This window comes from Macrosteles quadrilineatus, unplaced genomic scaffold (assembly GCF_028750875.1).
Source record: "Macrosteles quadrilineatus isolate MER2022 unplaced genomic scaffold, UCM_ALF_1.0 Scaffold_3__2_contigs__length_128488019, whole genome shotgun sequence".
NCBI lineage: Eukaryota > Metazoa > Arthropoda > Insecta > Hemiptera > Cicadellidae > Macrosteles > Macrosteles quadrilineatus.
Window position 1 is genome coordinate 5,860,571 of NW_026542596.1, and position 56,683 is coordinate 5,917,253.

Below are 56,683 nucleotides of genomic sequence, written 5' to 3' on the forward strand. Positions count from 1 at the left end.
TTTCATTTTTTATGTCAAATTAATATCCTATGTTGCTGTGTAAAAAAAAATATATATGACATTAAAATGTTTCTAACGTCAGTCATGAAGACCCATTGACGCTAACTCGTGTGTGTAGCCGTCCCTGTTTTTTTTTTTTTTTTCAGTGGGGTGGATTTACTGCTAATCTAATTGATTAGTTCTGATGAATCTAACCTACTAGACGTCTAGTGCTAGTGACGTCATATGCTTATAGTAGCAACTGGCCTGTTTAGCCGTCAGTGGCATGGTAACTCAGTTGGCTAAGGCGTTGCATTGGGGTCTTTCTAGATGTGTGGGTTTGAATCCCATAATGGGGTTGTTGTGAAGGTCCGGTGTCCAGCTTTGGTGGAAATTGACAGCATTAGTGAGTTTAAATAACTGTTTTGCTTCTTATTATATTGGTATAGAGGAGGAGGGACACAGATTTAGCTTTTTGGCTTTTATTTCGGTTAAACATGGCCATCGTGTTGAAATACACATATGATAAAATACATATAGGGACGTAACATAAAACAAATTATTAATAGAGAAAAACAAATAATTTGGCGTCAATGGGTCCTGATGAAAGGATATTACCATGCAAATTATGTTTTCTTACATGTTCAATTGTCAAATATGGCTCAGGAACTGAATTTACGTTTGCTAATAATTTATTTGAAATTAAAAGGATGTCTTCAACTGAAGAAATAAGTTTTCCTGCTATGAAGCTACAAGAAATTATTTATTATTTGGGAAAACACTTTAAAAATGTCTGACAATATCATGATTATATGACCCAAAAACACTTGCCACCACTTGGTTTGTTATCATGGACGTTTCATCCTGGTTTTGTTTACATTTATTTCCTTTTCATGAAATGAGTATACCTCATAAAGATAATCAGTGTATAGACAGTAAGTTGTTACTAACATACGATAACTGGAGACCAATACCGTTTAGAATACAGTTAATATTTTTTACTGTGTAAAACCTTTATTGATGAGTTTAATTTTATCTGCCTATGCAGTTGATTTACTTAATTTCTTTAGATCTTTTGTTCGCTAAGTTCTGTTTACAGTTCCCGTCCCAATTTTCATTACGATTTCCATCGGAATTGTTTATTTGGATCTCTATATTGTTTTTATTATTTGTGTGTTATTTAATTATTAATGTATATATTTATAAATAATAATTTTATTTTTAGTAAGTAGTCATAAATTGTGACACAATTTCAATGTATCAAGATTTAAATAAATTATCTACATTACAAGAACTAGTTAAAAGTTATTTCCTTTGGGAAAAATTTAAACAAATTCCTCTTCTCCAAAATATTTTAAATATAGCTAATAAGTATTATGCCTGCAGTACACTTGTGCCGAATATATGTGAACAAAGACGAGCGCAATAGTGTACTTGGTGTGCTCATGTATATTTGGGGTAGTTTGCATCACCAACATTTTTGTACGGTTGCGTTCACTTTTTTGGTGGTCTCCTATCATGTATCAAAGGAGACAAACTAGAACGAATGCTGAGCGCAGAAGGGCACAAACATATAGCCAGTACACCCTCGCTGTCATTCGTTGTCACGGACGCTATCCGTCTACAATATTCACTGAAGTGGCTGTGTAGTTAAAGTTACTTTTAATTGGTGCTATTTAATTATTTACTACCTACTAGATCTTAGAGATGCACTATACAAAGCACGAATACTTGAACAGACATGGTATGGATCACTATCATAAACAATTTATGTTACTGGCCCAAAAGTAAACATTATTTAACACTAGCAACAGAGCCCGTTGTGGTTAGATACAACGGTCTCTAGTAAAATAATGGTTGGGAAAGCTATACACCACTTTCCTCACTAATATTAATCGTACAGATTAAGCACATAACATTAGAATCGCATACTTAACATAACACTACCACGCACAGATACACTCAGCTGTCCTCGTCCCAAAACCAACAAGCGGCTGGTAGCTCTAGCATAAGCAATGTGCATAACATACCCATATTGCAGGTTTACGAACAAATTACTGTGTGTATTTTAAAATGTTAACCATCTATTTTATTTCTACACAACATTACAAAGAACCTAAAAACCAGATAAAACAGTAGGAATATTCATAAAAATTACATTCAGCTGTTCGATAATTGATTATCTATTAGCGGAGTATGTTTGTTCCTTCATTTCACTTGGAACTCAGTCAATATTTTATACTTACAGTGAGAGTCCAATAGTGAACTAACGAGTTACCATTCATCTTTTTACAAGTTTGGCTTTTTTGCACTAACTGCGGATGTATTCGGACAATGAGATTGAAATGGTGACTTTGATTTCTTTAGGGCTATTTGAACAATATGTTTATATTGCTGTATGGTTTTGTAAATGAAGCTTATATGCTTCTCAAAATTATTCTTGGCCACTGGGTCCTCAACTTTATGTTTGCGGCACATCTGCAAGTACAAACTCCAGGTGGCGTCTCGGACCTGAGAACAAATATAAACAAAAGTTATTTTTTTGAATTTAACTCATGTGAAACACTGAAGGTCAAACACAATCAAATAATACAGAAAATTTGTATTTACCTTTTGAGCTTTACAGACTATAGCTCAGACTCTACTATCTTATCCAAACTTCTACTTACAATTTATTATCGATGCGAGGACAGCTTGTGCTGCATCCTGGCAGTCAAGTTTACAACTACAGTACACGAAGGCTGTTGGTTGACCAGTGTTGTTAAACTACTTAAGCTTGGGCCATAAATAACACTAGTGAGCCTGTGTTGCCAGGGTTCTTTATCAACAGTGTCACACATTCACACCTAGCTTGTATCACAAAAATAATGTTTTAAACCATTTTGTAGAGCTAAAAAAAAAATTATTTTGTATATTGAAGCATTCTTGTGTTCCTAACGGTTACGGAGATAATTAAAAAAATTGTAAATTTAAAATTCCTATGTTATTCTTATGGAGAATAAATAAACTGTTGTAGTTTGCTTGTTTATCATATATTTTAATCAAATTTGGCAATTTTATTTATTTCATAGTTCATACTATGCTATCAACATTTCAATTAAAAAAAAACACTAATACCTTCCATGTAGCAGCAAACCTAATTACTCACTAAAATTAATGTTAATTATTTAAATAGGAAATAAGTGTAAGTCTGACAGTTTTAAGGGAATATTTTTGTAGAAATGCAACCAGGTAAATGGAAATTCACTTAGTCTGCAGGTTTGTTGCGGCGGAGGTATTTAGTCTGTAATGTGTATGTTAAATCTATTTTATATGGCCCGTTATACAAACCAAAACCCTTTTAACTGTAATCAGATGTTGTTGCTAATATTCTCATAATCATAAATCTTAGAATCTCTCGGGAGCAGAACCTGTACCTCTTAAACCTCTGCTCTTTGAACAAACTGTCAACTTCAAGTGTTTGCAGCTGACTCCAATTGATATATTATTTACATTCTTTCAAAATTTAAACATTGCATCTTTGGAAGTCCATGGGGCGTAGCCCAAGGGAAATATGAAAATTAAATTGTTTGATATTGCATTGTCATCCATTTGTGAGCTATGTTTCAAGTCTCTAGTTCATCGGGAAGTTAGTTTCAAATAAATTGCAAAATTTATACTGAACAGACAAGAAAGCGAGCTAATAAAAACGTTACGTGTTGCAAAGTTGCGTTACGTAGCAAAGTATTGTAGCGCAAAAAATATTAAAACTACATTTGAAAAACATAAAAACTTATAAGATTGTCTTAGTTTACTTTTTTAGCAACACAAAAGTATTTTACAGAACTTTTTGTTATTGCTATGATTATTTGCAATAGTAATTTGTTGTAATAATATAACTAAAAAAAATAATTCTCTTAATACCTAAATAAAGGTTAACTCATATTGGCTGGCTGAATAAATGTACTGTATTATCGAGTGCCAAGTTGAAACTAAATAAAAATTACAAAAATCTGCTAAATTAAGTAGGTTTGAACATACCATTTGTATTTCAAGAGACTTTTCAGCAGTGAATGTTTTGATGGTTGTGACCAAAGTATCCCAGTACAGAAGGTTGTCACTTGCAGCTTTAGCCTTCACTCGTACCTTCGCTAGCCGATTGACGAGCCCGTTAATGTCGTTACATTTTTCCTAAAATATAAATACACCAATTCAATGTCAACCTTGCAATACATACAACCTAATATTGCAATTTTTTTTTATGGTAATACTGTATGACATAATGTTAATGTTATGATTGCTAATAAATAAATGAGTAGGATCTTATATCCAATAGTCAATCGATCTTGATCTTATCCACATTAGGCTCTAAAGTTTGATTTTATCAGTCCTAGATTATTGGTCAATCTTCACAAGAGACAAAATTCTATTTTGTTCAACTGATTATGTGTTTTAGATGATAGAAGTAGTATAGATTGAAACATGTAAAAACTCTATATGTATAAAACATATTGTGGTGTCGTCCAGAGGGAGGACCCCCAAACCCCACGGTAGCCCCCTCCTTGACAAGGTCCTAGAACCAAACTTCACACAAACTATCCTTGAATAAAGCCTGTTAATGCCTGAAAGTTTCATTACAATCTGTCGAGCGGTTTCGCAGTCCATAGGGTACATACATACAATACACATGCTTCCTCTTTTATAGATATAGATGGATTACCATATGCAGGTATTTACACACATTTTCAACATGTATCAGCAATTAAGAGGCTATAAATAAATTAGATTGCAATGTTTTGGTGTATACTGTTTGAAGATGTGTAAAATGAAATTTGAATAGACAACTTTGCCATTGTCATAATGTTAACGTCTTGAATAGTTGTTGAACATCACACTTAAGTCTTAAAATGACTTCTAAATAATCCCGAACTCTGTGCATATCACGTTGATGAATTACCTCAGTCAAGTCATCAATGTCGTTTCTGGACTGTATCATAAACTGCAAATCTTCCTCTACAGTTTTCTCCAACTGAGTTTGCATATTCCGCAACACTCTGTATCTCTCTAATATATCGTTGACGGTGTTGAACTCACTGTTGTGATCCACTACGTATTGCAAGTACTCCTGAAATCAATTGCAACCAAATTAGTTTACTCTTGGTAAGATATAATGTTTTAATTTGTTCAATTGTTTCTATGCGTAACATTGGCTATATAATCAATCTACTTTAAGGACCAAGTCAAAAGTACTATGTGACAAAAATATATGTTATGGGTCCCTGGAAGCATTGTAATTCAATTTTAAAAACTATAAATACATTTTTTTACTTTTTAGTCTATAGTTACAAATGAATTTAAAGGTAGTTTTTGTTTTCAAACCCATTTGAGATATGGGTATGGACCGCCTTCCCTGAAAACGTATTTCAGTACATACTATGTACATTATTGATTATTAAACCTCGTCTAAAAATGCAACTGTCGTCCAAACTAAAGACAAAATGCTATATTGATTTTCTACTTATATTAAAATTGCTTGACTCATGAATCAATCCTGCATGGATGTTTGAAGAGCCTCCCTAATCCTGATGAAGTAGCTCTAACTTAGATTGCAGAGCTAGATTTGGCTTTCTAACATGACAACATGTTTATGTAAGTCATATTCACTAATCACTAGTTTTCGAGAATTGACATAGACTACTAACTTGGTCTTGGAGTCTAAAACTACTGGTAAAAACACTGCATATTTTAAAACACTGTTTTGTACTACTAAATGTCGTTGTTTTACCTACTGTACCTCAAATATCCTATACTGGTTCAAATATGCTTCCATTTTGCTTTTGACTGCCCCGAGTTCTTGGACTTCCTGTCTTACACTCTGTAGCTGCTCTAATAATTTGCCCTGCAATTTATTTTCATCTTCCAATTTTTTTTTGGCTCGATTCTTTTTGTCTTCACTTTCCTGTTTTACAAAAATAACGGCATAAACTCTGACATAGTGGTTTAATATTTTTCCGTTTATGTTAGATCAATTTCCATCAATCACCTGTCTAAAAAAAATAAATTTGAAAAATACACTTTTTGAATATTTAGTTAGAAATTTCGACCGAAAAAAAGCAAACTAATTAATTGTTGATAGGATGGATATGCATAACTATTATAAATTGTAGAACAAAAACTATTATCTACAGGGGCGGCTCCAGGAATAGTTTTTTGGTTAGGCCTGACAAGGATCAAGGAGTAGGTAGTTTAATCCTTGGACAAGAGGTTTGAGGGGCTTCCCCGCAAAAAGGGGGGGATTTTAAAATTTGAATGCAGAGTAATAAGTTTTAAATGCTTTTCCCTTTATTTACATATCATTACATTTCTTTATCTATATCTATTGTAAGAAAGGGGATAACTTCACACATTGCTTTGTGTAGTTCTGAAGGACGCGTTGCAGAAAGTCAACAGTCCCGGAAGGTCAAATAATTTATACCTGTGCCGCTAGGTCAAAGACTACAATGTTTGCAGTGTCTGTAGATCAAAAATCCCAGTAAGTCAAATAGTACAGTCCGGGCTAAAAACGTAGTCTATGTTAAAGCAATTGACTTATTGGGAATTTGACCTAATGCAACAGCAGTTTTAATATAACGAAATAAGATAAAATATAAGTTCAGTTTCGCTGAGTCAACAGTGCCGGAAGGTCAAAAGTATAATCTGTTAAAAACAACGATAGTCCTCTCGACGCACAACTTCAATAATTTCGTGTTTTGGTGTACTTAAAGTTGTGCTAAAATTTTGAAATTTGGCACAAAGCTTTTTGGTTAGTCCTACTCGATGACTATTTTGTTGGAACTTTAAACTATTTACCGATCTAATTAATAAAAATTGATTTGTATGGTGAAATAGTTTTAAATCGTGATTTCTAACATGAAAAAGTTAGCATGCGAGATTTTTTTTTTGTGTTTGGGTTAGAGAGGTTTTGTCTGTGGCAAAGTTGTAGCCAAAAGTGTGATGCGTAAAATATATTTTTTTAATTTTTTACAATCAGTGGTTCAGTAGATAACTTGGGTTGAAGAGGACGGCAAATTTAGCATTTTGCAACGCATGGAAAGAACTACATCGTACGATGCGACTGCTGAGTGGACTTTTAAATTATAGTTCTAAGGACAAGAAAAACATGAATATACAGATCACCAGTACATTCATATTATTTATAAAACATCTTTCTTTATTACCAGCTTACATTTTTCACTTATAAGAATACATTATAAACAGGGTGTTAAAATAAGCGGGGAGATACTTTACCTAGTAATTCCTTGGGTCAAAATAAACAGAAAATCAAGGCTAACGTTTTTTCCAAAATCATTTTGTTAACCAGATATCCACCATTTTGTATTTTTTACATACAAATATTTATCTTTGCACTTTTCCAACCGATGTTTATGAAACTTGGTATGTATGTTAAGGTAGGAGAGACGCATGTTATAAACAAAGATTCATCTCGATTCACACTAAAATTTCAAAATTTAACACTTAACTACACTACACCACAATATTTACGTATCAACATAAATCTTTAACAAAATAAAACGTTAACATTTTTAAAATCCAAAGTAAATCAATATAATATTTCTTTTTTGAAAAATATATTTAAAAAAGGCGATGGTAAAATAACAACAGGCGAGTTTCGATCTGGGTGTTTCAGGTTTGAATCTAGGAGGATTTAACATTAATTAACATTAATGTTTAATCCTCCTAGGTTTGAACTGATTGAGAGGAATACATGAAACCGAAGGGGGGAGGTAGCAACAAGTTCACTAGTATTTACTAGTGTCCAATTACAATTTGATGGATTTAACCAAAACCTTTTTTATTTCACTTATTTTCAGCGGTTAAATTTCAAACGATACGTTTTAGCGACTTATCATCATCATCGTTTGAGTTTGGGTTTGCGGCAATGTATTTTTATGAATAAAACCTTTAATTTGATACCAAACTTGACCTCTGCTGCTATTAATTGACTGTATGCACTATTAATTAACAGCTGTGTCTAAGGATTATGTCGGCCTTAGTCCTTAGTCACAAACAGGACAACAAGATCGCTCCACTCATCCCACACTCATCTCCATTCATACTTGGCTTAAAATGCATACATTTGTATGGTCGCCATTTCAAAGCAACATGGCTACATTATCGATCATAGATATAATAACCATTATGAATTAGCATTATTCGGTGTAGAGTTTGAGACCATTGTCTTCAAATTTCAACACAAAAAAAGTTTTGTTAATAAATAGTTTAGTTTGTTCGTATTTTTCCGCCTACAGCCCACTCATCACACACTCATCTCCATTCATACTTGGCTTAAAATGCATACATTTGTATGGTCGCCATTTCAAAAACAGGTAAAATAGTATTAAAATTATATAAAAATTTTGTCTTAGTCTTTGTGGTCCACCCCCCTTAAAGGATAAAAAAGTGATAATAGCTTAAGACAGTAGATATTTATGGCTATTATTGATATACCAAGTCTCACTACTTTATCTATATTGTTAAAAAATATAGCCAATCCAGGACTTTTCAACCATACTGTAACGCCAACACGAAATTTTTCCGTTGAACTCTTCCGCATTTCTTAGGCGATTTTGACCATTCATGTCCCATTAGAAAGAGCGTGTCACGTACATTTGCAAACCAACCTTACGTTTTAAAATCCCTTGGGCTCAGCCCCAGTGGCTCTTAAAGAACCCATGTTATGCCTATGAAGAACATATTGATTTATTTATATAAAGATCAGCTCAATTAATTGCTGTTATGCAATTCAAGGAAATAATGTAGGCTACATTATTAACATGTTACTGATTTTTTTGAAATACTATATTTACTATTTCTATTTGGGGTTGCTGGATAATTTAATCCATTTTACCAAACAATAAAAATTAATTAAGTAATATATTTCATGAGCAAAGGACCTATTGAAGTCCTCATCAACCAAAAGAATGCCTACTAAAGCAAATAAAATTGAGACGAACATGTAATGCACGAAATCAGGTGGTTCTTAAGTATGTGAAAAAATGTATCGCTATTCAAAAACAGACGGAAAACTTGTAAACATATTCGTGACAACGGGTGTAACATGTCTACATTATCATTGACAAACGTGGACAACCTTATACGAGTGTGAGTAAGTCCGAAACAACTCTAAAAAACAATAAACAATAAATTGCAAGAACCGTTGCTTATATCATTGGGTATACACGTATCTACTGACGTGTATACTCAATGCTTATATCGAACTGTTATATGTACATCGTGTGTATTTCCATTAGTTGTTCCATTTAGTTGTGTGTCCATTAGTATAATATTTTAGTTGACTCTTTTAAAGTCAGCGGAAATTGTGACTGTTATTACCCTTGAAATAATGTTTGTGTAGTACTTTGCAATCCTACCAATGCTTATAGAATCATACGATTACAATTTTCTGGTTAGAATATGTCGCATAGAGTGGTGACTACTGTATCTTTTTGGTTGTCTTGTAAAACAGGATCAACAGAGATTTTCCATCGACTTAAACAATACGATACTCCCAAATTGTTCTTTGCAATAACAAAATATCACACAGATTGATGAATATTTGTGTGTAAACTGTAAACCACATAAAGTACACCTGTATTCTATCTATTTTACCTTTTATTTTCCCAAGACTTTATAGAAAATCACGCATTACGTGATCAGTGAAGAAAGGCTGTATCCCACGTGTTTTATAGGTTAAGAAGACAAGGACGGTCCTAGACATATATTTGGGGGGGGGGGGTCACCGGGGGCCTGGGGGTATGGAATACCCCCCAAAAAGGAGGGGGTCCTGGGGTTTCCCCCGGGAAAAATATATAAATAAATAAATATAGGCTATAAGTTAAAGGGTGATCAACTCAAGGAGGCCACCATTGGGATATCGGAAACGTTAAGAATTATAGAAAACTTAAAATGGGGGACATTCCTTTATTATTGTGGTAGTTAAAAATATGATTTTAACACCATATATTTTATAATGTTTTCGGATAGAATAGGCAATTTAAACACTTTTTTATCCTTGACATTTTTTCGATAAACCCACTCGTTTAGGAGATACAGCATATGGAAAAATGACTTCCGGTGTACATTTTACATCATGTAGCTCCTAAACAAGTAAGTTTATAGCAAAAATGCGAAGAGTAAAAAAGTCTTACAATTGCATCCACATTCCAAAAAGACCATAAAATTCATTAAAAATATGAATTATATTATTTAACAAATGGCGGCAAACTTGAAAAGTGGAAAACTTGTTGTTTTTTAGTCTTTAAGGAATGTAGATGCAATTCTAAGACTAATTTACTTTTTGCAATTTTGCTCTAAACTTACTCGTTTAGGAGCTACATGATGTAAAATGTACAACGGAAGTAATTTTTCCATAGGCTGTACTCCTAAACGAGTGGGTTTATCGAAAAAAGGTCAAGGCTAAAAAAGTTTTTAAATTGCATATTCTATCCAAAAACATGATAAAAAAACTAAAATCATATTTTTAACTGCCACAAAAAATAAAGGAATGTCCCCCATTTAAAGTTTTCTCTAATTCTTACCGTTTCCGATTTCCCAATGGTGGCCTCCTTGAGTTGATCACCCTGTATATATGAATTTGAACGGATGGTGTTTTTGGCCTCTAGGGACCTCAAAACGAAAAATTTAATCGGTCCCGGGTCCAGGTGTTACCATAAGTACTACGGTAATAGCTTATTCCCTATATGGGAAATTCGCCAAAAACCTAATAGTTATATAGAACAATATTACATTCAACCAGCTGTTAGTAAAAAAAATTATATGGGACTAAAACAAATCAATGAGAACAAAGATTCCTTTAAAAAATCATTTGAACATCCTACTATTTTACTATGCATATTTAATTAATCTGCCATCCTCATACCTAAGAATTGAATGTATCAATGGTCAGCATTACACATAGTATAAATAGGTCAACTCTAAATATGCCTTTAAATTTGTTTCCAAATGCTGAATTTGTATCACTAATGCTGAATGTTTACAGCTGTTATGTTAAGCAAATTATATTGTACTAAAAGCTAGCTTAAGAAGGTTAGCGTCGTCTGCTAGACTTTTTAAAAATTAAAACTTAATTTCTAAAAAAACTGGGACCCTTAATTATAATTATGGCTTTGACATTCCCTAGTTCTCAAAATTATCTTTCTTTCAACACAAAAATAATGAAAATCCGTCGACTGGTTGATTCAGAATGTGAAAAACCCCCATTTACGTTTTAATAATATATATGATAGTTTGGACAGGTTTCAACCCTTCCGAGGCGTAATACATTTACACAGTTGATGTGTATACTACATTATATCTCATAAAATACTGTAGTTCTAAAATTAAATGGGTCTCCTTTTACAAACGTATATAATAACCATAAATTTTCAGATCGTCCTTGCGTGTATTTCATGCCACAAATTTTGACGAAAGGTTTTTCATTACATACATAAACTATACCTATTTACAGTGTTGACCAAACAGTTGGCAAGAAGCATTAATAGATAAGCTATGTACCAAATATGATAATTTTAGCTCAATTCTAATTATGACAAAACACGAAGTAACTAAAAGCGAGTTTTGTTGGTGTAGTAAGCGTTGCAGGAGGTCTACTTTACACTGAATCGACGTTCACTTTTATTGCTTTTGATCTTCCGGCACTGTTGACTCAGCGAAACTGAACTTGTATTTTATCGTATTTCGTTATATTAAAACTGCTGTTGCATTAGGTCAAATTCCCGATAAGTCAATTGCTTTAACGTAGACCACGTTTTTAGCTCGGACTGTATTATTTGACTTACTGGGACTTTTGATCTACAGACACTGCAAACATTGTAGTTTTTGACCTAGCGGCACAGGTATAAATTATTTGATCTTCCGGGACTGTTGACTTCCAGCAACATTCCCGTTCTGAAGGGCTAGAGGGTGGCATGGGACTCGCACTATAAAAGAGGAAGTATGTATGTATGTATGCATATACCCTATTTACTCCAAAACCGTCATGATTTGAAATAGTGCCACACTGTTTCCACAGAATGCAGCACAGAAAACTATTTTACATTTGGATAAGTCCATATATATTAAATCCCAATCGCAGCGCACCTGTCCGCTCAACAACGTTTAAATTCTTCACTATTAAATATGTAAACGTAAAAACTATTATCAAAGTATTATAAACAATAAAATGATGGCAATGCCTTAATATTGTTATCTTTTGTTCTATTCACACACAATCTAACATAAATTATTAAGTGAATAATAATCGTGCGTGCTATCTCAGGTACCTATTCACATGCCTCCCAATTTGTCATTAACCCACCACATTACTGTCATTAAAAGAAGAGGAACTCCAATAATACTACATGTGCAACTTAACTCCAGCCAGCCAAGCTGTGCAATGGAACAGACTAACGTTTTAGCCGTGACGATTAAAACAATTACACCAAACTTGAACGAATCAACAATCATCAGTGCTAAGTTTAAAGGAGAAATAGTCTTAATCCCAAGAATACTGATGATTTCATCCGAATTACCCTTTGAATTCTAGGATTCTAGGGACTACAATTTCCTTTGCGTCTTGCTTTAGCAATCACCATTATAAGGTACAAGGGCAATCCCTGACTATTGCCGGTTTAATTTTAGAAAATGCATGCTCTTCACACGGACAGCTGTATGTTGCGTGTTGGTGGTGGTATGGTAGGTATGCGTAAAAACTTATATATTTATACACCTAATGAAAAAACAAAAAAAAACATTGTTTTTCCACTGGCAATTAAGTTAAATATTCTATTTTTGTTTTTGGTATAGATTTTTATAATTTATTGTAAAGAACAAATTACCATTTAAAATAATAGTTCTTAGCCGGCAACGCACAACGGGTAACTGCTAGCAAATCTTTCTTTCTTTATAATTTTTGAAATATCTACAAAAGTATAGGGTAGGCTCGGGCCTACCATCTGGAGCTGCCCCTGATTATCTACAAATTATCTTTTGAGTAAAACACATCAAAAAATCTTATCTTAAAAGCATTAGTTTCTTTAAATACTACAATAGGTAACAAAAAAACACTAAAAAATAATAACACTCACCAGTTTATCAAATTCCAAATGTAATGTTTTTAACATTTGTTTTTTATCATTAAGCTCCTTCCATTTCTCATTGATTTCCTGTCTAACGCTATCTGATTCATTAATTTGATTTTTCAATTTGTCCTGACAGCTTTTGAATTCCAAATTTGCTTCTATGAGGGTTGAGAGTGGGGTTGGTCTAGGTACATCCCAGTCTTGAACAAATCTGTACAGGACAGAATACCGTACTCATGTGATATTTTAAGTTTTTTATAAATACAGTAAAATCTCATTAACTCGACAGTCAACAGGCGTTCGACTTCTCAAGAACGGCTGAAGTTTTATCTAAAATCCTTTAATCCTCAATATGTACAAATACTACTCGTGTAAGTAATTATAAATTTATATGTAAAAATTTGTGAGTTATGTATTCATTTTTATTACCCATTAAAAAATTTCAATGTTCTGAGCGAATCAATATCCCCCAAACCCGACAACCTCAGTGTCCACAATGGTATGGTGTTAGTGAGGTTTTACTTTAACTTTAAAAACAGTTTTTGAAACACAATGCAACACTCAATGACCCGTTATGGTTAAACATAATAATAAATGCGCTATTACTGTAATTATTTATAGCGTGGTTTGAGAGAAAAAATTTAATATCTGGTAATTTAATTAACTTACTTTATCTGATCTTGTCCTCTGATCATTTTGCAAGTGTTAGACTTAGTTGATTTGTTGCCTTGGCAACCCTCTTTCAGCTAGAAGGAGTTGTTGGGAAGATCATCAATAAAATGTTATCAATACAACGGAGACATTTTGATCGTACAACATTGCTCAGTTGTCAATGTTTGTTTGGAAAATTTCAAAATTTACCTTATACAGTATTTAGTACATAATCTTTAAAGAGTTAGGAATGGTTCTACACTTGCTATGTGCTTTGTGTTCCTTCAGAAGTCAAAAATATTGATTCATTAAACTGTGATACATATGTCAGAACACACAATAACTGTTGTAAAAATGTGTAAAAATCACTTAATTGTGATAACCGGTAACTATAAGGACTTCCGGTCAATTTAAAATTTAAATATGATATATTTAAATTTCTATAACCCATCAATTACAATCATTCATTTTAATCATTACAATATGTTTTTTACTCAGGAACAATGCCCTAAGATATTGGTAGAGAGTTCCGGGACACCCTGCATATAAGAATGTGTAGTAATAAGAATGTAATAAGAATGTGAATGGATGATGTTTTACAAAAAAATAAATCGGTCCCAGGTCTAAGCCTTACTCTTAACACGAGACCTGCAATAGTAGCTCATTATGGGAAATTAAGAAAATGGGAAACCTTATTTTTATCCTTTACACCCCTTATAAAACACCCTGATCATGCTTGTTCGCAAACTCACTCACATATTGTACCAAACTTAATCAAAATCGGATGATATTTGTTATAATTATTAGGCTACCTAGTACCGGACATGTATAAATAATATACTAGGTAGGTGTATGAATTTGGCGGATGCTGTTTTTGACAGGCCACAGGCCGCGGCAATGTGGCAAACACTGTCAGCAGTGCTGTTTAGTTTGGAGGCAGCTAATGTGTATGTATTTTATAAGAATACGATGAAAGGTTGGTTACTCGGCTCTGGGTTATGGAAATACTCCATTTTCATTTTATATTGTTTTGGTTTAGAACAATATTTTAGCAAATTTTCCATATAGGGAATAAGCTATTACCGTAGTACTCATGGTAAGGCCGGTATTACACTATCATAGTTCTATGACATATTATATTATCAAATATATGATAATATGTTCTCTCAAGGAGAACATATTATCATAGTTCAAAACCATTATAATAGTTGGTACATTACACTGTAATAATTTTCATCAAAGACATATGATAATAGATATATGTCATAGAACTATGATAGTGTAATACGGGCCTAAGACCTGGACCCGGGAACGATTTATATTTTTGTTTTGAGGTCCCTAGCATGGCCACCTTTAACTACGGATCATAAACATAAACAAAATGACGTTGTTGGCCCGAATCCTAAGAGCATTGAACAAATGTTTGGTCGTTCCATTTGAGCAATGTTAAATCATGTTTATTTTCGGGCCAAAAACGTCATTTGTTTATGTTTATGATCCATACCGGTATTTTGCTATTAATCGTTTACTATATACGTAGCCATCTACGTAGTTTTACTATACAATTTTTATACATATACTCAACAGTTTTGACAAATTGGTTGATACCCCACCGATTGTTATTAGAAGCTGACAACAACTTCCGTTTTGTAAGCTGACCAATGGGAGTCTCTAAAGTTCTTTGGGCTCCTCCCTATTCACAGCTGTCAAATTGACATTTATTTTCCTAACCTCTCAATAAATAGAGTTTGTATGACGTATCTTTTTGTTGTCTTATCGTTTATTGAAAAATTTTACAGTACGTTGTATACCGTTTAGTTAAAAGAAAATCAGTGGGATTTTTAGTTCAATTAATATTAATTATTTATTCCTTAAATGTTAAGTGTTCAAAGTATACATTGGTGACCAGCTTATACTAGCCTTTAGAAATTCACAACATACATTGCGTGAATGAGAAGTTCGTTTGTTAAAATTTCAACTACTGTACTTATTTAGTTAGTTATGAGTTGAAGTTGAGAACACATGAGCAACGTTGCACATTGATACAGTATTAACTTAATTGTTTTTGGGAAGACCTCAGTGAGCTATTTTTTAGAGAACTAACTTAACTTAAGTTATTTATTCCATATTGTCATTGCCATAGCTATTTAGGCCAAACTCAGTGATGTTTGTTTTAAAAAAGGTTTTGATTACATTTTACATTTAAGTTAATCAGTCATGGAAGAAGTCTCCCAAGAAAATGAACCAAATATACAGACAACAGATCAGCCTCCTGGAACTGGGTTAAAACTATCCGGAATATCCGAACTTACCGATATAGAAGCTATCAAGGACAGAATAGAACAACAAAAGGCAAATAAACTAAAAGCTGAGGTAAGTTAAGACCTTTTAAATTACTTAGGACTTAGCCTATAACTTATTACGTTTGTAGGCTATAGGTATTGATGAACATTGTGAAGAACAACAGGGCCGACACAAAGCCGCATCCATGGCATCATTGTCAAATACATTGTCAAACTGTCTTTGTGACAGTTAGAAATTTGTGGAATGTGTGGATGAAGAGAACCCCAAGAAAGAATAGAAAATCAAAGAGAATAAATAAGCAATGTTTTTATGCTATTGTTCTATCTTTATCTTATTTTTAGTGTTGCTATTATCTTTAAAAAGGCTATTAAAATTTAAAACTTTTTGATAAGTTACGGTATCAATAATTTGCCGACCTTAGGCCCTATTGTGTCTTAAAACACCACTTAGTAGTAGCCTATGACTAGCAGTAGGCCAATGACTAGCACTAGACTTTCTATTTTTCTGTTCTTTAGGCTATATGATTTATTGTTGTACACTGATCACGGACTTCGCATAGGAAACAACATAGGAATTATCGTGGTTACGTCCTGCTATCTTGACAAATTCGTAATAATATGTCACAAATGAGAAGAATATTGTTGTGTAAAAATATTGTCGACCATAGATTTTAGTAGCTTAGTTATTTTCTAGTCTAAGTAAGTTGGGTAGCCTAGTAGCCTACTGTACTAACTTTAATCGAGTGATTATAGATCAGAACCTAACACAAAACCTGTGTTCTGTTCGTTGTTGTTAAGCACCTTTGGTTGGTGTAAGCCAGCAAAAAATCAAGCTTAACATTTTAATGGTAAACTGTTTGTTCAAGCAATTGGTTAGCACACTCTCAAGAATTAAGGCGAGAGAGAGGGCTCGTAGAATTGCTAAATCTGGAGAGAAGAAAACTGATGATGGCGGATCTAACTCCCCAGCTAAGAGAAGCGGGACTAACTCTTCCAGCACGCTTAAGGAGAAGAGCAATTTGCTTAAAAAGAAGCTCGAAGAAGACAGGTGAGGATAATTGTGTTCAAAGTAAAGGTAGAGAGTCACTGACACACCATTACAATAAATAGATACACAATAATTGCTTTTATGCTTTGGAGATTTCTTCATTTTGAAAAACTAAAATGGTTGGAAGAGAAAATCTTTTCAAGACCTACACTTATAGATTATCTTAAGTCTCCTAAGATTTACTTTCAAGCTGTATGGACATTACTTTTTGATGCTTGTTAGTTTTAAAAGAGTAATATATTTTGTTTGAAGAAAAATAGTTGCTGTGACCCGTGCTTCGCTACGGGGTGAGAATACAAAAGAATAATGCAGTTTTTTTTATCTACTATAAGAAACAGTTGCAACACACTTACCATTGAGGTAAGGCTCAATCATACAAAATCCTAGGACTGCCCTGACCTGATTTATGCTAAAATGCTCGGTGCCCTGGCAATTTTTGCCATTTTGCAGAGGTTTTTTTAACAGTTTGCAGTGCCTAAAGTACATTTAAGTATATTGATAACCTAGTCATAATCATACTTGTTTTGTTCAGAAAAGAAAGGAGATTAAGAATAAAATATTAGAAATCCCTGTCGGTGGATTTTTGTAAAATGAAAAAAAAATTCAAACTCTTGGAATAATTTTTAAAATCAGAGGCCGTGAATTTTTTAACAAAATTTTTACAGGCAATCTAAGATATACGAAATGTAGGCAATTTATTTCCCTACGTGTAAATGTGATTAATTTGTTGAAAATAAATTTTTTTACCAGAATTACGGGGGGAAATACGGAAAAATCAACAAATTTGTGACATAAGAATCTGAACATTTGAAATAAAGAATATTATCAGAATTTATATACAAAAGTTATGTATAAAGTTATAAAGTATAAAGTTATATACAAAAGGCAGTCCCATAGTTAATGCTTAAATGACGATCTTTTATAACTTATATGAGATGACGAATAAATTATTTGTTCGAAAGTAGTCAGAATCAAAACTAATACATTTTTGCTGTAAAGTCATGGACAATATCCAAGAATAAAAAGTTTAACTAAGGGTGTTGACTGTTGTATCAATAGTCAAATCTAAGAGGAAAACTAAACAGACAAAAAATATCATGTACGAGCTAACAACTGACTTAAATTCAACAGGCCTATTTTAAAATAAATGTAATAATAAACAAACCTTTAATGAAGGTATGTGCCTGTCTCAGAAGGTTTGTAAAAAAACTGGTATTTTTCAGGGTGTTTCATATCAAGACCTGTCATTTAAGTAGTGGTATGCGGTTCATAGGCTTACGGTTTTCTCAAAAGTTTGTGATCCTTATTAGCTCATTGTTTAGATGTCTGCATAACTACATATTCATTTAAAAGACTAAATTGATTTAAATTCTAATGCCGTTCATATTTATTTAAAATCTTTTATTATTTTCACTAAATATATTGAGCTCCAAAGACTAATAAATCAGACAAAACAGTAGGCCTAACATAACTTAGTAAAAACTTCTACTTTCCATGCCGTATCTATAAGAGTATAACTCAATAAAAAGAGCTTATTTCAATAGCCTACTAACATATGACTTAAGAGTAAATTTTGAACTCCTACGATTGAGCTTCTGGTTGACAAGCATCGCTAGTGCGAGAGACTGTTAGAGCCGAGCAGTCTAAGGTGTTGTATTTCAAGCCAGAAGACAGAACCTTAAAATCAGGGTTCCAATCCGGTCTTGGTTAGGTCAAGTGTACAACTCACCTAGGTATCTAAACTATATTAGGGATGGCTCTACCAGAAGTTGACAGAATGGATAGATTCCTTGTGAGATACACCTTTAACAAGTTCGTTGCGGCCCATCAATTGCGGGTGTATCCCCGGTGCGGCGTAGCGTCGATCAAACCCGATTGCCAGGCGATTGGCTTACAAATTTTGGTCTAACGAATAGCAAGTAACGTTTGGTGATGTACTGCGTTACGATGAGAGTCGACGTAGTTCGCTAAAACACCTACAGTTAATAGCTCTACTTGGAACTTAGCCGGTCCCATTGTATTGCTAATTGGGGGAAGAAGACGGGACAACAAGTTGATTTCTAAGCTTGCCAGACGGGGAAATTTACTACCAACCAAACTACAACAAAAAGAATGTCACACACTACATGCTAACGTGGTATAGGTCTGCCTTCGACCGATGCCTGGCTTGCATTGAGGCAAGTAGGCCTATGTGGGTTTGGGGTCAGTACTGACCCATCTTGAGGGTTTTAGCGAATGTGTTAATATCAATTCAGGTTTTTTTCTACTTTATGCTTATCATTACTGTTAGCACTTCATAACATAAAAATAGGCATTTTAATCACTAACTGATCCGTATTCAAAGGTTTAAAACAACCTAGTGACATACTCAGAGTTTATATGAAATGTAATGTGTTATACAACAATTCACTATAATTTACTGTTTCAGGGCGAGGTTTGAGAACAAGAAGGGCCAAGAAGATCTGGGGCGAGTGAGTGAGATAGTAGAACATATCAGAGTGCAGCTTGAAGATCAGGACAAGACTATACAGCAGATGCACAGCAACTTTACCTCTCCAAAACCTCAACATGTTGAAGAGGTATGTTGGGGCTGTCAAAGGAAGTTAAAGTTAAATTAAACCACAAGAAGATGGTTTGATACAAATTGTAACACCTTCCATGGAAATAGTAGACACTGTTCATAATTGCTTTTGCATTGCAGTGGAGACATTTAACTTTTAGAGGTTATGGATTGGGGAACGGCAGTCTGGCATTTAGCAGTGCTGTGAGTTTTATTCACTTTGCCATATGATGGACACCACCAATGGATTGCTAAGTTTTTTAATATGAAAAAGATTTAATGTCTTAGTGCCTTTGATCACAAGAAACGTGGGTACAGAGGAAACTTGAGCACTATGTGAAAATTCCCATCACACAGGGCACAGGGTCTTCCTTCAAATTGTGAGCGTTGTAGTACATGAGTCAAAGTCAAAGTCAAAGTCAAAGTCTTTATTGCCATTAAATACAACAAGTACAATAGGCTCGTCATTTAAATAAACAAAACATGCAAAATCAAATCCATCAACAAACAATTCAAATAAATAAGCTCTAGTCAAAAAACAAAACAAGAAAACATGCACAAACCATGCAGGTGTACCTGAAAATGACTCAAACGGTTACCACCAGATTGCTTTTGTCACAGTTGAAAAATTCGGATATGTGGTAAAAAGGATTTAGAGTGAGCCAATTTTTTACAAAAGTGGAGAATTTTTTTGTGTGTAAATTTCTTGTACATTGGGGCAATTTGTTGAAAAGTTTAATGCCTGAAACAGGAAAAGAACACAATGATTTTTGAAGCCTATTTCTAGGTACAAAGATATCAAACTTATTTCTAGTATCATAACTATGTACATCGCTATTTACATGAAGAGAGTCTTGTCTGGCTTTTATTGCCACCAGACACTGAAAAATGTACTCATTTACAATTGTCAAAATTTCATTTTCAACAAACAAAGGTCTGCAATGGTCAAGGTACCCAGCATTTGAAATTACTCTAACAGCTCTCTTTTGAATTAAAAGAATTCTCTGAGTACCAGTGGCATGGCCCCACAGCCTGGTTCCATAGGCTAAAATAGACTGAAAGAAAGCATGGTAGGCCTGCCTAACTGTTGGCCTTGGAAGCTCAGACATTAGCTTTCTAAGCAGGAACAACACTCTGCTAAGTCTCTTACACAGGACATCTATGTGACCTTCCCAAGACAGCTTGGGATCCAGTACAAAACCTAACAGTTTTACAGACAAACTTTCAGGTACATTAGGCAAAAGGCTGAAAGTTATTTCCTGGGTTTTCAAATCATTAAGAGCTAATTTGTTTAAAATGAACCATTGCTGAGCCAAGGCCAAAGAGTCATGCACTGCTGACTGAGCCAGGAACCAGTTTTTATCAGAGGAAAATAAAGTTGTGTCGTCTGCAAATAGAATAATGTGACTATTAACATGGTAATGCAAATCATTAATGGCAATCAAAAATAAGAGGGGTCCCAAGATAGAGCCTTGGGGAACTCCATGGAGCACATCACCTTTCTCTGAAAAAGTCCCATTCCAACTAACAACTTGTTTCCTATTTGACAGGTAAGAGGAAACCACTTTGAGGGCAACATCTCCTAGACCATAGAATTTAAGTTTTACCAGAAGGGCATTGTGAGGAATGCAGTCAAAAGCACGTGACAAGTCTCAAAGAATTGCATGTGTTGACTTTTTGGACTCAAAAGACTTGATAATTTCACACACCAAGGACTCTACAGCTAATATTGTCGATTTGGCTTTCCTAAAGCCAAACTGTGAGGGAACTAGGAGATTGTTCTCCTCAAAGTAGGAATACATTTGAGAGAACATTACAGATTCCATAACTTTGGCAAAAACAGGTATGATAGACACAGGTCTGTAACTACTGTCGGGGAAATAAATATGTGCACTCGAGTTTGAGCCTAAATATCTCTGAGATTAATTATCCGATTTTGTTGAAACAAAAATTAAATGTAAGCTTGTTTAAATATATTTTACGTGGTAACAATTTAAAAATTTTCCGTTTACCAGAAAAATTTATATAGTTGAAAGATCCTAAAAAGTACCGGTTTTTAAGGAACTCTGCACTAACACTGAAGTTTAAAAATTAATTGTAAACAAACCACTGAGTCAATCTTTCTGAAATTTTTATGGCTTATTGGTAGGTTTATTGTTAACATTTCCATGCATTTTAAAATTTTTACTCACAAAAGTTTTTATGCTGCTGTTAGTTTTTAAAACCTATGCTAACATCGTTAATAAGACGCTAAAAATTTCGTTCAAAATACCATCGTGTTTGTCGTGACACAAGAAATAACACCAATATGATAGATTTATAATGCGAACAAAGGCGTTTTTTAAACAGATTTATATTTGTAAACAAAAATTTCTCCCGCGACTGGCAGCGGGCCGCCTGGTGTGCGTACGATATTTCCCAGCCGGGCGGGGGCGCGGCGAATCTGCGACGTTGCCGATGTGTATCTGGCCAGTGGCCACCACACTGACATTGCATCGGTATTAACTCACGGCAAACAACTGTGTATATCAATATTTAGTTTGAAATTTACATAAATTTACTAACAATATATTCTAATTAACTAGTCATGAAACAAATACATTATAATAAGTTAACTATGGTGGTATGAAAAATTAATTTTGTATTACAAGCAACAAGCCAACTGTTTTGTGTTGATTGAGCTAGTTAAAAAATTATAACAGCTAAACGCCAAGTAAATATTTTCCACCAGTATTTATTTTATGGTTTCTTTAATTTGCCACTTTTAAATATACAACTGAGAGTATAAATCGGAGCGGTCATCACCCTTTCCGGGAAGTGTTGCGTTCAGCTGGAATATCCGATGAGTAATGGAATGTAAACATTAGCTCCCACCTTTCTTGAACTATGGTCGCTATGAGAGATGACTAACCAAGCTAACCAGTTCGTCTTAGATTTTTACACCGGTCGGTAACATCTATTCGAAAATGGCTCCTCGCCGGAATTTTTTCGATGGTGAAATACAGATGATAGTTATTGCGATTTGTTTCTTTCATGCGGAAAAAGAAAAGTGCTGTGACAAACGTTATCCCGTGTATGATCATGTGGCCAATTGTTTTAACATCGGAACAAGGATAAATGTGGACCAATTTACCGTGGGAGCGATACGAAGGTACTTATATGATTTTTACGTGCAAAAAATGTTTCCAACGATCGAAAAATTAAGGCAGAAGCTAAATATTGATTTTCAAAGTTGTTTGCCGTGAGTGAATAGGCTGCCCATGCAATGTCAGTGTGGTGGCCACTGGCCAGGTACACATCGGCAACGTCGCAGATTCGCCGCGCTCCCGCCCGGCTGGGAAATATCGTACGCACACCAGGCGGCCCGCTGTCAGCCGCGGGAGAAATTTTTGTTTACAAATATAAATCTGTTTAAAAAACACCTTTGTTCGCATTATAAATCTATCATATTGGTGTTATTTCTTGTGTCACGACAAACACGATGGTATTTTGAACGAAATTTTTAGCGTCTTATTAACGATGTTAGCATAGGTTTTAAAAATTAACAGCAGCATAAAAACTATTGTGAGTAAAAATTTTAAAATGAATGGAAATGTTAACAATAAACCTACCAATAAGCCATAAAAATTTCAGAAAGATTGGCTCAGTGGTTTGTTTACAATTAATTTTTAAAGTTCAGTGTTAGTGCAGAGTTCCTTAAAAACCGGTACTTTTTAGGATCTTTCAACTATATAAATTTTTCTGGTAAACGGAAAATTTTTAAATTGTTACCACGTAAAATGTATTTAAACAAACTTACATTTAATTTTTGTTTCAACAAAATCTGATAATTCATCTCAGAGATATTAAGGCTCAAACTCGAGTGCACATATTTATTTCCCCGACAGTAGACAAACTTTCACGGGGACCTTTTTTATAAATTGGGACTGTTTTAGCTACTTTTAGGGCATCTGGGAAACAACCAGTTGCAAGACAGTTGTTTATCAGAATTGTAAGCTCAGGTGCAACTGTGTGTATAACTTGCTTAACAATATCTGTTGACAAATCATAAACATCCCTACTTTTAGAGGCTTTGAAGTTGTGAACAATCTTTACAATATCATTTGGTTTTGTGGGAGTGAAAGAGAAACTTGCGTTTACCCTGGGAATATTAACAGTAAAATTGGAATCTACAAAAGGTATATCAGGTATTTTCCCAACAATATCGTTGACACTTTGGATAAAAAATACATTAAAATCAGTTGCTGAGAACTTCGACTCCAAGTTCACTGTTGGTCGAGGTCTGCTGTGATTAATCAAACTCCAAGCTGCCTTACATGGATTGGATGAGCCTGTGATGAAAGCAGCGTTTGCAGAAATTTTTGCGCTTTTAATACCGTGGCGATACTCCCTGCGCAGACTTCTTACCAAGGGCAGTAACTCAGGCTGACTCGTGGACTGCTCATGGACCAGCATGATCCAGTTCTTCAGATGAGCTAAATCCTCATTATACCAATCAAACTTGCTAGGTGTAGCGTGCAATTTAGTTTTAGGCTGTGAGATTCTTTTTTTCTTTAGAGGAAAACAGAAATCAAAAATACATTTAAAACTATTTAGGAAAAACTCAAAACAGTCTTCGGGTGAAGAAAACATAGTGTGGGCCAAGTGTAAGCCACTAACAGCCCTTGACTGCAACAATTCAGTAAAATTTAGTACTGCATCGTCATTAAAAGACCTGAAATCAACAAACTTGTCTACAGAACAAAGACTATTTATATGTACACGGTGAAGGTTTATGTACATAAATACATGTTTGTGATCAGCCACCTGATCTCTGCTTACACCTGCTTTAAAATCAGTCTTACACATGTTAGTAAATATATTGTCTAGAGGAGCAACACCACGAGTGGCCTCGGATATCACACCGTACAAATCAAAGCTTCACAATAGGTTCTCAAAGTCCTTGGCATCACTGGGGAAATAGACAGGGTTCACATTATGATCGGTACCTAGGGTATTGAAGGCTAGGGTATTGAACTTTGCTCTAAAACCAGCTACTATTGCTGCTTTTAAGGTTAGTTTCAGTGACGTATAGTACCTTAAAGAATATTTATTACTAGAAACATTTAATATGCAGGCTGTAAAATTTGGACTCAAAAGACCATTTTCGAATTGAATTTACTATTATGTATGAAGGAATAAATAAAAACATTTTTATTCCATGTTACAGGTAACCCCTCCAGAGCCAGATCTCCCGCCCGAAGTGAAACAGAAAATAGCTGACTTGGAAATGAAGGTTCTAGATTTACAGGTAAACTTGATCAATTCAATAGGAAATTTCATTATTTAGGTTTATATTGTGTGTAACTAAATTTTTGTTTTATAATTTTTAAAATGTTTTTAAGAAGTATGATACATATTATTAAAATTAAATTTTAATTCCCACAAAATTAAAACCAATTATAATTAGCAACACTTGACTAAGTCTACTATGTACCTAAGTTCTTGGATATTACAGTGCATGTCTGATCACTAAATCGTTTCAATAATTTACCAAGCTCTTGAAGATCATCATCATCAGGTGTGTTTGTTCCATTGAAAAATCTTCTCACTATAACATCGTCAGGCATGATAAAACATGTACATCATGAACACAACTTGATGTCCAAGAATGATGTATATGATGTACTTCTTGTACATACTTGATGTACATCAAACACACTTTGGTATCTTGCTAGCGTAGTGGTTATTGTCTTGGACTTTTGGTGTGTGGTGAGTTTGATCCCAGCATATACGCAACAATTTGAGGAATCTGGATTGCTTACCAAAAACTGAACAAAATTGCTTGAATAACAATAGCAATTGAATAAGAAAAAAAACAAGCACACACACACTTTATGAACTTTAGTAAAAGAGGTACCGGTAATAAGAATATCCTACAATTGTTGTAGTAAAAGAGAATACACTCAGTGGTATAGGTACAAGGGCGGGGGAACCAGGGGAGATTAATCCCCTCCCCCACATATAATAGGTGGAAAAGTTCTTTCTGAGTTTTCTTCAGTTTTTAAATTCTGTTACTGATATATATTTTTTGAAATAAAATAGGTAATGATATCATCTTGATTTTGGTACCTTTATTATATAAGCTTGTTTTTTTGTAGGATACTTTCAATATCGATAACTGGTGCCAGATAAACTGCAATACGGTTGGCAGTGGTACGGTATTTACGTGCCAAACACACTTGAGTCACCGAACAGTCAACAGCCTATCCCATCCTCCTTCTACTACCTCTTGACCCTTCACCCACACCACGCTTGATCTGACCTTCATCACATGTAGTGTCAGTCATCGGGTGTTAATTATGTGCACGTGTTGGTTTCTTTTCTACAAATCAACTTTCACTGAACGTAATTTAGGGTTTCACGGGTTCAATCCAAAACTTGAGGAATATTCTGATTTTTTATTGTTTCCATTATTAGATTCCTTTGTTCGCAACTCTGGATATGTGTTGAAACATACTAGACCCTTAACCTAACCTAACTAGGTTCGGCCCATGGTTGCCCAAGCAGTCACAAATTCTGGAGGTAACTAAACATGACAAAAATTACATAAAATACAATGTCAGTCAAAAATATTTACATAAATCACAGTCTGACCTTATAAGTAGCCTACTTGACTTTAATACTACCAAAAGCCTATGAATCAAATTTTTAATAGCCTCTAAATTAAATATCAATTTTAAATAACAAAAAATGAGGAAAACGCACATGAAATGGTTAGGCCTACAAAATCAATAAAGAATTCAAACTAAAAAGTTAGTTAAACAGTTCAAAACAAACAGTTTTAACAATCAATCGTAAGTTATGAGGATGGTGGCTAAAAACAGTACAAGTTTCAAATACAGTACAAGTGAATTAAACTTATTTTAAACAGACAAATAATACAACAATCACAAGCTAAATTTTGCTAATGCACTAGGCACAAATTTAGAATTAAAAGGCCGAAAAGGAAATTTAGAAAATAACCAATTGTGCTCACAAAGCAGGTCCAGAGGGCTGAATTAAATGAATAAGCTAGGCCGAGTAACAAACATGAAAACATTTAGGCAGTTTAAGGGGAATGTTTTCTGGGTTCTCCCACCATTTCTCTAGTCTAATGTATTAATCAGCTGTCAGTTGTTGTTTCAAAGTTAGGGTGAGTTAGGATTCAAACGGCCTAAATAAATGACAGAAATGTAACTTTTTCATATAGCAGATATAAATAATCATGTTATTTTCTTCTTTATTGATGAGTTTAATACATGTTTTAGGAGAACTTGCGAGAGAAGGACAGTGTGATCTCAGCTCGTACACAAGCCATCACTCTGCTTTCGGAGGATATGGCTCGTAAAGGCAAGGCCACTCTGGACACGCTGGAGGAGACGAGGAGTCAGATGAAGACAATGCAGGCCAACTTTGTGGCTCTGGAGCAGCGTATGGGCGAGGAGCGGACCAGGCTCAAGGATGAATTGGAGACCAAGAAACTTAAGTGAGTGATGTGTTGTTAATTATTAAGGAAATTGACAGGGAACCAGGCTTACCTTTAAATAAGTCCATAAACATATACACAACATAAAATATACAACACAAAAGTAGAAATTCTCGTACTGGATAAATGGCAATGGCAGTTGCAATTTGAATCTATTTCACCTCGTCAGGGTTGCCAACACTGCTAAAGAGACCAAAAATTGTTTTTACTGTTCCTTATGTATGAATATGTTCACTCATTATGAATAATCCACTATATACAAAGTTCTATATTTACACATGTACACACATACATAATATATTATATAAAACTAGCTGTACCCACGGGCTTTGCCCCGTTTTACTTAATAAGTGAGCTCGTTCGCATGGCTCAATTACGTCCTGGTTGAAGTTCGTTCGCTACGCTCACTCACCTATTGGTTGGAGCTCGTTCGCTGCGCTCACTTGCCTTCAGGTTAGCTCGTTCGCTGCGCTCACTTGCCTTCAGGTTAGCTCGTTCGCTACGCTCACTCACCTTTTGGTTGCAAATTAGCTGTAGTCGTAAATTTAAAAAAATAGTGCTGCACCCTGTTGGCAATCCTTGTAACTTAAATGCTATTGCACATCATAGAAAAGAACCAACTTGTTTAATTGAAACAGCTGTTAATATTCATTAATTCCATTTAAATATGAGTACTCATAAGGTTAACATGGGAAACTCCAGAGCCACGGGGGCGGAGCCCGAGAGTCCGATCAGAATAAAAATAGCTTAGTTTTCCTATTTAATGCCTAAAGAATCAGTGTACCAAATTTCAGCGTCCTAGGTAAATGGGAAGTGGGAGAATTAGTGATGAGTGAGTGAGTGAGTGTGTCAGTGAGGGCTTTGCCTTTTATATATTTAGATATATATATACACTAGCCTGCTATGAAAGGTGAGGAATTGGGATTATCTTATATTAAGGTTTGGTGGGTTTCTAGAGTAGGTGAACAGTAGGTAGCTTAATTCCCATCTTCTCAGTTCTGAGGGGTTGCAGTTCGGAGGTAGTTAGTTGTTTTATTATTTTTGAAGAGAAGCAGCTATTGAAATCAGATTTGGAGTGTGATGAGGCAAGGTTGACTACTGGTTTATCTTTATAATTATTTTTTACATCTTGACGATGGCCGTTCATTCTGATATGGAACTGGTTCTTTGTTAGGCCTATATCCCAAGCTGGGCAGTTTTTACATTGAAGCTTAGATTACATTGCTGGTACTGCAGGTGTTGTGTTCTTGAATCTTGAAAACTTCATTTGTGGCATTACTGGAAAAACTTGGGGTGGGGGGGTTGATGGGACACGTTTTGCATCTGGAAATATTACATGAGAAAGAGCCGTTTTAGGGTTTGTTTCTGTTTGCTGTCATTGGATCCGGTATCTTAGGATGAACAAGAATCTTTCATCTTTTTGATGTTGGGTGGTTGGCAAAATGTGGTTATTGGGGGTGTTTTCAGGAAATCTTTTGTGTGTGGGGAAGCTTGGAGAATGTTGAATCCATTGTAGGCCATGGTGGTAGTCAGTTATTAGGTTTAGGTTTTGCGGTGGTTTCTACAAGGTTTTGGGATATTCTCTTACAATAAAAGCATTGGAAATTTTTGAATTTAAATTGTAGAGTTCCTCTTCTGTAGAACAAATATGTTTGGCTCGGATGGTTTGGCTATACAGTATAGATCTTTTGGTATTGGCTGGATGAGAACTGTCAAAATGTAAGTATTGTAGATTATTGGTGGGTTTGATATGAATAATTGAATTAAATGTGTTTATTTCCGCATAATATATACAGAAAGCAAAATATACTTTTTAATACAAAATATACTTACAAAATATAAACTAAGACTAAAAATAAAAAGAACCTTTCTGTATAGATTAATTTAATTAATTATATGAAATACAGCAGACATAGGCAAGTGCTGCCTGTGCGTCTGCTGGGATATGAATGCCAGGGGTTATCAGTTCATTATTCAATTTCACGTTTACGTCTAAAAATGTTATTTCTGAAGTTGAGCTGGTTCAACAACCCAAGACCAATGTTAAGATAAAAATATTGAAATTTAATTTAAAGCTTTTAATTAAATACTACTATCCCAGATCTGAAAGTTTGTAAATTGACTTATGAAGTCAATTACACTGAGTACCAATAATTAGAAGTTCCTGTTTTTCTTTAATCTTGGTTTTATGTTATCAAAGTTTCTCATTTTTTAATTATGACAATATAATACGACTCACTCCCATGCACGGGCTCTTCCATGTGGGATTTGATTATTAGTTTATTTTAGCTATACAGTAGCTTAAAACTTACATATAGCTTATACATCATGTTCTGTAAACATTGTCTATTTCATCCGAAATAAAAGATGTTTTTATTGGATTTTAAGTACAATATTAGCACTCCAACATTCGATAACCCAGCAATGTACTAATTGAGTCATAAGTTAATGTTTTGACCGTACTAGAATTTCTAACTTGAAAGAAGTCTTGCATCTTTCTGTTCACCATATCCAGTCTGATTCCCTGAATGTCTAGTTATAATCAGTGTGTAGAATATGTGCATTGCTATGCTTTGGTTCAATACTTGTCTGTCAGAACTTATAACTAACGATTCCCAGACTGATTCATTTTAACTCCAAATAACTGGAGATAACAATGAGCTTATCTCAGCATGTTGGTTAGGTTAGGTATTATTTTAAGTAAATGCTAACTTTTTGAAATCTTAAAAAAATATTCTTTTGTAGGCTTCAACAATTAGAAAAGAATTATCGGGCGGCCGAGTCAGCCAGGTTTGATCTCTCCACCCGAGTTGCAGAGTTGCAGGAAAAAGTTGTTGCTGTACAAACAAAGAATGTGTCTTTGGAAGAAGAAGTTGCTGCAGCTGCTGCAAAAGCTAAAGAATTGACTGAGGCTTTGGAAAATAGCAACAAGCAAACGATTAAAATGAAGGCTCAGTTCAAGGTCAAACTTAAAGCATTAGAAGAGGAAAGAGACCTGCTTAAAAAGGTGAGATGATGTACAACTACATAAAAAGTTGAAATTTAAAAAGTATCTAAGTGCCACAGCAACCCTGCAGACTGAGCAAATTGCCATTTGTCTGATTGGACTTTGACCAAAATCTATCAATACTGTTACAAAGATGAAGTGGTGTTTGTCTGTCTGTGTCTGTCTGTCTCTCTGTTTGTGTGAGGATACATATAGAACGATTCTCGCTTCGATATGGACTTAGGACTCTGCCCTGTGGGCTTTCAAAGTTTAACCGTTTTTGAAAATATCAGCTAAAATAAGTTAGGCTACATCAATATAAAAAAAATTATCATTAGCAGAACCTCTATATAGCGAATTAATACCTACTTAACGAAGTGTCTGCTCCTTTCCCTTGTTATAACGAACCCCCAACATAATTGTTTTTTAAATATCACAGTTCCTTTGATGAAAATGAAATGGAAAAATGTTGTAAACACTTGCGCTGACAATTGTCTACTCCGTTTTACCATTACACCATACTCAATGATTTTACACATCTGTCTGCAGTGCGCTAGGTCACAACTGATTTCATTTGCCGGAGACTGATGACGACATAATGCTTATTAAAGTGTGGTTGGGTGATAAGTAACCGTAGCAAGTTAGGTAGACTGTGATTGGGTGATAAGTATCCTTGGCGATTTGTTGAGTTTTTGGATGAAGAGAAACCTATGAAATAATAGAAAAACCAAGAGAAAGAAATAAAAGCGTCATTATCTTTGTATTATTTTTACAAGTGCTTTTATTGACATTAAGTATGATTTTACATTGTTATGGCTTATCTAATGTTTTAATTGATTAATTGTTTTTAATATAATTTTTTTTTCTCAATGGAAACCCAAATGCTAGTTGATTATTATTATCAACATTCCACAGTTGTGGGTGGCACTGGTACCCTATCAGCCTACACGAGTAGTAACTTACATAAAACTCTATTATTTTGTTCTTTACGTGATTTATTGTTATACAGTGTTCGGCTAGTTTTTAGGTGAGTAAGCTGTGATTTTAAACGTTGAACCAAGGTAATAATATTGTGCAATATTGTATTTAGATGATAAACAATTCAAATTATCAGCATGACCCTTCATACTCACTTATATCACCCCACATAATCGTGGTTATACTTTACAATACATATACAACAACAACAATGCATATACAACTTAATTGTTTTTAACGAGATCAAAAGTCAACCTTATTGAGCTATGCTGTTTGTGAACAGTGGCGGATCCAGGATAGGCCAAAGGGGGGGCTTGGTGTTTAGGGTAGTGAAAATACAGGGGGGTCCATCAAGGTGGGTGCTCCGGGGGTCCCCCCTCAGAAAATTGTAAAAATTTAAGTCTAAAATTACACATTTTTGGCAGTTTTTAACTCTTTTTTAACCACAGTTTAGAGGCAAAAACTATGACTAAAACACTATGTTTGACTGAAGAATATTGAACAAAAAATAAAAGGATTTTGTAGCCATTATATTGTTTTTATTATAAAAGGTCTAAAGCAGAAGTATTTTATAGGTTAGCTGGTTGGTTCTTAAATTAAAGAGCAACAGTTCAAAACAAAGAAATAAGTTGACTTTTTAAAGGACAGTAATATTGTTAAAAAACACTTATTTAAAAGAAACTTTAATGTTACACCTTTTTAACAGTACAATGCTATGAATAAGTTTTTCGATGGTCCAATTTGACAAACACATTCGTCTTGTTTTTGACTGACTAAAATTATGTACTTTAAAACTTTATCTACATCGATTTTACTTTCCTTATTAATATGCCAGTGCAATCCCGTTCAACCGGTCTTCTGTCATGGTTGACCTGAGATAAGTTTTTATTCTTCTCTCTGGATCCTCTGGATTCTCACTGTTAGTGATTCAGCAAAATTCCAGCAGACCTAATCTCAATACAACAAACCTTATTTTAACAAAATCCTTGGTTTTACGAATGTTCAGTTCCGTTCCTTCAGATTTGTTATACAGGTTGGACTGTAATTATAAAACCTTTACCTGTAGAAGGTGAAGGTATCTTTGTTGATTATGTAACTAAAACAAGTTGTCATTAAAAAGGATTGCACGGCTAGAATTATTTTTACAGTAATCAATCTAAAGATCTGCCCAACCACATAAAGATCTTAAGAAATCAATACCTGAAGAGGAAACTCAAAGACTGGCTAATGGGTTAACCATTTTACTCTTTTTACTCTTTTTACTCTTTTTACTCTTTTTACTCATTTTACTCATTTTACTATTTTTAATAACAAACAATCTATTGTATATGACAATATTGTATTTCTTAAAGAAATCTAAATAAAGAAAATTGATTGATTGATTTTAACTTCTAGTTCAAAATTCAAAATTTGTGGATTTTTTCCATAACTGTGCAAGATAATTTTGAACTTTATAAATACAAATAACCAATTTAAATCTTGTGTTTTTCAGGAAAATACGAACGAGGAGATGAACCGATTGCGTGAACGAATCGCAGACTTGGAGGATGAGAAAGGTAACCTTCAGTTGCATCTGGTAGACTTTGATGAAATACAAGGTAACGTTACATCCGTCACTCGACTCACTTCATCACTAACTCAGGCTTGGTGTCAGGAGGTTGCAGGGTTTGGTATTTGTGGGACAGCAATAGTTTGTAAATACTGTAAATTAGAAAATCATCTTTAAATATTGTGAAAGAACAAAGAGGATATTGATACTTGGCAGATAATTTTTTTTCAATCAGTATTATTAGTTATATTTGAACAGAAGATTTGTGTGCTCAGTAATGTTATAGTGTTGGGTGATTCATATTGTAAAACAAAAGTGCTAAGCAATGTACAATTAGGCTGAAATTGTTGTTAAACCAATAGATAACTAGATAACTGCGTGGTTATAGCTAGCCTAGAAATCAAAATGTCATCGGTTATATTCTTAGAAAAGTCAGCAGATTTTCAATTATTCAAAACTTAGCCCAGATGTGCTTGATCATTTAAATTGTGTTAGTAACAGTAACTTATCCTGTCTACCTAAACATGGTTGCTGTTTTACGTAGGTCAGGGTATTTGATCTTAAGGTTGGTTTGTGACAAAGTGTTAGATATTTCGTGTTTGTTGTTTTTGATTAGGGAGCTGGAGAGACCTCATTGGGCTTTTGATTAAAGTATTTTTTTTTCATTTCCTAGATTATTTTCATTTTAGTTTTATTAATATACTTTGTATTTTTTTCTAATATTTGAATTGAAGTTAAGGCTTGCTGTGTAAGTTTTGAGTTTAAATTCTCGTCTATGTCTCTAAACTGATTGTCTGTAAACCTCCAAGCCACGAGGTTAGCCCCTTTTAGACATTTCATCCCAAAGATGTCACCAATTTTAAAATCAAAATCATCGCAGTTGGTGTGAGCCACCAACAGATTGTGCTGAAAAGTAAATTACTGACTAATACACACACTTGTTTACCAATTCAAACTAATGAAACGACTTATAATAAGCTAAAGCAACTATTATGACCCATCAACTAACTTATGTCAGCAAACAAAAATAAATTTGAAAATAGAATGTTAGACGCTAGCACATTAAAACAAAAATAGTCCACATGTAGATGGGTTGAAAACAGCTGGTCCATGTAGATGGGATCTCTTCTTCAGTACGGTATACAATAGTCAATGTTAGCCCACAGTACAAGGTAATATCACATATCAATTTTGATACATAATACCAAAAATTGCTCTACTACCTAAAATAAGCCTCAAGTTCCACCGTCTCTCAAACTGACCGCCTTGTTATGTAATTATATACTCGTCATATACTGTGGCCTACTTAAAACAACTGCCTGCTTTAGTTCAGCACGATAAATTATTCTTTTCTCTTCCAGCCACCTGTGCAACATTGCAAAACAACTTCCCCTTTAAAATAAAGCCCCCTACTATTTCAGTTTTTCACAGGATTCAATCTAACTATTTAGTTTGTATTACAAACTTATCAGAATAATGATAAAAATGTGAATACTAAACAAGGGGAGATTTCCTTTGTCTTAATAACGTGTAGTAGTGTTGTGTTGTGTTGAATGGTGGATAAATAAGAGCTTCGCTCAACAATCAGCCTCGCTTTGCAAGTTGTCTCCATTGTGAGAATTGCGCGCTATGGTGCATTCATAGGTATATTCCAAACTATATTCATTCAAACTTTGCAGTGTTTCAAGTACGTAGCCGATTTTTTTATTTAATGTTGAGAAATCCAAAAATCTTTTATTACAAAATATTCACACATATTTGTTCATAATTGCAGCTCAAAGTGAGTAGCCTATTTTTTGGAAGGATTCTATGTTTTTCTATTTAAATGTATACTGAATGATAGAAGCATTTAATAACGACACACTTATATACTTAAACTTACACTAAATATGCACAGACATTGCAGTGAATAAATACTGCAGTAGTGAATGATTTTGGCTAGACATTACAATCAACATCCAGATACAATACAGAGTAAATAATTCCATGATGACTCTAATAACATGATATAATGAAACAATTGTCTAGTTTTATAACCTAGTTTGGTTGTTAATACACTTATATATTGTGCTTTTATTGGTTTATTTGTTGTTTAATCGCTATAGATTTGCTTGGTTTAAAATATAATAGGCCTGATGAATAAAAAAATTTAAGAGTAATTTGATGTAGGAATTTTGCAGTTTAAGAAGTTTTTATAAATATTCTTCGTTTTATTTTGATAAATATGACATTGTACTGTTGTTAACCACTTCTGCACTCATAATATGTTGTTGTATATTGGTATTGATTTAATTTTAGCGAATTTCCCATATAGGGAATAAGCTTTTACTGTAGGTCTCATGGTAAGACCTGGATCCGGGACTAATTTACTTTTTCGTTTTGAGGTCCCCAGAGGCCAAAAACACAATCTGTTCAAATTCATATATATATATATTCACCGTCCTCATTGTTGTATAATCCCGCCCATCATCAAAATAGGTAAAGTAAAGAAAGTAAATGGAAATAATTTTCAATTATCTTGTGGGTTACAGAAAAATTAATTCTCGACATTGAAAACTCATAAGAGAAGTAATTTGGGTCACATAATTCACAAAAAGTAATGTAGGTCACACATCAGATCCTCAGATTTTGTGACCCAAATTACAGTGACCGACATTAGCATTTTCACTCTCGTCATTTACTAAAATGGAACATAGAGGCATGGTTCGCTTTGCTGGCCATAAGTTTGGTTAAGTACGCGTCTGTCTTATATTTTCGTAGTTTTGAATAAGTTATTTACCTTATTGTAACAGCTATTATCAATACCGATCATTACACAAAAACTTAACGCTTACATAACAGATTTTAAATCAAGACTTTCCGTATAAACTGGAAAGCCTGGCATCACATAACGTCTAACCTACTTCACCCACAGTCAACAACGAACAGAAAGAGGCCGAAATATTGATCTGCCCGGAGTTGATAGGGTTGAAAGACCTGACGAGAACTGGTTCCGACCCTCGAACCCAGCATTACATTCACGGCCAGGGACGCGACTTTTAACGATCGTTATTGCCAGTATAATTTAATTAAGGTATAATAAATTATTTTAACACGTTTACTGCTGAAAACAACGTACAGGCGCTCCCCAGTGGCGGGCGAAGCCCCGCTACGCAACCGAATCAGCGAACGCAATTGGCATTCAAATATTTCAGTCTGACGAATCACAAAAGAGCAGTGGTGACTGTGCTGTGTTACCCTGAGAGTGGACGTAGTTCACTGAAACACCCAAAGGTAGCAGCACTGCACGGATCCGTATCCAGTGTCTTTGTAATGTGGGTTGAAGAGAAAAAATCCCCGAAACCGGGACAAAAGCATTGCCAGACAGGATTTTACGGGAAATTTTAGTACCAACCTACACCAAAGTAAAGCTCGCATTCTAAGCTGGCAGTCTGGCAACGATTATAACGTCTCCGTCTGAGGCTAAGCTCACACTGACTCAATATATTTCTGTTGGTCTGGTGCCGACTTTTGTCGGCGCGCGCCACATTGAAGTGCTAGCGACGCCGACTAAAGTCGGCGTTAGCAGTCAACGTGTTAAAACTATTTGGAACAGGAATAGATGGTGGAAGAGGTATAAATAGCTAGGGACAGCAATTGTCCTGTTTTCAAGTTTTTGCCCGTAAACGTTCATTTATTCGAACGAGTTCGCGAACCAGCATGATCGGACAATGGGAACGGGGGTTTATAGGGGGTTTTATGGGGTAAAAATGGGGTTTTCCCATTTTCGACCCTATAAACCTAACATTTTGGAATTTCTTTCCCAAGCATTTTGTAGAGCTTAAAAAAAGAAATAATTTAGTATATTGAAGCATTTTTGTATGCCTAATGGTTACGGAGAAAATTCAAAAAAGAGCAAAATTAAAATTCCCATGTTATTCTTATGGAGAAAATGAAAACTGTTGTAGTTTACTTGTTTATGGATATATGTTGATCAAATTTGGCAAATTTATTTATTTCATCGTATACTATTGATGTTTGGTCAAAAAACACAGTTTACCTTCCCCGTAGCAGCAAACCTAAGCACTCGTTAAATCTAATGTTATTTAAATTGGAAATAAATATGTCTTATTTATGGAAATACTGTATTTGAGTAAATATGTAATCAGACAAGTTGAAATTCGCTTAGTCTGCAGGTTTAAATAAATAAATAAATAAATAAATCTTTATTGTCACATAACGTTTACAAAATATAGCAATGCTATAAAACAGGTGACATTGTCAATACAGTATACAAATACCTTAAAACTAAGGAGTTATAAAAGAATAAAATAAACTAACGCTATGAAAATAGAAATAATTGTTGTAGACAAAATAGATAAACTTAAACATTGCATTTAAAATACCAAATGATTACACATCTTGATCACATAAAAACTCATCTATACTATAATATGTTTTCCTTAAAAGAAAATTAGTAAGGCTGCTCTTGAAATGCTTAGACTGTATTCTGTTTTTGAGCTCTTGAGACAATTTATTAAAAAACTTTTTGCCCATGTATGTCGGAGTTTTTTCTACTAATGAAAGACGGTGCCGCGGATATTGAAAATTATATTTAAACCTAGTATCGTACTTATGCTTGACATTTTCACTAGATAATTTTTCAAAATTTCCCTCCACCATCAAAAGTGTTTTAAAAATGGTTAAACTCGGAACAGTCATTATCCCTAATTCTTTAAAAATAGGTTTACATGATGTTCTCCAAGGAGCAAATATCATTATTCTTAAAAACCTTTTTTGTATCTTAAAAATTAAATCAATGTTTGATGCAAAACCCCAGAATTCAATTCCATACTGAAGAATTGAATAGAAGTATGCATAATATAACATCAAACGAGTTTTTAAGTCAATTGTGTTTCTTAAACATATCATTTGATAACATGCCGAATTCAGTCTACTAATCAAATTTTCAATGCTTTTGTTCCAATTTAAATTTGAGTCTACGTACAATCCGAGAAATTTTGCATCATCTTGAACACATAACAGGCAAGGCTGCTGTTTGCTGTGGCGGGTGTATTTTATTACATACAAGCTCTGATGGTACAGGATTTATTGGTTTGGCAAGGGTCTGGTCCATAGATATTCGAAAGAGTGGAGGTATAATGTAAGATTATGAAATACTTGCTTTCTAAGCCGTTGTGTTCTGTAATATTCATGCTGCTAAAGTATTAAAATACTTTATTAAAATTAATTCCAAACAACATCTTAAAAATCCTTTACCTTACCTTTCCACTCTTTACCTTATTCATTTTTGGGTTATTTGTTAATGTACACCTAAGATGTGTCTTTATTGAACCTTTGTTTATCTTCCTTTTAGATGCTGGTGTTATTCTTAAAGAAAGAATTGCTGAAATGGAGGAAAAGCTTCAAAGGCAAGAAAGTGATTTGGACAGTCACATCAAGGCTATAACCCAGTTGGAAGCTGAAAAACTAGATTTGATTGAAGGTAAACATCTTTCATTAACTTGAAGTTTAAAATTTAACTCACTTATTTATTTTATCTGATCCTGAATCATCCTCCGTTAAAAGATTATCCTGACATGGTTGTTCAAACAGCATTGTTTAAGTTATGTAAATTTTTTATATTTTTTACAAGTAAAGAGTAAGTTAGTAAGCTATCAAAATACACTGTTTCACTTTAAGTAACTACGCTTTTAAATTTATCTGGTTGCATGGCTTACAAGAAATTGATTGTCATAAATAAAATTGTTATTATTAGTAGTATAAATAATACTTTACTCTATTGTTTCAGGAACAAAGAAAATGGAACAAATATTGAAAGATAAGGAATCTTTATTGGAGACACTCAAACTACAAATTTCCCAAATTGAAGAATCAAAAATATCAGCAGAAATGAAATGCTTGGAACTGGAAGAAAAAATGGACACTTTTGTGACTAAGGAAAATGAGTCCACTTTTATCAACTCTGAGTTAGAAAGCTCCCGACTGAAGCTTATAGAGTTTCAAGGCATTATTGCTGATTTGACTGCTAAGCTTGAAAGCAAGGAACATACAATACAGACCCAAAAAGCAGTTGAGTTGGAGGGTGTATCTGAGATTAAGAATATACAAAATCTCTCTTCTAGCCTTGAAGAGTGGCAGGAAAGGTATCGTAACCTTGAAGAAAGACTTAATGCAACACTAGCTCACTGTGATGAGCTAGAAAAAATGAAAAAGAATTTAGAAACAGAAAATGAAAAGCTTGTTAAAGACTGTGTCTACTTCAAGGAAACCGTTGAACAGTTGAACCAAATGCTACAAACAAAAGGTGATTCGCCAAATGAAGAAATTATTTCTTTAAAACAACTTGTTGCTCAAAAGAACAGTGAGCTTAGTAGTTTGGGCCAGCAGAGCCAAACTCTTCAAGGTGAAGTTGATAGTTTGAGGGAAGCATTACAGTCGACAACAGCTGAAGTTTACCGGTTGTATGAACAAGTAGAACAGTTGAGCAACACCCAGCAGAAAGTCGAGGAGCTCAATGAAAGTCTACATGGCAAAGAAAAAGCACTCGAGGAAAGGACACGCAAACTGTCAGAATATAAAAAATTCCATAAACTTAAAAGTGAAGATGTTATCAGAATATCACATGAGTTGGAAACAGTTTCTGCTTCTCTCCAACAAAGGATTGCAGAACTTGAGGAAGACTTAAATAATGCTCGAAAAATTGAAGAAACTTTAAGAAATGAGAATCAAAATTTGAAAGAAAACAAAAGTTCAGGAACAGAGCCCCTTGAGAAAAAACTGGAGGAGCAATCCCTCAAGATGAAAAAGTTAGCTGCTAACTTGAAACTAAAAACTAAACTAGTTAAAGATCTTGAAGCAAAGGTAGAGGAACTAGACAAAACACTTCAGCAAAAAGATATAGAAATTTCAGAACTCCATCAGCAATTGGCTGGTACTTCACAATTGAGTAATGTCGTTTCAACAAATGCTGTTGAAATTGAAGAAAAATGTAGGCATTTAGTTGTTGAATGCAACTCATTAAAAGAGGAACTTAAAGTGAAATCATTGGAATTAGAAACACTAAAGAATTCAACAGGTTATGCTTATGATCCACTGGTACAAATAAAAGAATTAGAAAATCAAAACCAAAAATTGGCAGACATATCAGCAACAAAATCTGAACAGCTTAAAAAAATGGAATGTGAATTATCTGAATTGAATGGTCTGAATAAGTCACTAATGACTGAATTAGAACAGATGCAAGAAAACTACAAACAAGATGCCCTGAAAAATGTATCTGTTCTGGAAGGTTTTGAAAATGAGATGATAGGGAACAAGAGAGAAATTTTGGAAGTAAGTGAGCAACTCAGAGATGTGACAGCCAAGTATCAACAAACCTGGGCAAAGTTACAAGAGAAAGAGGGCTATGTAGAGGAATTAGAAAACCAGTTAGAGAAGGTAAGATTGAGGCTTTCACAGATTGAAAGTTCTGTTGAAGAGAGAAGAAGATCTTTAGAAGAAAAAGCAGAATTGTTAGGAGCACGTCTTTGTCAAGCTGAGAAAAATAACGAAGAACTTGAAAAACATAAGGGAGAACTGGAGCAAAAGATATCACATTTGTTTAGTACTGAAGAAATGCTAGGAAGTGCTCTCGAAAGACTTCAGAGTGAAAACAAAGAGCTTTCTATGTCTCTGAATGATTCATCAACTAGTAACATTAAATTATCTCAGGATTTGGCCTGTGAGCAGAATAAAGTTCTCGCCCTTAATAAAGAAATCGTTGATTTACAGTCAAGACTATATACCACTGAAAAAACAGTTGATGATTATGAAAAATTGAAACTGAACTTGAAGGAACTGCAGGATGCTCGTGATAGTCAAGTGAAATACTTAGAAAATCGTTTGACTGAAACTGAACAATCAATGGAAATTGAGATACAGAGGTGTAATGAACGTATTGTTGCTGTGGAATCGGAGAGGCAAGATGTGGTTGAAAAATATCAGTCCTTGTGCTTGGAAAAACAAGTGTTAGAAGAAGAGTTCAACAATATGCAACAGACAATTGTAGATATTACTAAGGAGGAATTGGAAGAACTTAAAAATAACCAGAAGATTTTAGAAGAAGAACTTAATAAAGAGTTTGACAAAAGAGAATCTCACATTGGAAGGATAAAAGAGCTTGAATCCCAACTTTCAAGTTCAAACGCAGGCACACATTCTGTTACACAACCAAGTGAAGAATTAATGGAATTAAGGAAGCAGTTAAATGAAGAAAGGAATGAAAACGAAAGACTGAAATATGAGTTACTAAAGGAGAAGGCCAGCCAACAAGTAGATGATGTTGTTGCCAAAGCACAGGAAACTTACTTTACTATGGCTGAAGTCCCACTAAGTTCTAGCCAAAACATAATTTCATCAATTCAAGAGAATGTTACAGAAGATTCTTCAGATTCTTCTCAATCTCCACCAAGTTCTGAGTCTAAAAAAATATTAGCAATGCAAAATAAAATAACCGAACTTGAAAATCAGCTGTCCAGTGTAAACTCAGAAAACGTTACTTTGAAAACTCGTTTGCAGGAATTAGAGGTTCAGAGTAAGAATGTTGGTGAGAGCAATGCCTTGTTAGAAAACGAAGAATGGGCCTCGGGCAGCAAAGATGAAGATGATGGGTGGGGTTGGGGAAGCAAAGATGCTCTGTTAGAACATGAGTATAGTCAAAAACAAAAAGTTAACTCTGAGCTTGAAACTAAAGTATCAACTCTGGAAAGCAGATTGAGAGACCAAGAATTGGAAAATATCAGATTAAATGATGAACTAAAAGCTGCTCAAACAAAATGCACAAAACTATTTAAGAAAGTTAAAGAATTCAAGAATAAAAGTGACAGTTTAGAAAGAAGCAGCCGGGAAAGAAGTGTTGGATTTGATGATTTGGATATTGCAATGCAAGAAGAGATGAAATCCCAAATTGAAAAGTTAGAAAAGAGTCTCAAAGAATGCACTAGTAATCTTAACTCCTTGCAAACAGAAAGAGAAGGGCTATTGAAAAGAATTGATACATTGACATCTGGAAACGAAAGGCTTATAGAAATGAAAGAAAGGCAAGATATAGAAGTAGAAATGTGGCAAAGAAGAAGTAATGACCTACAACATAAAGTTCAGGGATTGGAGTGGACGATTGCAGAGTTGCAGGAACAAACAGACACAAGGACAAAGGAAAACATTGATGTAGATAAAGATAATGCAGGCACAAATGCGTCAGAAATGGAGGAAAAGCTAAATACTCTAGCAGCTGAAAATGATTATCTTCAATCATTGCTTGTTGAACTGAAGGATAAGGAGAAGAAACAACAGAAAGATCTACTTCCTGTTACTGAAGGAACAGAATTTGAGAAGTTAAAAGAGGACAATGAAAGATTGAATAGTTTAGTGCAATCACTGGAAAAACAGTTGATAACTGAGACAGAAAACACAAATATTAGTGGTTATCTTAGTAAGATTGAAAATCTTGCACAAGAGAACAGTAGGCTATCTTCTGCTTTGGAGAATTTAACAATTAAATCCCAATCAAGTTTTGCTGATTATGAAAATTTTCAAGTTGTTGAACAGACATTAGAAAGTGATAAACTTATATCTGAAGTATCGATGCTAAAAAACAAAATAATTCAGCTAATGAATAAATATGACGATGTGAAAACAGAGATAAACAATGATACCATGTTGAATACTTACTTAGGGCTATTTAAAGGAAATGAGGAAAGTAGTTCAAATAATTTGGAGTCATTTTCTACCAATGTCGAAAGTCCAGTTCTGTTTAGAGGATTTACTTCTTCAGGTAATGACGTGTTTGAAGAAATAGCTGGAGTAAATGCATTTTTTGAAAGTCAGCCAAGTAAGCAAACTGAAAAGAATGAAAATGCATCAGTGTTCAATGAGAGTAATTTGGTTGAAGGAACTACGCTGCATAGTCCTCAATCTAAAGCAAGTGGTGCTGAAGCTGACATTAATCAACATCAACCTCTTTCCCATCTACTTGTAGAACCTCCAAAAGGTGATACTCTTACAGAAATAACAAATCTTAAAAAGATTTTGGAGTTAAAAGATTTGGAGTTTGCATCTCTCATAGAACGTATGTCTCTATTGGAGAAAGAAAACTCGAATCTGAAAAATAAAATTGAAGAAGGGAATTCAAATAAAACCTTTTGGGGTGAAGATTCCAAGGCACAATCTGAATTATTAGATCAGCAATGGGGTGAGGATTTATCATCTCTTTACAAGCAGTTGGAAGAAAAAGATTCTATAATCAGTAATCTAAAGACTCAATTTAGTTCTCAGACAAGTGATTTGTTTGATGCAAAAAACACAGATGACCCAAACAGTTTTGAGGATGGGTCATTCAGCAATGTTTTTTCACAATCCGAAGATGTTCAAGAAAGCAAAATAAATCAATTTGTTGAACAAATCACACAGCTCACAAAAATTTTGCACGATAAGGAGATTGAAGTAGAAACACTGACAGATAAAAAAAACAAATACAAGGAAATGTATTTCACATTGATAAAGGACGAAGATAATCAATCGCAGGATGTATCAAGTTCTGGTAAAGATCAGCTTTTGGACCAAAACGTAATATTAAATCAGTTACTGGATGACAAAGAATCCGAGTTGGAAATAATGACTCAACAAATTGATCAAACATTGTCAGCTAAGGAGAATTTACAAGAAGAATTGTCATTAAAACTGTCTGAAATGGAAGCAGTAAACAAGTCGTACTCTATTCAACAATTTCCAGAAGACGTATTTGTTCAATCTTTACAACCAGAAAATATTGAAGATGTCAGAACATTATGTGCTGAAGTTGCTGAGTTGAATAAACTGCTTCAAGAAAGGGAGTCTGAAGTTGAAATTCTGAAACAACAGCTTGATGAGGCTAAGTTAGAGAAAGAAAACCTTCTTGATGAGTGGAAAAAGGAACTAGAAATGTATAAAGAAAAGAGTAATAACGCCTTAGCTAACGAAGAAGTAATGAGAAAAGAGTTGGACGCTTTTAAAGATGGTATTGTGGCAGATATTGAGAAACAGTATAAAGATGAATTGTCTTTGAAAGACCAACAATTGATGAATGCCATAAATGATTTAAGAAATACACACAGTTATTGTAAAGATTTACAAGACAAAATTAATGATCTAGAAAACAAATTACAGTTATCTAGTCAGCAGAATGAATTATTTACCCAAGAGATAAATAACTACAAACATACTCAGGACTCTTTGCTGTCATTACTTCAAGAACCAAATGACAGGCTGGATATAAATTTGCCAGAAAGAGTTCAGAGGCTTCAAAATAACTTATCAGAACTAAGTGTGAAGTTTGAAGAAGCTAGAGGGGAGCTTAAAGAAAAAGAAAAACAAATTTGTTTGTTGAGGGATAAAGTTAAATTTTCTGAAAGTGTAAGTTCTGAAGATGGAATTGTAACTGAGAATCAGCCTCGACAAACACATATTCAAGCTAGGGCCTTTGCAACCGAGCCCTTCAGGATTTCAACTGAGCAAAGCTCGAGTGATGATGACAGTAGTTACAGAAATGTGGAGCATATGCAGAACCAAATGCTTGTAAAAGAGATAGAATCGCTAAAACAGGTGTTGGCCATGAAAGATAATGAAATCACAAGACTCTCAATAAAACTTAATGAAGCTGACGAAAACTTAATCAGAGGAGAAATGAGGTTTATTAACTCAGAAGAGGAGATTTTGAGACTGCGTCTTGATGAAGCTTTGTATACGCTTCATTTAAGAGACGTGCGCTGCGATGAACTTGCTCTAGAACTTATGCAGGTGGGTAGTGTCTTTTTCACCAAAACTTGAGTCTATTATGAATTATACATTAATAAGAGTTCCTTTTGGTAAGGTTTGGAGTTCAGATAGCTAACCTGATAAAGTTTGAATCCACAGGCTAATAGATACATAGGAAAAGGTAATTTAACATAACTCTCTTAAATTCATTCCCTGAAGAAATTCTATATTAGCTTGAAGTATCAGTATTATGTTTTGTAACCATTCTCACATAAGAGTGGTAGACATAAGTTGTTTGGTGCAAAAATACACATAACCAAGTGAGCTATGAAAAGTTAAGCCAATGTAAATGTCTACAGTCTAATCCATCATATTTGGCTTTGGTCTTTTCGGTCCATGCTTTATCTGTCCGTGTATCAGAATTTAGAATTCAAACTTATTTTTAACGGCTCACAATAAAAAGTAAACTTAAGTTGTTCTCACAGTCCATCTGCTTCTAATGTATCTAATAGGAAGGAGAATATATTATTTACCAGCCAATAGATAACAGACAAATTGTTTATTGAATTATTCCTAGAGAACCTTCATGCTCAGTTAAAATTATCTCATATATTAAAAAAATTGGTTTTTCTTTTCCGAGTACGTTTGGTTCTTCTACCCGACCGATTTTCATGATTGAGGTCTCAAACTGAAGGTATGCACGCACATATTTGCCATCAAGCATCGCCATATATTTATCTATAATCCCATTCGGCTTGTACGTAAACAAAATTTGCTCCCCGTGTATTTCTTATGGGAGTTAAATTTGGTTTTTCTTTGCCAAGTTCGTTTGGCTCTTCTACCCGACCGATTTTCATGATTGAGGTCTCAAATTGAAGGTATGCACACACAGATTTGCCATCAAGCACCGGCATATATTTATCTACAATCCCACTCGGCTTATACGTAAACAAAATTTTCTCCTCATGTATTTCTTATGGGAGTTAAATTTGGCTTTTCATTGCCGAGTTCGTTAGGCTCTTCTACCCGACCGATGTTCATGATTGAGGTATCAAATTGAAAGTAGGCCTATGCATGCAAAGATTTCACATCAAGTTTCGGCATATATTTACCTTATGTATTACTCGACCAAAAAACATAGTTTGATTCATTTTTGAATTCTTACTTCAATTTATGATGTATTTCACCAGTTATAATTATATAATCCTAGATATTTTAGTCTAAGAACTTTCAGTGAAATACCGGCTTTCATTTAAGCTATTAGCTATTGAAATGTGCCGAGTTTTAAGTAAACACAAGGTGAACAACCAACATAAAAATTATTTTACAAGGTTTTTTATGATTAAAAATAAATCTCTCCAGTACTGTTTATGTTTTTTTTTTATATTTTATACTCAAAATAATCAGTTAATTATTGGCTTTAATTTGAGCTACTGACCGTTTGAATCAGTTAAGCTCAAGATACTGGATTACTTAATCAAAAATCTCAAATTTGATTATTTCTCGGATATTATATTTATTTTAACGCTGTGACGCAAAATTCTAGGGGGGGAATAAACTAGTATTCACCAAGTCAGGCTAGGCCTACCCCTGGAACCGGCCACACTCGAATTTCTTCCCCGGAGTGCTCAGAAGGAGCCGAGAAAAATCCAGGGGTCGATACGAAGTTGTCACGGCTTTGACTGATCAATTTATTAAAATTTAATCTAAGGCTCAGAGCTCTAGAAGCGCTCAGGAAATCCTGCAGACGCTCAGTTGGAGCTATATCATCCCAGCCTACGTTAAAAGTGTTTTGGAGAATTTCGCCTAACTTTTAGAATCACTCTGTAGGGCCGACGAGTATTCAATCTGAAGCCAATGTGGTTCAATTACTAGTAATGAGCTTTAAAATAATTAACTAAAGGCCTAGGTAAATAATATAGAACGAAATATAGCGTAAAATCAATTCCTACAGAGTCGTCGGGCCTAATTAATATAATCGAATGGAGAATTTATCGTGATATTGTTTAAAATAAATTTAGTATTAATTTTCGTAGCTGACTATTCAACTCAGCCTGCTCCCAAGACTTGATTCTTTCACCCGCCAAAGACGGGGTTTAGAACTCAGACGACAAGTCTCGGGGTATTAAAACGTTGAATTCTAAAAATATCTAAATAATAATTAATCGTTAAAACAAACGGAATAAACGTAATTTCGTAGCCAATTGATTCAAAACCAAACGTAAGATAATCCTCCGCTAGTCACTGGCAGGCAGGAACTGGCGGGTTTTATGCAGGTCGGCGAAAACGAAGTTATTAGAATTTAGAGGTTTAAGATCGAGTTCTGAAACGAGAATGCGTGCGTTAAACGAAAATAAAGTAAAACGTAGAAATGGTCTAACAATTAGAATAGCTAACCTTCGTAATATCGGCGATCGGCGGGAATGCGTAGTCTTGTAACGACGATGTTACTTCGTAGACGGCGTGTGAACGAATAACCCTGTCTTGGAGTAAAATCCTTCGTTCCTGCCCGCTTGAGGCTTACGCGCTCAAGCGGCGAACTTTAGTACTACTAGATAACAGCTGATCGAATTCACTTGTTGAGCTGGTCTAGTTTCGTCTGTCGTCTGTCAACAAATAAACACCAGTTTGGGGTTATGTCGTCGTCGGCGTTAAATATCTGTAAAATCGGCCGGATTAACTTTATTATGTGAAACGAAGTGCTATTATGAATAAATATGTAGTTATGGATGTGTTTGTGTACTTCACTGTGAATAAAAATAGGCCTACGTTCTTTGGCCCATAGCCCAAGCTATGGCCAACACATAGGCCTCGGAGTAGGCTATTGTGGTTAAAAATCGGGTAAGTTCTGATGTTCATTTATTCGTAGTACGTTTTTACCCCCCTTAAAATTTGGCACCTTACAACGCTGCGGAGCAGCATGGGTCCTCTAGCTAATTAGGTTTTTGTACAACACAGATTTAGTTGAGTTGGTAGCATTTGAACAGGCTCTACTAACTTGGCTAAGCTAAAAAAAAAAAATAATAACATGATTTTTATCAACATTTAACCTAAAATATTGAGCTAAATAAATATGAGACCTAAGCTGTTTCTCGGATTGGCTGGATGTAAATTGAGGGTTAATAGCCTACTGTTTTTGTGCTCACTTGTTTACTGTATTAATGTTTTGTTCTTAACCTGTTTATCTACTGTTTCAGCTGCTGGAGGAAAGGGATTCACTGCAATTGAGGCTTTCTGATGCAATCCGCTTCAACGAAGAGTTGCGAGCCAAGTCCTCTCTACTTGATGAAACAGCCTTTAAAATGGAAGGAGAGCTTGCTTCCCCACCACCTCAGTCAGACGATCCATCCAGTCATCAGCTAAAACAGAAGTAACACTTAATATATAACTTTTGCTCCATTTATTAGTCCAGGGGAAATTGTGCGTGTCCACCGACCGGCAAAACGTGGGTATTATGCGTGAATTTTGTATTTCTACCGGGAATTTTCAATTTACAGTAATCGCGTAAGACAACAGTGACATTTCCGCGACCGAGGGAGACGATGATGATGTCTATACAGGAACATGGAAGGTGATCAATATATTGCCACAATCGCGGGAGACCATTACCATATTAAAGGTAAATGAAAATATTAAAAAAAGTTTCAAAAGAAAACTTTATTACTACTAGAGGTGTGCCATGCTGACATTTTTTATCAGGCCAAAGTCGAGTCTACATGATGTCTACCACGGAAGACGATAATGATGTCTACACCGCCGCGGGAGACGACAATGATGTCCAAGCAGCCGTGACTGATGATCAGAATTTTTCCGCGATCGCACAAGACAATGATAATGTCCACATGACCCCGGGAAATGATCAGAATTTTGCCACATTCACGGAAGATGTTGATAATGTCTACACGACCGTGGGATATGGTTATGACGTTGCCACGATCGGGCAAGTGGATAACAATGTTTCCATTACTGTTATTCAGGATTTCGTTACAACCTCAGAAGACAGTGGTGATGTTACTGTAACTGAGGAAGATATTCAGGATTTTGCAGTGATCGTGGGAGACGATACTGATGACTCTACGACAGCAGTGGATGATCACAATATTACCTCGAGTTTGGCCTTTTCAAAAAGTTCAGGATGGCACACCTCTAGATGTTATAAAGTTTTCTTTTGAAACTTTTTTCAATTACTTCATTTACCTTTAATATGGTATTTTTTAAATGTGTTTATAGTGTTTTAAAACGTAAATTGGCTAGTTCGTTTTTTTATTGCTTCATTAATCTTTTCTTTGGGCTACTTTAAAAATAACCCATAACTTGAAAATTACATTCTTTTATATAGGCCTACATAAAGGCAGGGGTTGGTGTGTCATCCATACAAAAAGTTTGGTAACATTTGTTTAGTGGTATCGGTCTTGAGAATTGATTTTTTCAGGTATTGGTACGGAGAATCGATAAATTTTGGTATCAACACATCACTATTTTTCTATGAGATCATAAATTGCTGGTTTAACCAGTTTTAAATTTTCTGATTATTTAATCAGAGTAATAAAATTGCATATTTGTGTCAGGCAACATTATAGTAATCACAGACTGTGTTCCTTTAACTGATATAGCTTTTTTCGATAACTAAAATAGCGAGCTGCGTTAGCGCTAAAACAGCATTGCAGAGCAAGAAAATGCATTGGAATGTTTGGTATGAAAAGTACAACTTGCTTTACTTTTTTTATCAGCACTTGATATTATCTTACAGTTTAACAATTTTCTGGCTTTATCACAAACAGCTTTAAATATTCTCCTGTAATTTCGCTAATATTTTTGAAAATTAATGTCCTTGTTAGTTTTGGCAATAATACTCAATTGTCTCAGTGTTTCCATGAATGTCCCTGATGTGACATCTCCCAACCAAGTAGGCACAGTCAGAGCAAGATCACCACACCCATGCACCTGGGGAAATAAATAGTAGTAGTAATGTGGGCTCAGCATACCCATCCTTTACCAGAGGGAGGTTTTTCCATGGTTCAACTGGCTCATCCAGTAGGTCGGGCCACAAGGGGCCAACAGACTCTTGTCTCCGAGTGTCTCCCCTTATAAGTGCATACTTTTCCCTCAAATGAGAGGGGAATAGTACTCAGTACCGGGCCCTGGTACTTGGAAAAGTACTGAGGCAATTCCTGGGGTGAAAACGTCTACATATAACACATTGAAAGGCACATTTCTAGCTGTACCTAACTAAATCTCTTAATTTAAGTTAATAAAGATTGATTGAAAATGAAATCAATATGAAAGATACATGAGTGTTGTCTGTGTAGGCTGGACCAGTTGCACAACGTAGGTTATCGCAGAGACCCGGCCATGCAGCAGGATCAACAGAGAAGACATCAGGAACAGATGCATCTCTACACACAACCCCAACGTATGTATCACTGTGAACACTAGCTAAATCATTCATAAATTGAGCACCACTTGGTTAAGTTTTCAGTAACTCGATCAAGTTTATCTTTAAGGATAATAGGCTAAATTAATGTGTAAGGCAAAACGTTTTGAAAATTTTGTCACGTGGTACCTCCATTTATAAAAACAAATTGATATTTTTTAGTCTTTGATATTTTTTTAAATTTTCAAACACAAAAATTGATTATGTATTGTGGTTATGATAGTTAAATAGTTTGAGTTTAGTAACGTGTTTCTATTTAGAGTCATTGTTCCTGTTTAATAGGTGTTCTGTTACCTCAATTTTTGTGTTTTTGTCACTCCTTAGTACTGGGCCTCGCTTATTTACATCAAACCCTCTTAGATGGTTCTTTTACATCATCACAATAGTTTGAAAGATGTCAAAAACAAGTTTTTGAGTACCAAGATGAATGTAATATTTAATCCACTGTAATAATGAATTGCGATGTCTTTGTATTGTGTGAGTGTGCAAAGAATAGGTTTTAGGCTTCGTATCCCTAGATTGGGGGTATTTCAGGGTTGGGTTTTATTTGGTGGAGGTTGAGTGGGGGGGGGGGGGTGCAATACTGAATGGTTTTCTCCAGGAGCTCTCTACAAAGGAGTTTTAAATGTTTACTATTGTAAAACATATTCTAGGTTATACAGTTCTTTTGTCTTAAATGTTAAAAAGATCATCCAATATTTTCCTACAGTTTATTTTTTGTACTTTTTACCAACTTTGAGGAAGGAACCATGCTCTTAGAACCTCTGGCTAAGCCAATGCCTGGTCCCTTCCCTTCAACAGGTGTTCTGTAACCTAAAATCTTTTACTTTATTTACAGCTCAGGACGACTCCCAGTCATCTGGAGGATTTTTCAGTTGGATATTTGGAAGCAGGTAATGACATTTAGATATTTGCTAAGCCTAATATTTGAGTACTAGCAACAGAGCCCACTGTGGTTAAAAACATTGGTCTCTAGGAAAATAACAGTTATGAAATTCATGCACCACTTTACTCACTAATGTTAATGGTACACAATAAGCACATAACTGCAGAAACACACACATAACATAAGGCACTTTAATACAAATGCAAATTGTGAACAACAACATGCAAACAAAGAAACATTAATGAAATAACAATACAACAATCAGCTGTTAAATTATCAACACATGTTTTATGATTAGATGATGCCTACCGGTAAACCCATTACTGCCACAAATCTTTAAAAAATCAAACTTTCATAATCTACATGCATCGAAGCTTTCCATAGACATATTATTTAATAAAATCTGTCAAGTAGAACTGTATATTTAATTATATAAAGTTTAACAAAAATATCTGTTACTCAGTATTTTCTAACAACTATAAAATTGCTTGGCATAATAATTGGAGGTTGATTAGCCCTTTTGCAAATAACTTTTAAATGGGGAGGAAATCTACCAAAGTGGAAAGTGAAATTTTTAAAGAGAATAATATTTCCTACAAATTAATACCGTGTATTTTATGAAAATACTCAATAAAGGTAGGCTAAAGTTGGCTACAAATAGAAGCTTGTAAATAGAAACTTGAATAAAGCAGTTTTTTTTATGTATTCTTGTTTTCTTTTTTTTTTTACTACTAATGTTTTATAATATCCAATCTTTATAATTATTTGCAAATCTACACAAATTAGGTTTTTTAACAACCCATTAATTGACAAAATCGATCCAGTAGAATTGTAGATTTAGTTATACAAAAGTTTAACTAAAATATCTCTAACTCAGTATTTTCTCCCCACTATAAATTCGGAACTTGCTTAGCTATTTTGCAAATAACTTTTAAATGTTGGGGAAACCAAGTAAAGTAGACGGTGATATTCTTAAGGAGAATATAATTTCCTACAAATTAGTACAATGAATTTATTGAAACTTCCTAAAATAGGCAGTCATAAGTTGTCTCAAATTAAAAATGTGAAAATCACAATACTATTTAATATATTCTTATTGAAAACATGTTTTACTTTTAATAAAAAATGTGTGCATTTAGCGTTTGTTTTAATTTTTGGTACTTACATTTTTAGTATGCTCTAGTGGCGTAACGGTTTGTGTAGAAACAAATGCTACATACGAAACTTGTAGTAAATTTTGTCTTCTTTAATTTTACAAAGTAGTGTCTTTTCAAAAAACCTATAATTACTGAGATTTCGCCCAAAAACCTAATAAAGTTACCAAATTTTAAAGTTTTTTGCAAAATAAACAATGTGTCGGGCATAATATCTGTCAGCAAACCTCATATTCCTGTGGTGATTAGGACTGTACCTAAACTTTCCACTAACTTTCCTAATATGCCCAGACTAGTAAAGGTAGTAAAATTTTGTGTGCAGGAGACAATGTTGGGATGGGACATTTTCGACGTGTCTGAACTGGTGAGCAATGTGGTCTAGTGGTAGAACCCGGGGCTTTGGTCCCTGAGGTCCTGGATTTAAATTCCCGTTGATCACCAATCTATTTTATCCATATGATAATGCCACTACCCTCTAGGCATTGCCTGAAAGTACATGACTTGTAAAATGATTCCGAACAAGAGCCATAACACCTACCCAGGATGTGCGTAGTGACATTGTCCTAGGATGTTAAAGTAGGGGATAACAAACATTTAAATCTAAACTCATTTATAGATATTGATAATTGGAATTTAATTTTTTGTATTTTAAAATTTTCTTCATTTCTGTTTCAGCTCCTCTGGTCCGCAGGATATCTGATCTTCTACTGTATTCCATTCTCGTAAACTCCAGTAGTTTGTAGAGAAATATATAAACAAACACTTTTGTTATTGAGCTTACAAACTGTATGTTCTCAATTGAAAGGGTCAATATGTGCATTAACTTGAGTTTCACCTTTGACTATGGAGAGTATTAGACATCCCATTCCTATATAAAAGTTGTTGTCAGTATTACAGTTGAATTAAAATGTTTGAGTTGAATTGGTCGTGCTGCTACCAATTACTGATTTCTGCTGCATATACCAACTTTGTCAAACTGAAAAGACAACTTATTGTAAACTAATTTTCTGTCACAAAAATTACCAAAAAAAAATAATAATATAAGACAGTCTGTGAGCAGCTCATATAACTATGTTCCATTTCAATGGAAAGTTGGGTACGGCTGGTTCATATATTTTATTTTGCTTGTTTTTTACGCCAAAGGAAACGGTCCAAACCCTAGTCTTGTTACTAGGGTCTAGAAAATATCTTTCTAGGAAACGAACCAGCGACCCTCAGATTTGAAGTCGAGCACTATAACCACTCGGCTACCCAGACAAATTCAAATTACAATATAGATGGGATATCTTCTACCTTATATCCTAAAGTCACCACAATAACAGCCATTGCTCTTTGAATTTTAAGACAGTTTTGTTTTTATACTAACATTCCAGATATTTAAAAAAACTCGTTCAAACTTTTTACTAAACTGAAATTTCAATCCTTTTCAAACTGTCTTGCTGTTTCAATTATTTGAATGGTATCAAAAGGTGCTGCAAAACCTAAAGCCTAAATAAATATGAAGTATTTTTTACAAGTTATGTTCTTGTGTTTTTGGATTTTTATGTGAATGTTTACAGGGAAAAGTTTAATAGGGTTTTTTTATGATTGCACCGCTTTATTAATTTGTGTGAATAAATGTTTTTAAGAGCTTGGGTGTTGTGATTGAAACTGTTGAAACTAATTGTAAAAAATGTAAAATAAAATAAACTGTGCAGAATGTAGAATATAAAAGCTACAAATCGTATTTGTAGATGTGTATTTTTAATCAATAAAAGTGTTAGTGCAGTATTTTGTTACATTCTCAATAATTTCCAAACCAAACATTAAAAATGTTGATGTCTCTTTTAAATATTTAGAGATAGTTTTAACACTACAGTAAATTGCCATTGTTTCAAATTACCTTGAAGCACACAATAATATACCCTATATATCTTCTCCATTATATCCCTCATATAGTTCATTATACTCATTTGAAGTTGTAGTCAGTTAGCTCCAAAAGAGCGGGGGAGTGGGGTCCGAACAGTTGGGTTCGATTAGGTGTCTTTCACCACTCAGGAGCACTTTGGTTTATTCGCCTGCAGGCATTCGTTGAGACGGGAGGTAGATATTTCATTGTGTCGTCATTCCAACATGGAGCGTACCATTTAGCAACGCTGTGAAGTTTTGCTTTAAACTCGGAAGATCCGCGTCTGAGACCCTTGCCCTCATCAAACAGGTTTATGGGGAAGGCCGGGAACTCGTCCACCGCATCGGACCCCCGACGACCGCTCAAACCGAGGCTCACAAGATCAAAGTGAAAGAAGTTTTGGATTCTGACCGGCACCTAACCCTCGCCCACACCAGTGAGAAGACCGGCCTTTCAGTGGGAACCATCCACACTATCGTAACGGAGAATCTAGCTATGAGAAGAGTACGCGCAAAGCTGATGCCGATACTCCTGAGAGATGAACAAAAACTGTCAAGGGTGGAGATTTCGCAATAAATTTTGGACCTCGTCCTGCGAGATCAAAATTTTCTGGACAATGTTATTACCTGCTGTGTGTTCCAGTATTGTGAACAAAATGTTCGAGTTGAGGGCAAGGGCCACTTACGCAGATTTTCCGAGTTTAAAGCAAAACATCACAGCGTTCTTCGACGGTAGGTACGCTCCATGTTGGCGTGACGACACAATGAAAAACACTCGGCGTAAATATCGACATCCTGTCTCAACGAATGCCCTTAAGCTACTAAACCAAAGTGCTTCTGAATGGTGAAGGACCCCTCTATCGAACCCAACCTGTGACACCCCCCTTCACTGCTGCTACAAAGAACCAGTCCGCAGTGGACCCTGTATCACATTCTCTAAACATATACTTTTTATCATGCAAAACTGAAGGGCAGCAATGTAAATAATTATCTTTTCATTACTCTACACACGAAAGTACACTTTCTAAACGTAAAATGAGATAAGAAAATAGGTAATTCCCGCTACTGCACGGAAAAGTTACATAACGTTAACTTTCCGTGCGTATGTACTGCACGGAAAGTAACCGCTATGGGATTTTGCGGTGCAGTCAGATCAGCTGATTGTATTGTTGTTGAAAACACATTCCTCGCTTATATATTGACATTGTCAGTTAGGTTATGTTTGTTGAGATAGATTCTTTGAACTATGTGTACTAATATGGATAATATTCCTGAAACTTTGATGAACAGAGCGGTAAGTGTAACAAACGAATTATTGCCTGATGTGTCGCGTTTAAGATACGAAAATGAATACGATAAGCTTTGTACTTGGTGTCAAAAAGAAAACATTAAACCTAGCCAGGTTAATGATGACATACTTCTAGTCTATATGTCAGAACTGTCGAAAACTATGAAACCTAGCACCTTGTGGAGCAAGTATTCAATGGTTAAAAATGTCTTAAAAGTAAAAGAAAATCTTGGAAATTTAAAATTTCCAAAAACAGTTGCATTTTTAAAGAAAAAGTCTGTTGGTTTCAAACCTAAAAAAGCGAATGTTTTTACATCTGATCAAATTTCTCAGTTCATGATCAACGCTCCCGACAAAGAATGGTTGTTAAGTAAAGTAATTTTGACGTTTGGCATTTTTGGAGCCCTTAGGCGAGATGATCTATTACGCCTTAGCATAAATGACGTAAAAGATTATGGCAGTTTCATTAAGGTTACATTGAGAGATGGTAAAACACATGCTAGCAGAAGTTTCATCATTACAGACGATGAATGTACGTATCAACCCTGCCAGCTAGTACGTAAATATTTGTCTTTACGCCCATCAAAAATGACGAGCCCTAGACTTTTTGTTGGCTTCAGGCAAGGCAAGTGCGTAGCACAACATGTCGGGAGTCATACGATTTCGGATGTTCCCAAAAAGGTCGCCCAGTACCTTAAGCTAGAACAGCCTGAATCCTACACAGGTCATGCTATTCGACGCACATCCGCGTCAATGCTGGTGGAAGGGGGAGCGGATTTACTCACACTCAAGAGGCACGGAGGCTGGAAAAGTGCAACCGTTGCTGAAGGTTACATTGAGGAGTCCATAAATAGAAAAATTGATGTGTCTAAAAAACTTTTTTCAAAACCAAGTACTTCAATCTCAAATCAAAACAATTCCTCTTTGAATTTACTTCCAATCAGAGACATTACTAATTCAATTTCAAATTACAACAATTCCTCTTTGGATTCACTGCCACTCAATAACATTTCTAACAATGATGAAGAGGTGAATCTGGTTTCAAAACAATATTTTACAATCGACGATGTAATTTCATCAGAAGAAGATACTGTGCAAAATCGCAATTTCATTCAAGAAAATAATAAAGTTGATGGAACACACTCGGAAGTCAATGTTGCAGAAATGAGAAAAAACCTAAAGCTACCACAAAAAATGTTAAACATAAGTGAAAATCAAAACTGCGACTTTAACATACATTTTCATTTTCATTAATAAAGATTTATCAGCGTGTTGATCCTATGTAATCATCAAAGGTCTCTTTCTTTATTTGTTTATTCATCAGCTTGTTCTGTAGTTAATTTAATAAAGATACTTTTTTTTACCCAAAATAGTCTGTTTTTCCTCAAACTATTGGCCATGCAATTATTAATAAGTGCACGGAAAAAACTCATAACGTTAAGTTTCCGTGCTTATGTCGAGGTACATACACACGGAAAGTTAGCGTTATGAGTTTTTTCCGTGCACTTATTAATAATTCAGAGTTGAGTTTTTTTTCATTAGTTCGGTTTTTTCTCTTAATACTAAGTTAAATAAACGAAAAT

At 34.6% G+C, this 56,683-nt stretch overlaps 2 protein-coding genes across 3 annotated transcripts; one reads left to right on the forward strand and one right to left on the reverse strand.

Moving 5' to 3' along the window:
- Positions 1-1,944: 1,944 nt before the first annotated feature.
- Positions 1,945-13,792, reverse strand: LOC128988517 (coiled-coil domain-containing protein 42 homolog). Its single transcript, XM_054409881.1, has 6 exons — positions 13,767-13,792; positions 13,104-13,308; positions 5,753-5,917; positions 4,916-5,083; positions 4,000-4,149; positions 1,945-2,490 (listed from the first exon to the last, which is right to left on the reverse strand). Exons 1-6 carry the CDS (start codon positions 13,790-13,792, stop codon positions 2,269-2,271), a joined length of 936 nt encoding a protein of 311 aa, XP_054265856.1. The 3' UTR covers positions 1,945-2,268.
- A 1,771-nt stretch (positions 13,793-15,563) lies between these two features.
- Positions 15,564-53,695, forward strand: LOC128988388 (centromere-associated protein E-like). Of its 2 annotated transcripts, none has more exons than XM_054409634.1 (13): positions 15,564-16,121; positions 16,918-17,099; positions 19,528-19,678; positions 24,869-24,949; positions 26,949-27,166; positions 29,912-30,173; positions 32,623-32,728; positions 38,036-38,164; positions 38,471-44,493; positions 47,649-47,821; positions 49,761-49,864; positions 50,724-50,778; positions 52,601-53,695. In XM_054409634.1, the coding sequence occupies exons 1-13, from the start codon at positions 15,966-15,968 to the stop codon at positions 52,623-52,625; spliced, it is 7,665 nt and encodes a 2,554-aa protein (XP_054265609.1). In that variant the 5' UTR covers positions 15,564-15,965; the 3' UTR covers positions 52,626-53,695. The 2 variants fall into 2 exon arrangements, with proteins under 2 accessions (XP_054265609.1, XP_054265610.1); XM_054409635.1 differs by having other exon boundaries at positions 32,623-32,686.
- Positions 53,696-56,683: the final 2,988 nt, after the last annotated feature.

What these genes read in the sequence shown, in the direction of transcription:
- LOC128988388 (XM_054409634.1), top strand. Translation starts at nt 15,966, where the DNA reads ATGGAAGAAGTCTCCCAAGAAAATGAACCAAATATACAGACAACAGAT. An exon ending in AACCTCAACATGTTGAAGAG is followed by an intron (nt 19,679 to 24,868) that starts GTATGTTGGGGC and finishes TCCATGTTACAG; the next exon opens with GTAACCCCTCCAGAGCCAGA. An exon ending in TGAAGGTTCTAGATTTACAG is followed by an intron (nt 24,950 to 26,948) that starts GTAAACTTGATC and finishes TACATGTTTTAG; the next exon opens with GAGAACTTGCGAGAGAAGGA.
- LOC128988517 (XM_054409881.1), bottom strand. Translation starts at nt 13,792, where the DNA reads ATGATCAGAGGACAAGATCAGATAAA. An exon ending in ACATTGATGACTTGACTGAG is followed by an intron (nt 4,150 to 4,915) that starts GTAATTCATCAA and finishes TTTATATTTTAG; the next exon opens with GAAAAATGTAACGACATTAA. An exon ending in AGTCTCTTGAAATACAAATG is followed by an intron (nt 2,491 to 3,999) that starts GTATGTTCAAAC and finishes ATTTGTTCTCAG; the next exon opens with GTCCGAGACGCCACCTGGAG.